General features: G+C 44.3%; 2 protein-coding genes across 7 annotated transcripts in view; one reads left to right on the plus strand and one right to left on the minus strand.

The window, feature by feature from the left end:
• Nucleotides 1-2,124: 2,124 nt before the first annotated feature.
• On the minus strand, nucleotides 2,125-35,831 carry DISP2 (dispatched RND transporter family member 2). The gene is made up of 8 exons (XM_044435759.1): nucleotides 35,683-35,831; nucleotides 24,667-25,131; nucleotides 19,960-19,989; nucleotides 16,058-16,181; nucleotides 14,925-15,037; nucleotides 10,747-10,865; nucleotides 8,810-8,907; nucleotides 2,125-5,529 (listed from the first exon to the last, which is right to left on the minus strand). Exons 1-8 carry the CDS (start codon nucleotides 35,829-35,831, stop codon nucleotides 2,125-2,127), a joined length of 4,503 nt encoding a protein of 1,500 aa, XP_044291694.1.
• A 32,030-nt stretch (nucleotides 35,832-67,861) lies between these two features.
• CCDC9B (coiled-coil domain containing 9B) overlaps nucleotides 67,862-71,878 on the plus strand; it is a 65,174-nt gene continuing 61,157 nt past the window's right edge. For 3 of the 6 annotated variants that reach the window (XM_044436333.1, XM_044436334.1, XM_044436335.1), the window contains exons 1-2: nucleotides 67,905-67,986; nucleotides 71,432-71,530. In XM_044436333.1, coding sequence (XP_044292268.1) covers nucleotides 71,486-71,530 — 45 coding nt within the window. In that variant the 5' untranslated portion in view covers nucleotides 67,905-67,986; nucleotides 71,432-71,485. Of the gene's footprint in view, nucleotides 67,987-71,431; nucleotides 71,531-71,878 lie in introns of all 6 variants that reach the window. The other 3 variants (XM_044436332.1, XM_044436338.1, XM_044436336.1) reach the window with 3 other exon arrangements.

Raw genomic sequence — 71,878 nt, forward strand, 5'->3', positions numbered from 1 at the left:
GCAGTCAGTTAGAAATGTACTTTTAAATTAGCTCAGTCTTTTCCACTTTTACTACTAATCTCATTCCATGCCAAATTATGTTGTCAGTACAGTACTTTGTACATCCTTAATCCAGTGTAATATTAGTGAGAGAGAAGCTTAGTTTGATGTTCCTGAAATGTAACTAGGGCCAATTCCAAGGATGGAAAATTGTACAAGCAGACGAAAAAACAGTGGAGTTGGACTGATATAGTATTAAGATGCTAAAGGAAATCTTGCCTCGTGTCTCTTGCCTCTTTTCTAACATAATTCAATAGGAAGCTTGTTAGGCAAGAGGTAAGATTTTCTTTATGTCATTTTGTTTCATGGAATTTCTATACTGCCTTTCATTAAAAAAAGTCCAAAATTACATAACATGTACTACAACCAGTCATTAAAACAATGATAAAAACCATAAATCTCATTAAAATTATCAGGGGTAGGTGACAATGTTGTAAGGAAACTTCTGGGCAAAGGTATCATCAGTTGATGTGTGTTGAAAGCCTGTAATCAAAATGGGGTGCTCCTTCTACATGGTGGGTGCCACAATTTGGAAAGTCTCCTTCCCCAGCATGCCCAAATGAACCTCAGAAAACCTCTGCTGGAAGAGGAGAAGTGGGAAAACCTGCATTTATTTTCAGCTGAAATTTCTCAGTCTTTTTCATGATAGTGAAGCTGTACCCTGCCCAGTTGGAAAAACAAGAGGAGCAAAAGATGCCCAAGCAAATTCCCAGGAGGCACATATTGTGTTCCCTCAAGTTCCCCCTGTGCTCTTCCCTTAGCCTCTCAATAGAGAATTCTCAATGGAGTTGGAAAGTCCAGCTAGAAGCAAGATGGACCACCGCCTGGTGGACAAGATGTGCTTGCTCATTTGCTGTACCTGTTATGGAACAGCATTCAGTCCTTTATCAATACATCAGTCCAACTCCTGCACATGACTACTGCTTTACAATTTAAAACCAGCTTGCCTTACAAGGTTGTTATATGAGCTACTGATAATGTATGTGAACACTCAGGTAAAGTACTTTATGGTTGCTAAGTAGTACTTAAATAGTGATGAGCAGATGGCAAGAGCATTGTGAAGGCTCAGCATTCTTGTGGGAGGAGGACTCTCCATGTATGAAGAATGTAAATTACACTATTCATTCCAAAACTTAAAAAAAAAAAACAAGCTCAGTTTAAGAAACACCATGTTTATTTGTAATGCTGGGATATTGTTTAAACAGGCAAATGCAAAAAAAAAAAAAAAAAAAAAAAGTTGAGGTGCTTGAAATAGGAGGCATGTGACATGGCCGGTGGAGCAAAAGGAAGTTTCACAGCTCTATAGATATGTACTGTAAATCTAAAAACCTATGTACAGTTTTGAATGCTTAACATGAAAACTAGCAACTAAGATGAAAGACAAATTACTCATGTCAGGGAATGAAAGCATTACAAGAAAATGTCTTATGATGAACTTTAAGCACACTGTTGTTGGGGGTGGGGAATCCAGATAAGCTTCCAAGTTAAACTGTAGAAAAGGGCAGAGAAGAGGACAGCACTGACATTTATTTTAAAGAACTGTTCTGAAAAATGACCAAGAGTTTCCCCCTGTATCTGACTATAATCTCCTTAAGGAGATTTGCATGACTGATGGTAAAAAGAGATTCAGCTAAAAGACACTTTTGTGTCAAGTCAACAAGGTCCAATCTGTTACAAGGTCACAGTGACTCATCCCACCAAATACTTCTTAGTATACAGTTTCCCTCATCTTTAAATATCTACTGAGCCCTCTAATCATTGTGACGCATCCTTGATTCCAAAACAAACTGCACCAGACGGAGAGAATGGCAAGCAACTCTTGCTTGAGAATCCTGCCATGTCTATCACTGAAAATATGGCACTGACAACTGGGTAGGCTGCTGAACAGCTGACACTGCATTAGCATTGGCTTTCCTAATCCACGTCAGATCTGCTGGCTTTGTAAAGATGTGTCTTTTCTGGTTCCGTGACAATGCAGTTAGCTGTCATTTTGACGAAGGGCCACGGTCATTCTTGCATTTCAAAATGGACATTTATTTTTCCTTGTCTCTGAAATGGCACTGGTTTCCTCTGAGATTTTTTGCTTCAGTATCCAGAATTTTGCATGCCAGACCGTTTGATCCAAACATCAGGCATATCTGGCTTGCTATTTGGCAAAACGACTGGATCTGCCCCCGCCAATCCTCCTAACCGAGTTCTCCTCAAACCACTGTTCTGTTGTGATGCTGATGCAGATGGGTCAAAAACAGTTGCTCTTAGGTCCAGCCTCAAGGTGTCTCTCTTTCCATTCAGGAAACCTCTCTGACAACACGCATCCACTGCATCTAAATGATCTGGACAAGAGCTGGCTGATTCCACAAGTTTTATGCTTGGTTCAAAGTCACTGAGGGAGGTCTCACTGGAGACATTCTGAACACTGAAAGAGCTGCCAGTGGAATAAAGGCATCTGTGAAAATCATACAGTCCTGCTTCTGGTAGATTACTGTTTTCTGAGGTATAGTCTGATTTTTGTGGGTCAGTGTTGCTTGAGCAGTGAGATTTACTGAGTAGTCTGTCATCTATAGTGCTGGCTGACTGAAGATGTTCCCAGGCTTTTGGGCCATATTTCTGACACCTGCACTCTCTGCAAAGCCTGTCCCCTTGACTTCCTGTTTCTGTTCCTGAGTTACTTCCAGGTTTGTAAGGGGAAGATGTTTGCAAAGCCGGACATTGACAAAGAGCCACACGGTGTCCCCCAGCCTGCTCTAACTGCTGTCTATCCTTTTCAAAGGAAGGATGAATGTCCATTTGAGCACACCTGCTGTCTTGGAGCTGAATATCTTCAGATAAGACAGATGGACGATTGGATAGCTTGCTTGTGGAGGTGCTGTTGTCAAAGCTGTCACTAAGCTTCCGGGCCAAAGGCTGGAGCTCATACTGTTCATTTGCAGCATTAGGTTCCTGGCCTTTTTGTAATCTGCTCTGCTTCTCATTTCCCCCACAACTAAATGTTCTGCTGGAGGAACCAGGGCCATCTGAATAGTCCTTTGAGGCATGAGTACAAGGCCAAAGAATCTGTCCACAGTTCTTCTCTGGGCCAAAGAAGCAGCACAGAGATTGGAAGAAGAAGCTTGCAAAGCCACAGCTGACACACTTGATCATCATCATAAAAATGCCCAGCTTCCTGTATGCCAGCACAGTGGCTGGCAACATGATAACCCCTGCAGAAAACAAAGCAGAGGTCCCCATGATGGTGGCACAGCTCATCTGCTTCAGGGAAAAAGCTACACGGCTCAGGCGATCGGAATGTGGACACAAGTGGTAGGATATACAGTAGTTCACTGTGAAGTCGACAGAGAGACCCACTGCTGCTGAAATGAAGAGGGACTCCACAGCATTGAGCTGCCATTCCAGAAGGACCAAGAGCCCAACTGTCACCAGAACAGTGCCTGAAATAGCAATCATGGAGAACAGGCTAAGGAGAACATTCCAAGTCGTGAGCAACAGCACCACAAAGCAGATGGCTAGTGACAAACCCAACACTACCATACTTTCTGTATCAACGCTCTGCTGGAGATTATAGAGTTCCAGTTTACTGGTGAACCAGCCATTCTGGAGTCCCAAAGGGGCCGTCTTCATTTCCTCTTGTATCCAGAGGCCAATCTCATCGTAGAAATGTCTGGCCTTGCTGTAGTTGAAGCTATAGTGGTAAACTGTTTGAAACTGCAGTACCAGAGCCACTAGGTTGCCTTTGTCATCAAATCTGAGGCCTCGGTCAGGAGCTCCAGCCTCATCTCTGCTTTGTTCCATTACCATCATCTTGATGCAGTGAAGGAAAACTTCTCTACCGTAGGGGAAAGAGAAGTGATTGCAGCAGAGATTGAAGCTATGATCATGCTTGGAACACTGTCTGCTTTCCATCCACCGCTGAAATTCCTCCATGAAACAAACTGTGGATTTTTGTTCCAGATCAGAGTGGTAAAAAGTCTGATTCTTTACTTTTTGGCAAAAGTCAAACAGCCACCTTTGGGCTTTAGGATTTTCAATGGTAAAGGCAGTATCCCTCACCAGCGTGCCATTGCTCTTGGGATTAAAGTGATCACCATTGTCCACAGGCAGTATACCCCAAACAAGAGTGACAGGCAAGTGCAGGTCTTCTCCTCGTTCCAGTCTCTCAAACATGAACTCATTGCAATATTCCGCATCATATCTCTCAAAGGGATGGCTTAACCTAAACACCTGAACAGATGACATCTCTAGAGTGGGCAGTTTCAGTCTGGGGTTGAGACAGGAAATGTAGGCACCCCCTATAGCCAAGGCGGCAAACCAGCAGATCCAGATATAACGAAACTTGATAACCCCACAAGGAAGAACTTTCTCAAATAATAGCTTGGAGGTTTCACACCAGGTATTCTGGATACTCCTGAGGATGTGATGGAAGGAGAGAATGACTCTCTTGTGCCCAGTATTATTCCAATAATCTTCTGGTTTATAAATGCAGTTTCTTGCAAGGTAACGTTCATACAGCACAAAAGAGGAAGGAAGCCATGTCAACATGAATACCAGGTTCACCAAGACAGACGTGCCCATGTAGATGGCAAAGCAGCGGGTGGCAGTTATGTAACTCATGTAGCTGGCATAGAAAGCAGCACCAGTTGTCAGGCAGGATACCAGCATGAGATAACCAAAATGATGCATGGTTAGTCTTACCCACTGCAGTAGCCCAGCAGAAGGATTCTGGCTCTTGCTAAGGTTCCAAAGGTCAAAAAAGACAAAGGTATGGTTGGCGCAAATGCTGCTGAGAATGACCACTGCTGTTAGGTTCACAAAAGGGAAGTAGGAGAATCGGAAGGCCACCTTGTACAAGAAATAGGAAATCATCAAGGTACCAAAGACAATCATTAAAATGACAAAAGTAATAAAGATTGAGCGTAAATAAAAAAATATGCTTAGAAATATGGCCAGTAGTGCCATGGCTGGATACACAGTATCCAGCAAAAGGTAGTGCTGGAATAGTTTCTGCTTAAGGCCCAGATCCATCCCCGTGATGGATGTGTAATTATCAAACAAGTCCCACGACTCAAGGTTGCTCAGGTAGATGCCCAGCATGGATGCTCCCTTCAGGGTTGGCAAAAACAGCAGACTGTATTTCAGGGTTGGCACTTGGTATCCCACTGTCTGTGGGCTGAGAAAATCTCTGTCCACAAGAAAATGAAGGAGCTGGTAAACAGCATGGAACCGTGTGCATTTCTCTGGGACTTTGGAACATTGTGCATGTTTGTCTCTTTCAGTCTTGGGACCAATGCAAGGAGGAACAAGGACACCTTTGTGGTAGTCAGGAGCACAAGAGCGAAGGAGGGAAAGGGTGTGGGAAACGTCAGTTTGGGTAATCTCTAAACAGGATGACCGGTTGTACAGGATAGCAATGTAGTTCCCAAGTGACCAACTTGGGCAGCATTCATTGGCTTCGTTACGTTGACAGAGATTCCTGAACTGTGGATGAGAGCGGATCTGGAAAATAGGTAAGAGAAAACCAATGAATTAGGCTAGATCAAGTCGCTCTGCCTTTTCTATTTTATTCTTTCTCTTTTTTGACAAAAAACTTGTTCTCTGTGCACATGCAGCTCTAGGTTATTCTATTTCTCTGGAAGAGGGTGGTATTGTAATCTTGCGGTTGGCAAGGGGCAACCCATGAACACAGTCCAGCTGGCAGAAAGCTGGGTGGAGATTGTGTGGTTGTAAGAAAACATGCATGTTATTTCCCATCCCCATTTTTCAGATGAAGAGGAGCAGGGCTGAGGAAAGCAGAGAAAATGGCCAGCACTGACCTGATCACTGACCAGTCCAGCTGCCAAGTACTGTCCAGTGTGGTGTAGGGGTTAGAGTGTTGGGCTGAGGCTCAGGACACCCAGGTTCTAGTCCCCATTTGACCATGAAACATACAGGGTGACACTGAGCCACAGGGTTGTTGTGAGTGTAACATGGAAAGAAGGAGGAATATAAAAGCAATACATGAATGATACTGCAATAATGTACTTTTTGTGTGCCTTTTCATAGAATAGTAGAGTTGGAAGAGGCCAAAAGGCCATAAGGTCCATCCAACTCCCTGCTATTGTAGGACACTAAGTTACACCATCCCATTCAGATGACTGTCCAGATGCTTTCTGAATGTCTAATAAGGGAAAGCCCTTGACTTCCCCAAGTAATGGGTCCCATTATAGTACTGCTCTGATAGTAAGGAAATTATTCCTGGAGTCTAGTATAAATCTGGTTTCTTTTAACTTAAATCCATTATTCTGAGTCCTGCACTTTGGAAGAGATGAGAACAAATCTTGTCATTCCTCTCTGTGACAGCCTTTCGGGTACTTGTAGAGTGCTATCATATCACCCCTCAGCCTTTTCTTCCTGAGGCTGAACATGCCCGGTTCTCTCAGTCTTTCCTCACAGGGCTTTGCCTCCAGTCCCTGAATCACCCTTGTTGTCCTCCTCTGTACCCTTTCTAGCTTTTCTCCATCTTTTTAAAACTTAGATGCCCAGAACTGGACACAGTACTCCAGACGAAGTCTGACTAGTGCTAACTATAGTGGAACTAGTACTTAATGTGTTTTGGAAGTGATGCTTCGGTTAATGCAGCACAAAATAATATTTGCCCTTTTTGTAGCCACAGCACATTGTAGATGAATATTCAGCATATTCTTCTACAACAGTCTTTGTCACTTGTAGTGCATTAGGTTTCTTTTTCCTAGGTGCAGAACTTGGCATTTGGTCCTACTGAATTTCATTCTGTTGTTAGATCACCTTGTATCTTCTTTCTATCTTCCAGGGTATTAGTTATCCTTCCCAGTTTTGTGTCAACTGCAAATTTGACCATCCTTCTCTGACTTCCTCATCCAAATTATTAATAGAAATGTTGAGGACCACTGGGCCCAGGAATGAGCCCTGTGATACCACACTTGTTACCTCTCCCCAGTTGGAGAAGGTGCCATTGATGAACACTCTTTGAGCCCAATTCTGTAATGATGACTCCATGCTTCCTTGAAACCTTGGCAATTTGCTTTTCAAAAGTTTCCTTGTCTTCTCTTTGAGTGGATGGCTAGTAATACACTCCAACCAGTGTTCCTTTTATTCCTTGCTCCATTTATATTAATCTAGATGCTCTTGATGGGGCTACTAAGCTCATCCTTCTGTAGTTCTGTGCAGAGAACATATAATGTGACTCCACCTCCCTTTCTGTTCCTTCTGGTTCCTCTTGAGCAGGCTATATCCTTCAATTGTTGAATTCCAGTCATAGGAGTCATCCCAAGTTTCAGTTAAATTTATCAGGTTGTCTTTACCCCCTGCATTAAGAGTTCAACTTCATGCTGGCAGTTTCCCATACTCCAGGCATTACTATGCGGACATCAAATATCACATGCTTTATACTCTATATGTCTTCCTACACTTTTTAGAGGACTATTACTGGGCACTCTTAGATCAGTTTCCTCTGCTGTGGTGCATAAGCCTTGTCTGTTGTTACGCAGGTGTGCTTCTTTCTCCCCTGCAGGATTCAGTTGAAAGCCCTCCTGACAATTTTTTTCATGCTGTGGCCAAATGCATTCTTTTCAGTCCTTGTAAGGTGCAGCCCACCCCTTGCCAACAGTCCGTCTTCCAGGAAGTGTACACTGTGGTCCCGGAATCCAAACCTCGCACAACAGCACCACCTTTCACTTGGAGTATTTTTCTTCCCCCGTCAATTCCTTTTCCAAAAACTGGAAGGATTGAAAAGGAAACTATCTGAGCCTCAACATTCTTGACTTTTCTCCCTAAAACGTAAAAGTTTGCAATGATTTTTTCAAAGCTTGCTTCGCAGTGTAATTTGTTCCCACACGCATAAGAAGGAAGAGATACATGTCAGTGGGCTGTGTGAGCCTTGGCAATCTTTCAGTTATATCACTGATCTGTCGTCCAGGGAGACAGCATAAAAAGCAAAGCAGATGTGTGTATGGATAGATGGGTTGGATCTTCCTCCCAGCAACACTGAGGTGCAACCTGAAACCATCTCTGTACCAGGTAAAACCTAGTTTGAGTTCCTTCAGCTTCTTCCCACATTCCCTCTCAAGCCAGAGACCAAATGCAGACTCCAGGACTTGAGTATCAGCTACCCCTCAACTATGCCTTGCGCTGTTTTGTCATATTCCTGATGAAGCATTCTGGAGAACTCAAAAGCTTGCAGAATATTTGGAAATTTTCTTTAGGGATGTGTTTCTGGGTTTTTGGTTTTATGTTGCAACTAACATGGCTGCCTTTGCATTTTCTAATTCTATAGTGCAACTATGAGACTTCCTGCCACTTTTTGGAAGGGATCTTGGGTGGCAGACAGTGTACCATCCTTCACTGGAAGTATTTAAGCTAAGGCTGGGGAGGCATCTGCCAGAGATGGCGTAGTTACAAGTTCCCTGGACTTAACATGGGGGGATGGATGTCTTAGGTCCCTTCCAATTCTGAAATTCTGTAATGTGCTCTCTTTATTACACTTCCCCTTTTAAGTTTCTTTTTTTGTTTTTTTGAGACAGCAGATAAAATTTTTTTGTCCTCTGTAGATACAGCAATGCAGTATTCTAGCACTTTTCTGTGCATGTATGTTTAACTAAACTGACCCATTCATTTTAATGGGTCTCCTCTACGTAGGATGAACATTGGCTCCAGTGTTACTCATGTTAATAATGATTGCTGTCTCCTTTAGAAGGGTCAACATGCATCCTTCCATCCAGGGAGATGTGTGTGTGTGCTATTTCCCTGCGGCACTACAAACCTTGTCTTGTTCCATTTGACACATGGACTGTATTGCTTGCAAGTTCCATAGGCTCCCAGCAGTTGCAGACATAAATACCAGCTGAGAATAATTCTCCCCTGAGGGCAAAACAAAGTGCAAGAAGTAAAAGTAGAGATCTCTGACAAACTGTTTGGAATGACTGTGAACAAGAAACAGCAGTGCTGTCCGCTACTCTCATTATCCATTTGCACAAGGTCTCTGCAGAAATATTGTGTTGAAGGATAAGCTGCTATTACTTTTAATTACTTAGGGCTTCTCTACAGGAGGCATCAAACACAATTTGATCCAAAACAGTAAAAAGCACAGAGATTGATGAAGTAGCTGTAATAACTTACAAGTAGTTCTCTAAAATGGCTGATACAAAGGAAAGGTCTTTTCCTGGTGCTGAAATGATAATATAGGTGTCAGGTGATGTTCTTTGGGGAGTTTACTCTGGTGCCACCACTGAGAAGGCCCTCCCATTTATGGTCCCATATCCCTAAGACATACCTCCTAGGTGCTTGTCCCTGTTTTGGCTACTCTTGCTAACTGCGCTTCCAGCATGCTGATACAGACTCTCACTTATTTGGCATGACATTGCCTAAAGAACTGCCATGAGAAGGGTTGGCTGAGCACACAATGAATGTCTTATGTAGAAAAGCCTTTCGCTATTGGCAGGAAGAGCGGTGGGGTGCAAACCTATTACCCCTGGAGGAGGTGCACTCTGAACTCAGAGGCTGGCGTACTCAGGGCCGCCTTAACAGCATGATGGGCCCCGGGCAAAGCAGTGCACTGGGGCCCCTACGACAACTACAACTACTGTTCAGTTTGCAAGTTTTCCAGTTTTCCAAGGATTAACATACACAGATTAGTATGGGGCCCACGGGCAAGTGCCCATCAGGCCCATGCGTTAAGACGGCCCTGGGAGTACTTGCAGCAGCAGAAGCCAGGTGCAGCCTCAAGGACTGCAGCTACACCTTGTGCCCTCCGGATGGCCACTTTTGCCTGCCTAGATGTGGGGAAGGAAGGAGGCTTGGGTGCCATTTGGCACTGGCATAACTCTGTGGACCCAACCTCCTCTCATCCCTGCCCCCTGGCATACCCCTTTTGCCCCTGCAGAGCCCAGCCACAGAAGAGGCAGCTGGCATGGCACTTTCTACCCTATGCAAGGAGGTGAGTTAGGAAATTGGCCTTTCGAGACTCAGTTCTGAGACAGAAGGAGCTCAGAGTGGGAACTCTGAGGAATCCCGTGGCATTCCAGGTAATGTTGGGAGGCCATAGCATGTACCCTAAGGCTAGGATGCGCTGATAGTTTGGGTCTTGCCACACTAGAGAGGAGGATGAGAGCCCATTGCCATCATGTAATCCTGTTGTGATGTCATTGATTCATGAAGTCTGTTCCACAGCTTCTTTCACATCCAGCTTAGCTTTGAAAGTTTGTTTGTGAACCTGCCTCTAATTAGCATGGTGTGACTGGCTGTGTAGATCAGTGCAATGTATGTCCTGCAAACATTTAGTCTGTCACCAGCTTGTAAATTTTTGTGCATCATGGCAAAAGTGTGATCCAGATGCTGGGGGCACAGCAAGCCATTAATACAACCAGTTCTTCCCCGCTAGTCAAAGTAATCGACTTGTTTAAGTTAATTCTTCTTAAGCTGCAGAATAGGAAGCATCTCCAGGCCTCCTACAGATCTCCCCTTAGCTACCCCCAAAATCTTGCTTTCCTGCTTTAAAAAAGGGGAGAAGACAATGCACCTATTCTTTACAGATTGTTTTACAATTATTTTACAGATTATTTATTGAAAATTGAAGGCTTCCAGGTGAATATATGGATCTACAACAAGCATTTTTGCTAGTTTTGAAGCCATCCCTTCCTGAGAAAGCTTTCTCAATTCCTCTCTTTACATTCTGAAGCCTCAGTGGGAAACCAGACTTACCAGGGGGGCCACAGAAGAATCCATCCTTTTCAAAGTCTGGCTCTACCATCCTCCGCCTTCTCGCTTCTCGATCTCCTTGAACAGATCTCTGCTCTTGGTTCATGCTTATGTCCCAATAGCTGACCAGAGAAATGACATTATCTTTTAGGGAATTTATTGAACTGAACTCTTTGTACAGTTCAAGTGGCTGGCTATCTTTATAGTACTGATACATAAGAAGGACCTCTGATCCCTGTCCTCTGTTACCCATCTCTCCATAACGTCTCTCTGCTGCTTGGATTCAAAGGGCCAAACTAGAGATTTCCTTAATACATAGACTGCAACTATGAGTCTTGTTTTTGTTTTATTATGGGTTTGAGGAGCAGCAGTCCTTACTGGGAATGCAATACATGGGGAGGCGAGGCTGATCTCTTCATGATTCCTGCTCACCGCTAGGAGTCTTAGAACAAAAGTTCCCATTTCTGCCAAAGAGAAATTCTTCCTCAGAATTCTAGCCTTGGTGGTGGGGAGATGACATGAGTGGGGGCTTCGGTGCCTCTCTCACCATGGAGAAAAGTATTGAGTCACCTTCCCAGCAAAGTTGTATACCCAGGAATGACAAGCAGCGTATGAAGCCAGAGACTCAGCTAGCCCTCAGAGGACTCCGCAAAAACAGGTCCTGCCAGACAAACCTTGTGGAATTCTATGACAAGGTTTCGAGATGGCTAGATGGAGGGGATGCAGTGGATGTGGTTTACCTGGATTTCAGCAAGGCCTTTGACAAAGTGCCCCATGACATCCTAGTTGAGAAACTGAGGAGTTTTGGGATAGACCAAAGCACTGTCCGGTGGATTAGGGCATGGTTGACTGACCGAAAGCAGAGGGTAACCATTAGTAGGGAATCATCAGGATGGCAGCCAGTGACAAGCGGGGTCCCCCAAGGCTCTGTCCTGGGGCTGATCCTGTTTAATCTTTTCATCAATGACATGGAAGAACAGTCTGCTGATCAAATTTGCAGAAAATACTAAAACTGGAGCAGTGGCCACAACTGAGGAGCAGGTACTCCAGATCCAAAAGGATCTGCACAGACTATGGAGGTGGGCAGGAGACAACAGGATGGCGTTCAATGTGGATAAGTGCAAGGTCTTGCACTTGGGGCATAGGAATAGGTGTCATAAGTACAGGTTAGGTGACAAGTGGCTGGAGAGCAGCACTTGTGAAAGGGACCTCGGGGTGCTGGTTGACTGCAGGCTAAACATGAGTCAGCAGTGTGATGTGGTCAGGAGGGCAAACACCACCCTTGGTTGCATAGACAGAAGTGTGGCTTCTAGATCAAGAGAGGTATTACTACCACTCTACATGACTCTGGTGCGCCTGCAACTGGAGTATTGTGCTCAGTTTTGGGCCCCTCATTACTGAAAGGATATAGCCAGGTTAGAGTCAGTGCAGCGTAGGGCCACAAGGTTGGTGGCCGGTTTGCAGGGGATGGGGTATGAGGCAAGACTGAGGGAACTGGGTCTCTTCAGCCTGGAGAAGAGAAGACTCAGAGGCGATATGTTGGTGACATACAGGTATGTGAGGGGGGTCACACGGAGGTGGGTAGACACCTGTTCTCCCCTGCAGAGGAAGGCAGGATGCGCTCCAACGGAGCAAAGCTCAGGGAACCAAGGTTCCATTTAGATGCCAGGAAGCACTTCCTGACAGTCAGGACCCCGAGGGTGTGGAATGGGCTTCCACGAGAGGTCGTTGAGGCCCCATCAGTGAGGGTGTTCAAAGATAGGCTGGACATGCACATAATGGGCATGTCGTGAGCAGAGCTGGCTGGAGCCGGGGGTCAGACTAGATGGCCCCAGAAGCCCCTTCTGACTCACTCTGTCTTTATGTTTCTATGACTCATTCCTCCAGGCATGAGCCAAGTGTTTTCACACAGAGGATCCCTGCTTTTATCTCCAAGGCCAGGCTCTTCCCCTGGAAGAATCCAAGGAGGCTCCATTGGCCATTTGGGAATCCTCTGTGGGCTGGAAGTTCCCCATCCTTGGTCTATTCCAAGTCATGCAACGCCAGTTCTGTGATTGCTAGCAAAAAATAAAATACTGATAATAAGTGTGTCTTTGGTCTATATTAGGGGTAAGCAAATGTTTGAGGGTACGGTAATTTGATATACTGTTTGAGCACAAAATGGCTGTCATGGGAAATGTGGCGAAGAACACATATGTGGCCAAAAATGACATGCAATGCAGAAGTGAGATGTGAACCTTTACACAGTAAACAGTTTTTTTGAAAACACAGTTATCAGCATCAACACAAATCTATTTCATCATAAAATGAGCTGAAGGTCTGTGCCTGTTTGTGGGAGGGCTTGGGCACCTTGGCAGGTACCTCAAAAGGTGATTGGGTGCATTTGCCTTCAGGCATCATGCTGCTTAGTGCCGATCCAGACTGGGGGTGAATCTGAGGTCCTCCTGTTGTTGAATTTCAACTCCCATCAGCCCCAGCCAGTATGCCCAGTGGTCATGGGATAATGGGGTTGCTGTTCAACAACATCTGGAGAGCCAGAGGTTCAAAAAACAACAAGGAGGATCAAAACTGTTTTTCAGCCTGGTGGAATGAATGTGTCCAAACATGGTACCCTCCTTATGTTTTAGACTACAGCTTCCCATATTCTTTATCCTAACCATGTTGCCTGAGGTTGCTGGAAGTTTGAAGAATCTGTACAGCCACAGGTTTTCCAAGCCTGTTCTAGATCAAAAATGTAGTCTATCCCATTTTTGGATAGCTGGATACTGCTGCATTATTGTCAAGAATGTGATTAAACTTCCTTCTGCCATTCTTGACATTGGATCATAAGCAATCATAAGCCAGGGCACCTGCTCCCCTCCACAAGAGTGTGTCATCAGCCAAGGGCACCTAAGACCTAAATAAACGGGTCTCAGTAGAGCCACCTACCCTCTGAAACTTTCTCCTGCATGTGGCTTCAGAGATGGAAGAGCATTAAACACTTCCGTAAAATGCCTGACTTGTAATCAGTCATGACACAGCCTTGCTTTACTGTTTTTGTTGTAATGTAAGACATGGAACCACCGATTGGTTCAAAATTGAGAAAGGAGTTCAGCAAGACTGTATACTGTCTCCCTGCCTATTTAACTTATATACAGAGCACATCATGAGAAAGGCGGGGCTGGATGAATCACCAGTTGGAATTAAGATTGCTGGGAGAAATATCAACAACCTCAGATATGCAGATGATACCACTCTAATGGCAGAAAGTGAAGAGGAACTAAAGAGCCTCTTGATGCAGGTGAAGGAGGAGAGCGCAAAAGTTGGCTTGAAACTCAACATTCAGAACACTAAGATCATGGCATCCGGTCCTCTCACTTCCTGGCAAATAGATGGGGAAGAAATGAAGGTAGTGACAGATTTTATTTTCCTGGGCTCCAAGATCACTGCAGATGGGGACTGCAGCCAAGAAATTAAAAGACGCTTGCTCCTAGGGAGGAAAGCTATGGCAAATCTAGACAGCATACAAAAAAGCAGAGACATCACCCTGCCAACAAAAATGCATATAGTCAAGGCTATGGTTTTCCCAGTTGCAATGTGTGGCTGTGCAAGTTGGACCATAAGGAAGGCTGAGCACCAAAGAACTGAGGCCTTTGAATTGTGGTGCTAGAGGTGACTCCTGTGAGTCCCTTGGACCGCAAGGCGATCAATCCGGTCAGTCCTAGAGGAGATCAACCCTGGTTGCTCTTTTTGAAGGCCAGATACTGAAGATGAAACTCAAATACTTTGGCCACCTAATGAGAAGGAAGGACTCACTGGAGAAGAGCCTAATGCTGGGAACAACAGATGGCAAAAGAAGAAGGGGACGGCAGAGGATGAGGTGGCTGGATGGAGTCACTGAAGCAGCTGGTGTGAGCTTGAGTGGACTGCGGGGGATGTGGAGGACAGGAAGGCCTGGAAGAATGTTGTCCATGGGATCGCGATGGGTCCAACACAATTTCGCAACTAACAACAACAACAAGGTATTTATTGCTTTATACTGGCTTCCTATTATATTGTACGTGTTCTTATATGAAGCACTTGGAAATCCTGGAATGTCAAATGATACAGAAGTAGCTTCAATAGCTAAATTTGCAATGAAACAATCCTATTGCAGGAGTCTGAGATATGTCAGCTATCCCTTACAAAATGAACAAAAATACCTGTTGTCAGTATATGGTGAAAGAGAAAGAGTCTTTTTGTAGCCAGTCTGGCTTTTCATCGTCTTCCAGACTGTGAGCTTTCTGCCAATATCAGTGTCTCGTGGCTCAAAACCCTAGCAGAAAGAAAACAACATTTTGAGGAATTAAAGCTGAGCTTTCAAAGAAGAACAAACCCTCCCTTCTCATCCCTATATGTTTATCATGGGATACAGATCAGAGAACGGGGTGGGATGGCCATGAGCCAAATGCCCTTGCTTTTGGTGCAGGTTTGCTCACATGGTGGCTTTCCCATTGAGAAGACGTGCTTTGAGTGAAGCATCTCTGGCTGTGCAGTGCTCCATTAGCCAGTAGCCCCACATAGAGATACCATAGTGGAGAAACCTGGCATGCAGAAAAGTAGGGTCTTGGGTGATTGACCAGGAACAAAATAATGTTGGGATGTGGCCCTGTTGCATGATATAATTTGTGAAGCAGATGGACAAATTTGTAATGCCCCCAATTTAGTAGCTTCTCCCTGAAATTTAAGTTCAAGATCCCAAGCTAGTGAAAGTGGCTACCTAGAATTCATCCTGAGCACTCAAATATCTATGCCTCATTTTAACAAGGATTTTTGATGGCTCTTCAGAGGCTTCTGGAATTTCAATTTGTTCCTTTCATTTCAGTGCATTTCCAGAGCATTATGCTGAATATGTATAGTTTATTTTTCCCTTAATTTACGTCTTTATTAACCAAATATAATTTAAATAATTTTGGAAATCTATTTTTTATTTTTGATGTTCTCTTAATATTTGTCAAGCTTTTTTTGGCTAGTCTGAAGGAGGAGAAGCTGCAGTAGGGGTCTAAAATATTTTCCAAAGTCAGAGCATGACAGTATTGATTTAGGGCAAATCCTATACATGTTTGGATAGGAAAACATTCATACAACTACCAACAGGTGGTTTTTTTCCTGCTGCAGTATATACATAATTGTCCCTTTTGAGATCTTAAAAATACAATGCAATGAAAGGGTTGGCTTTTACCAGTATGCAAAGATTAACCCTGTCATGAGCTATCTACCAAATGGGAAGATGATAAAAACCCTTTACAATCAAGAATGCCATTTGCCCCAATCCACCTGATCTACACCCACTTACCATCAAGGGCTCAGAAAAATCGGGCAGATTTCCCACTAACAGGCCCACCAGCGTGCAGACCAACACTGTTAGCGAACAGAGCACTGAGACAGAAACGGGCCATTCCGCAATCACTTGCGACAAACTGGAAAGAAGCAAGAGAAAGAACAAGCCACAGCTATTTCATTCCTTTCCCCTTTTCTTCGGAATTCATTCTGGATTTTGTTCGCAGACATACTAGGCAAAATCAAGGTGGGGTATAAGGTTCGGGTTTCTTTTGATGCTGCCAGTGTTTTAAAAACCCAGACTGCTGAAGCGGGGGCTAATGCTTATACACATGAAAGTGTGGTGCCTTCCAATGTGGTAGGCTACAACTCCCATCATCTCCAGCCATGCGAGTGCCACAGTGGCTAGGGGATGATGGGAGTTGTAACCAAACAGATTTGGAGGATGCTAGTTTTGCCAAGGCTCTACTGGATTGTCAAAGAAAACATACCTAAAGAACTAGGGACACAACAAAACTGCTAGGAGATGAGGCTTTGTTCTCTCAGCTTGAACAAAGTGGAGGGCAGGATCGTAATGGGACCAGTAGTGCCCTTTGACCCGTTATGTGGCTCCCCCACCCATTCCCATGGCTCCCTGTGAAGTACCCATTGTGTTGGAAGTAGGAATGAGCTGGACGTGCAGTGTGTGATGCTGGGAACAGTGGGTCTGTGCGAGCTCATCCCTTCCCTTCTCTGAACTGGACCATCAGAATCATTTTTCACCAGCAAATCTAATACCAACTCTGGAGGGGCTTCCTATTGGGAAGATGTCACAGGAGAAGAAAATTAGCCTCCCCTTCCCCAGTGCCACTGCTCGAACTAAAATGAAAGGGCAGTGCCCCATACATATCCTGCAGCATTCACTGCCATGAAAAGTGAGTTTGATTATGTTTCTGCTGGGTCTGATCTGACCTTATTTTGACCTTTGCACACACCATTCTTGGCATGAGAAAGAGAATTCCCCCAATTTCTGCTGTGAAAAACAGTTGCCTGAAACTTTGAAGTACAGGGTGGTCCTAATAAAAAAAAAAACTCTGTTGAAAGATAATGGCTAACTCTGCCATAAAGTTAACTGAGGAGGCTGCCTTGGGCAGCAGATTTTGGAAGTCCAGAAGGAGCAGCAAAATGTATTCAATCGGCCCTTCTACCTCGTTTGTCCATTTCCAATAAATAAGGAAATGTGCATAGAACGAAAATAACGTTCCAGGCTCCATCAGTGGAGTAGCAGAGCAAGGGTTCCCGGGGATGCGACGGCCCTACTCTTTCATTAGCAGGGACACCAGTGTTGTATGCTGTCCCCACTCAGAATCCCTGTTCCTGCTGAGTTTAGATGCAATGTTTACAATAGCTCATGGAAAAATATTTTCCCAGCAACCATATGTTGTTGCCTACTGTAATGCAAAGCATTCGGGGGTGGATTGGTGTGAAATGGGAACTTAAGGTCCATTCACCTTACAAAAGACCTGCTCAAGGTGGCAAACAAAGTTGCCAGCACTTGTTTGTTGATACAGATTGACAGAGCTATCTGAGTTTGGAGGTTCTGCTTGGGGGCATGGCTATTCGGAGGGTTATGATTAGTGCCCACACTTCAGCATTCAACACTGCATCCCATTAAATGTTATTCTAATCTCAGGAGGGCTTTATCCTATGCTTTTTCTGAAGTACTGACCACTTCTACATGTGAAGGGCTATACTATATAGCATGCATTTATCCTCTGCAAGTGTTGCTTGGTCCTTAGTGCAGCCTCTTCACCTTTCACTGAATTTTTCCTTTAACATGCTGCTTATATTATTCTGCACCTGACAGACAAGCTGCTTGGTAGCAGATTTCTTACTGAGGAAAATAAACATTGTCATCATTTGGCAGAGGAAGAAGCCGAAGCATGCAGAAGTCAAGGCATGTGATCAGTCTCACACAGTGAGTCAGGATGCTTCACCCAGCATGATCAGCAGAATGGAATGTTATTTTTTCTCTAAGACAGATAATGGTCTCCTGGAAATGGGAGGCTGTCAGCAGGGGCTATGTATCTATTCCAGATTTCACTCTGAACTTTAAAGGAGCTATTGACAGTGCCAAATTTCTGCTGCAGATAGGGTTCAACACCATGGATAGCCCCTTTAAAGCTCAGAATAAAATCAAGAGTGGATACACAGCCCCACTGACGTTGGAGCTGCCACAGGATCAGAATGGGATGCATCGCGTATTACGGTAAAGAGATGTAGATGTTAAAAGTTTTAAGCATACATTGTTATGTGCTGTCAAGTTGTCTCTAACTTACGGCGATCCTCCAAAATATCCTATCTAATACAGCCCTGCTCAGCTCTTCTTTAAGCATATACAGGCATACCTCAGAGATATTGCGGGTTTGTTTCCAGGCCACCACAATAAAGCAAATATCACAATAAAGGGAATCGCATGAAGGTTTTGGTTTTCCAGGGCATATAAAAGTTATGTTTACACTACACTGGAGTCTATTAAGTGTGCAATAGCATTGTGTCTAAAAAACAATGTACACTTCTTAATTTAAAATATTGTATTGCTAAAAAAAGCTAACCATCATCTGAGCCTTCAGCAAGTTGCTAGTGGAGGGTCTTGCCTCAGAGTTGATGGCTGCTGACTGATCAGCAGAATTACCAAAATGTGACACAGGGACATGAAGTAGGCAAATTCTGTTGGAAAAATGGCACTGATAGACTTGCTTGATGCAGGGTAGCGCACAAACCTTCAATTTGTAAAAAATGCAGTATCTGTAAAGCACAATAAAGCAAAGTGCCATAAAATGAGGTATACCTGTTCCAAGCATAAAAGTAACCAAAGGTATGAAACCATTGTTAAAGGAAATTGTAGGTTATCATTTGTTTTTTAAAAATAGCAGATACCTAGGGCTAAAGCAAACAATATTATCAAAGAAATATGTGCATTTGTCAATGAAATACTATGTAAATCCATGTAATATGGCTAGATGGTCCAAACAAAGAAATAATGTTGACTGACTACCAATGATGCTATGTATCTATATTGGTTTTTGTGATTTCTTATAAGCAGACTCCATTTTGCTTTTAATTTTAGTTGATATTTGTATTTGTATTTGTAGTTTAATCTTAATGCATTTGGGGTTTTTGTGGGAGGAAGTGTGCCATGTAGCATACAGTTTCTCATGTGAGGCAGATTCACGTTTTTCCCCCATGTAAAACCCTGTGCGGAACTACAGTGGCTTCAAATTACTGATTGTGAGAAATATGTGTAATGGGGACAATTAAATCACACGTTCTGGTGTACTTAAAGGCATAAGCTAAATTTAACATGCAAAACAGCACAGCTTGCTAAACATGCATATTATGTACAGTCAAACTGCATACCAGTTGAAGTCTTTTCTTCTCTACATTTGATAGGATCACACCTATAAAGCTACAATTGTAAACACATTTACTTCTAAGTAAATATGCATAGTGTACCACTGGGTAGTATCTACTGTTAGCACACCTACTGAAATGAAATGATCTGAAATTCTCATTCATTTGAATGGGCTTACTCTGTGTAGGGCTCATATTGGCTGCTACCCCACAGCTCAGATCCAAAGAGCAGCTGCTGAGCAAGCCAAAGCTACTGTCTGGGAAATGCTGTGTGCAAGAGGAGCTTCTTCCCAAAGCAGGCGCATCTTTTGCAAAGTGTGGCAGCCGCAGCAGTGGGTGGGAGGGGATGCAAACAGATGGGAAGCTTGTAATGAAGAACTGAGAAACCAGTCATGGAGCTGCAGCTCTTTGCCTGCCTGGGATGTCAGCAAGAATAATGCATTGTCTCACTCCTAATAGCAGGTCCTGAGAAGAAGAAAAACGATAATCGGGTAGAAGGGCAGGAAGTGATTGAGCTTGACCTACCTCTTTGGCATCCTGAACACTTTGTCATGTCTGTGGGGAGAAAGACATTCATTGGCTTATTAATTTCATGCCAAGCAAAGTTCTCTGTTAATGAGACTATTAACCCTTCCGGGCAGGCAAAGCACAAAAGCGAAGCTCTGTCATGCAGCTCCAGCCAGTGAGGCCCACAGAGCCCGGTAAGGCGGGCAGCCAGCTGGTCGCAGCTTTAGCTACCCTTTTTGCCTTCTGAGGTTCAAGGCAAATGATTCACTTCATCTCACTGCAGCTAAACGTGTAACGTGGAGATGGGAGGATCTCCCCTTGAGGGAATGATTTTGGTTTTTACTCTACTAAGCAGAAGCCGGAGCAAGAAACACAGACTTAGGCTGCGGTTCTATATACCCTTCCCCCACTGAACTCACTGGGTTTATTTCTAAGTAGATGTGCACAAGAAGGCACTCTTAGAATTAACTAATTTTGAGCCCAGGGGCATGCTTTGAGTACCAATACTAAATTGAGTTCCTTTTCAACAACAACTATCTATCCTGGTTGCCCCAAGCTGTCTCCATTTTAACACAGATTAGCCATTCTCCACAATGTGAAGCCATTCTTTAGTCTTCACATTCTCCACAATGTGAAGAAGGAAGACTAAAAAGAACACATGGCTGCACAAACACCACGGGTGTTAAGTTATAAGTATAATGCAAATGTATAATGTTTTAAACAGAACTACAATACATCTCACCATAGCAGAGAAGACTATAACCTTAACTTGAGTGTCTCTGCAGACTGTTGTCAGCTGTTAACTGCTGAGGGGCAACTTCAAGGCCCCTGTACTAACTCTCTTCTTAGGGTTCTTTATTTTTAAATTGGCCTAGACAGCCCTTCAAACAGAGGGCTCTGTAGTGCAGAACACCACATCATCCTATGGGGTATAATTCAGGGCCAGAAAGAAGTCATTTTTTAATGGAGCCAGTGCTGCTGTAGATCACCCAGAGAGCTCCTAGAGATCCAGATCTATCCCCCAACTTAGTGGTTTTCTAAAGGAAAAACATATTTCTCTCTCTCTGTTAAACGTAATGCCTGCAGTCATAAGGTTCTTGTACACTTATGCTGCCAAGTGAGACCTCTCACTGTAGTGAGAAGCAAGCATGAAGGAGAAGGTCAAGGAACCAGCAAGCCAGTTGACTGCCATGGAAGATATAATATGACCTTTAAAGCTGCAGTGAGAATGAAGTTCAGTGCTGATTCTGAACACAGCATTTCAGCATGTGAATGGATTTCACATGATCAGATTTTCATTTTGAGAGTCAAATATGAGCATTCTTTTCAAAAGCATTGTTTTAAAAAACAAAACAAAACCAGGTTGGTGCCCTCCACGTATGCTGGATCAGAACACCCAACATCCACACTGGCTGGGGATGATGGGGGTTGTAGTCCAACACATTTGGGAATTAAAGCAGTTGAGGAAGGCTGGTGTAGGGCATAACAACTCAATGCCCACCAGGTGGCAGTGTGTTTCAAAACCCTTGCAGAAATGGGGTCCCTTGCAGAGCAGACAGCTAGATGGGGGCAGCAACCAAAGGCCAGCGAGTTTTGCATGCAAAGCAGAGTGCGCAAGAGGGAGAGCAAAGCATGTACTGAAAGGACTAGATCGTCTCCTTAGACTGTCCTCTTGACTCTTGCTATTGAATTTGAAAGGAATAATACTAAGTCTGGTTCTTTCAAAATAGATAAACATCAGCCTCCCAGATTCAATACTTGTATACATATTTTTTATAAGTTTTATTCAACATAACCCTAAAACAAAGAAAAACTAAAAACAACATCAATCATCAGAACAGTGCACACAACACTCATTTCCAATCCAAAGCTGAGCATGCTGAAAATAAAACCCCAATGAACTACCAGTTAGAATTTTGGCAAGCAAATTTGCATTAGGGGACTATCTTAAGAATCACTCCGACACACCCAGATAACCAACACACCAACATGGTTTCCATTTCTCCCTAAGACAATATCCTGCTATTCACACAACTGAAAAAAGTTCTGTGAGGTCTACATTCTACACAACTTCTGAAAGCCCTGGCTGAACTTTTGGAGTTTGTTTTTGCCTCCATGAAAATTTAATCATTAAACCAATATGCAGAGGGATTTTTTTGCAGGAAAAACACATGAAGGACAAAACTGCAAAAGCAGCTCTCAAGAGACAGATGCATAGATTTATGATACAGATATGAGATTTTCATGGAGATTTAGAGGTAGGTATTAGATTTAGAGTCCCAAGGGTGTATTAATGTCTTAGAAATAATACAGTAAACATCCCTTAGACTGGTCTGAAGCCAGAATGAATTTATTAAGTTTCAGCTAGTAAAATAGCTTTAGAATAAAAAAAAGGTACTGTTGTCCTTATTGACGTGTCTGTGAGAAATGAATGAAGGAGGGAAAGTATTACAATAAATTAGGCTGAGTCAAGTCCATCCCTAAATCTACCTTATATCAGGGATGCCAGACCTTAGATCAAGGACCCAATCTGGCCTTTTAGGGTTCCCCAGATGGCCATGTCCACTGCCCCCAGTTCCAGCCCCTGTGGTTTGGTGGTTTCCCACCTTTTGTGCAGTTTTTCCTTTCCTTCCATTCCAAAAACTTGGCATGTTTCTTCTAAGGCTCAGTCATGGGCAGTAAGAGCATTCAGCTAAAATACCCTGGTGCACTTGGCACCTGCCCGTTTTCCTTTCGGCCTCACCTGGCACTGATACGTGCCTTGCAAGAACTTCTTCAAAATGGAGTTTGGTGCTGGGGCTGAAAGACGTCCCACATCCTTGCTGCACATAGCTAAGCATGTAAGTTTGCCACTGGATGTCCACCCGATAGGAAGCCATAACCAGTCATCCTTCTCCATGGAACATGAAGCATGTTCGCTGCATTCACCCTTTTAAGTATTCATAGACATTTAACGTGTCCTTAGAACTAAGGAGGTTGCCTTATACCTTGTCAAATGGCCCATCTAGCCCAGAACTGTCTACTTGCCCTGGGGCAGAATCTCTGCTTGTAGTTGGAAATGCTGAAGGGCTGAACCTGGCATGTTTTGCAGGATATATGTTAAAAAATGTAATACATGAAGAGGTCCTCTGAGAAGGGCATACAGAGTGCCCTTGAGGTACCACCAAAGGAGAAATGTGTCACCAAAGAACAGAACAAAAGAGGACACAGGTTTGTAGAAGATGTGTATGTGTGAGTGTATCCATATGCAGTGCTTTTTTTGTCATAGAACGCACTGGAACGGAGTTCCGGCACCTTTTTTCAACAGATTTTCCAAGTTTTAAAAGTAACTTTTGAAAATTTGATGTTAGGTCCACGTGGATTTGAATCGCCCTGTTGAGCGTAGCAGGTTGGTGGCAAAATAATTAAAACGGTGCATGCGGGCTGCTTGTGTGTCGAATCCGATGCATGCGTGCTTCATCCGCGCTGGTTGTGATGGCACTGCTCAGCTAGTGATTGGTTGTGTGGTTGCGCACTGAGTGCTTACTGAGGGTGGTGACCGTTACGTTTTGTTACACAACTGACGTGTGTGGGTGTGTGTACAGTGATTGACTACATTCGAAAGGTAAATATTTCATAAGTTCCGGCACCTTTTTTCTTACAAAAAAAGCACTGTCCATATGTGTGCAAATTTAAGAACATTGATTGTAATTTAGTCTGTGGTGCAACACATCTCCCTCCAGCAGGGAAGCCTGAGGCCCAGAAACGGTGCCCTTCTCTGCTCTCTATGAGATGCTAACTGCTGATGGGCAACTTCAAGGACTCTGGTTTTCCTTTCTAATGGTGTTTTTTAGCATCTCTGCATGAGACTTTTAACCTGTCACTTTTGCAGGATTAAGGTAGCCATCTTTACATGTGCTTTTTCTCAAGGTTTTCTTTCTTTGCCTTTTTCTATGAGCCCTTACACAAACACAAGGTGGCACTTTGGCATAGCAGAATTACAAAACACAACAGTTTCTCAGAGCATGATTTCCAGATAGTATCAGTCGAAAAAAAGCTGCAGAACTACTTGCTAATATGGGAGAGGCTCTGCAAAATGACAATGTCATATAAAGTACCGTGAGTGAAGAATCTTAAGTTCACAATAATTGCCTTAGGTAGAGAAGTCCTTGAGACTTGGAACTGACAGTCCTTTAAAAAGGAGCTCCCTTCAGACACAGAAAGACCCATGTATTTTCTGGCTACATTTGTTGTTTTAAAAAATCATTAGCTGCTGCCATTGCACTCCCTCCCCCTCCCCCTCCCTCTCTCTCTCTCTGTACACTTGCATGCATGTTTGATTGTAAATGTATGTTCATGTTTTCATGAAATTGTAAGTTTTTTAGTGATGGCAGTGCAACTTCAAGGATGGGTTAAAAGTATATTCCAATAATCATATTATAGAGGAGTACCATTTGTAAAGTAGGACACATGGCCACCATGTGCAGGGATGAGTGACATGGAGCTGATGGGCTGCAGGTGGCCCCCCCAACCTTTATGCACCCCCATTCCTCCACTTGTGGCTGTGGCAGGGGGCCTGCGCTGCTGGGAAAGTTATGGGGCACCATGCATCCTCCCAGCCATGGGGGATTTCCTGCTGCTGCTGCAGGGGCCCATCAGCCCACCCAGAAGACCCCGAGATGCCCCCTCTTTGACCCTTGGCGGAGACCAAGCACCGCCTCTGCTGCTGCAGAGATTTGTTCTTACCTGACCGTGACGATGTGATGTTGCACGGGCCGTAGTGGCTGCGGCTGCTGCTGCTGGTCATGTGACCACTGTTTCCATCGACTTTCAGCAGTCTCGTGGCGAGGAGTTGATAATGAGTCCCCACTGGAGTGATGGGAACACAAATTAGCTCTCTCCCCGTGTCCTGGCAGAGGGGGCAAGGCATAGCTGCTTTGCGTGTCTTGCTGGTTGCTGTGATAATAGAGGTGAGGCTGGAAGGAGTCCTGGGAGCCAGATGGCACCTGGCCATTGGACCGGGTAGAGATCGGCGCATGCCTATGGCTGGAGGAGGGCTGATGGTACCTCCCTAAGCTGGGAGAAGCCTCAATGGGGCAGTGGTGGACAGGGCATCTCCGTTCCCAGGAAACTCCACTGGGGCTAGGCTCAGTCTTCCTGATTTCTGGCACATTAAGACACATCTCACAAGGCTCTGAGTTGACCTTTTCCCTGCAAACAGAAATGCCCTTGTTTAATTTTGTTTCTGTCCTGCTTTTCTACATTTCATGTACATAAAAAGGCATACGTTATATAAGCTACCATAAAATAACAAACAGAAAGAAATAAACCATGATCGAAAAACAAACAATAAAATGCTATGGTTGAAATCTTATACATAGGAGACTTTATTCTGTGTCCCATTAACACAGTGGAAGTGCCAAGAGGTGTATAGGATTGCATGGTCAAAACAACAACAGCAAAACTAAACCACCATAAAGGTTTTAAAAACAGCCTGTCCAAACAGAGATATTTTTGCAGCCCACCTAAAGACAGGGAAAACGGGAACCCATCAAATTTCCCTGGAGGAGTATTACAGACTCTTTGTCTCTGGCAGTTTGCTGGCCTTGCAGGACTCTCCCAAATCCGAACATTCTCAGTTGGTATGACCAAAGTATAAGGTTGTGTCCTTTGCTACCCCATCTTTTAAACCCTTCTCTCAGGATTCTTGTATTCCTGCCAAGTTGGTCCAACATACCCTATTTTGCTGCCTGATGAACACAAGATGCTTGATCCCTCCTGCCGATTGTACATACAGTCACCAGCCAGGCAGAGCGCTGAATCTTGCTTCAGCCTTGGTAATGGTACCGCATCTTTCAAGGCAGGCCATGTCACACACACAGGGATGTCACTCTCTTCCAGCCACTTGCCACTACTCTTCTGCCTTCCCACCATCCCCATAGCAGCCCCTGTTGTCTGGGGTTCTGCCCCATCTCCTTCTGCTTAAACTTTTTTCACGAAAATATCATAGTTTCCATGTTCTTTATGCTACCCTTCATCACAGCATGGTCTATCTCTTAACAGACGCTCCAAACAGCCAGTAAGCTATGATTTCAAATCTTCATGTCAAATTGATATCGTCAAATTTCATAGTCCATGAACTTGCAAGGATGCAGCAAGCTAGATTTCTGAACTCTGAGAAATAAGGGACTTTCAATGTATTTAACTTTCACATATCTAAAAAGACCCAAACCCAAACCAAAATCATCTTTATACTTTCCTTTGCCTTGTCCACCCAAGGAGGAGAGCACTGCAAGGTTAGTGGATTTTTTTTGTCATTCTAATGCCAGCATCCTGATTCATATTATACATAAATGCTTCAGTGTAATGATAGGGAGTTTGCTAGTGTCTCATTTCTCACTAGCACAAGCCCTTTGACTTTATCTCATGCTGACCTTCAAATCCAATGGCAACTATACAATAGTTATGCATAATGCCATAACATGTACCAGAGTTCTGATTATTGTTCCAGCTTTTGGCCAATTGCAAACCTCCAGTTTTTAGGACAAAACGCTTGCAGGTCAGTTCCATTCTCAGCTGAGTGCAATTGTCTAGTCTCATTACAATCTGGCTCCTGTCTCTGCTTTGGGCTGGAGTGGCTCAGGTCAGCCTGATGGGTGACCTATGAGGGGAAAAGGACAAAGACTTTGTCTCTCTGTTAATTCTGGACCACTCTGCAGCTTTTGATACCATTGGCCATAGTATCCTTCTGAAAGGTCTGACAGAAATGGGGATTAGAGTTTTTGTAGTTCCCTTCCCATATGGCAGATCATTTCTAGAAAAACATACTGGGGGACTTCTTGATGCCATCACATTTATGCTATGGAGATCTGCAAGGCTCTGTCTCCCATATGTTTGAACTTGTAAATACTGGTGTAGATAATTCAGGAATTTGGAGTGCCATCAGAATGCTTCCCCTGCACCCATGTAATCTAATTCCAATGAGATAGAGAACTTCAGAACAGACACCTGATATCAGTCATGGATGGATGAGGGCTATTACAGATAAGAAGCAAATATTATTGCTAGGTGGTTTGTCAACTGGGAGTTGTTTTCAGCTTTTTCTCATCACGGTTGCATTTCCCCTTAAGATTCAAACGTTCAAAGCTTATGGTTGTTTCAAATCTGAGGCAGATTTTACTTTAGTTGCCTGGGTGGTATCTGTGGTCTACCTTCCCATTTAATGGAAATGTTGCTAACTGAGACTCAGTTGGCATGAAGCAACAGCAAATCATCTTGCCAGGTTGCATGGCACAAATATGCCACCGCTACTAGGAGTAAGCAACCTCTGATTGACCCAATCATGACATGCCAGCCTGAACTCTATGAGTAACTCAACCTCTAGTTAACCAATAGTTCTGAAGCCACAGTTTGCAACTATTATGCAACTACTATGCAAACAGCCTCTCTGTGTTAAAACAATAAACATGAACTGGTCCTCCCTAGTTCATGAAACGTTTTTGCTGTTGCTGTCAGTGATTAACAGGGAAGCCGATGAGATTTGTTTGCTGCAGTCTGTGCCTCCCCTTCTTTACGCAGCCTGTTAAGATGATTTTCTCAGGGATGGATCGTATGCCAATATCATTCCATCAAGATAAACTGTTATCTTCAGTATATCAGGATTCAGTCATATTTATGTTCATCTGTTGATTCACTAATGAAGATCCAGTGAAAACAAGCAACAAAGTGAGAGATTTGGGTGGGCAGTGAGGTTCTCAGTTATGGCACTGGAGCAGCAACGTTGAGTCAATAATGTGAGAAGAAACGTTCTCGCATTCACAGAAAAGTAGCCATCTGCAGCTTCAAAGTTGTGGTCCGATGCTCTTGCCTAACCCTGCTGGCTGCATTGAGAAAAGAATGAAATGAAGGAAAGATTCAGCTAAGCAGACAACCAAGAAGAAATGGTGGGCGTCTAATGCTCTAATTTGGCATCGCAGCTCCTTGATTGCCTCTTCTTATTTGCCTGCCTCGCCAATCACTCTCAGAAGCCAGTTCGGAGAAGAGGCCTGTTTTGACCAGAAGCCAGGAGTCATAATCTGATCAGTGGAAATGGGGCAGGAGGCCAAGGAAACAGATGTACAAATGCACACAACTAAAGAATGTTAAGCTCTAGCCTCCATTTTGTTCTTCCTGCAACATTGATCTCAAAGTAGATGCCAGCTATGGAGAGTGATGGCAGGTTGGCACCCGTGTGATCATGAATACACCCCATTCTTCCAATGTGCAAAATACTGAAGTAGCTCTGGGCAGAATAAAATATGATGATAGTATGATGGCAACAGGTCAGCAACCTCAGGGATGGGAATTCCACATGGTGGGTTTTGATTGTCCTCCTCATTTCCTTCAGTCTCCTAGGTCACTCTCCTCTTCCAGATGTTTTGGAGTCAAACTCAAGCATTTCTGAGCACTGGCAGTGCTGGCTTGGCAACAACTGGATGGGAGCTGAAGTCCAAAATATCTGGAGTGCACAGGATGAGGCAGTCTGGCCTAGGAGACTGATGGGAAAGAGGAACGGGCTCAACACAGAAATGCCCACAGTTAGGGAATGTCCATTCCAGAGAAACATGCTATCGCTTATAAAGCTGTCTGCTCCCATCTAAAACACACACACACACACACACACACACACACACACACGTAATTTCAACAGCCAAAGGAATATGAAAGAATTCTCTTGCCATTTTACATCATAATAATAAAAACTGCAAGGAAGAATGTACAAGTAAAGGAAGAATTGCCAAAATCTATAGGATATGAATGGAGTTAGGGGATCAGACAAAAAGTTTTAAATCAATTTGGGAAATGGATGTAGGTGAAATAAAAGACAAGACCTGGAAGAATATTTGGAAAAGAAGAGTATATAAGAATATGTCAGTTAGAGTTAAAGAGCATGGATACAAGGTTAAAGAGCATGGAGATGGTATTTAACGCCAGTTAAGTTAAATCAAATTGATGACAAATATTCTAATATATGTTGGAGATGTGGTAAAGAGATTGGAACTTATAAACATATGTGGTGGGATTGTGAAAATATACAAAAGATTTGGATTATGGTATTTAAGGAAATTGGAGAAATTTTAGGTATAGACTTAGAAATGTCACCAAGAATGGTGTTATTACTGTTGATAGAAAAACAAGATATAAATGAAACTAAGAAAGACTTGATTGTAAGTATGATAATGGCAGTTAGGCTAGTGATAGTTAAATATTGGAAACAGAATTGGGTTTTGCAAAGGCATGAATGGTATGATGAAGAAGGGAACATGGTAGTTGATGATAAACTGACGACAGAAATAAACATTAAAAGAGGGTTAATGAAAGCAAATAATTATAATGAAATTTGGGAAGATTTTGTAAAAGCAGTACTGATAGAAGGTAAAGGCTGTAAACCCAGTCAAGATTATATGAACTTCTGAAGGGGATATGGAAATAATTGAAGTATATTATATATTATTAATTGTTACAGTATGTGAATGGTGGTAGCATTTGTCTCCAGGGTGGTGGGGGCACTTTATTATTTACTTTTTTATTATTGTGTTTTTGTTATGTTGTATTATTATTGTTGTGATGTATTGTAATTATTTTTTGTCAAAAAATGGGGGGATTAAATAAAAAATAATAAGAAATAATAAAAGCTGCACAACTTGTCTGTGTTCGTTTAGCAACCCTCCCCCATCCAAAACTAGTTGTCCTGCAGTGAGATTCTTCAACAAATATTGATATTATCAATTTCCTTCACTTTTGAACTATAGTAAAAAATATCTATTATCTGAAACTTTGCACTGTTTGCCAAGTTTTTGTCTAGGTTTAATAGCTCCCTCAACCCCCAGCCCATAATAAAAGCTTTTTGAATAGGATTTTATCATGGCATTTAAGTAAGGGCATAGGACAAAATGACTGACTTCCCAAGTCAAAAGAGTACAATGCCTAAAACAAGCAGCTTAAAACATGAAGTGAAAAGGGGTGATTTCCTCCAAGTTAAAATGATATCATGCAGTGAATCCCAGGGGGAAGATCTTCTGCAGATACCAGAGATACCCCCAGCGAGACACTGTACTTTTAAACAGAATTTTGCAGATCACTTGACTCCAAGCAACTGAGAGAACCATTTTTTCACTCTTCCTTGTTATGTAAGTAGGCTACTAAAGCTGCAGGCCTATGGGGTGGGATCCAGTTAGGTCCTTCTGCTGATGGAAATCCTTTAGTTAGCAGATCACCCTCAGTATCTGCCCTGGAGGCTTGAAGATCCCTCTGGACCAGATTTTCGGAAACTGCAGCAGGCTAAACAAAGGATGCAAGGAGGAGAAAGTCCCAACACACAATGAGGTATCACACAACATTGCATTCCACATTCATTTTTCACTAGTTGTAGGAGAGACAGAGCATTGAAACATCATGTAACAATTCAAATAGTTGAGAATATCTGGAGCATGGAGTTTTATACATATTACATAAAAGTGTTGTTAATTGTTAGCAGCTCTGTTGGGACACATTTCATGCCATGCCTCAAGATCCATGCTAACTGGATCATTCATTCTCATTACATATTTGCACACACAGTTCTTCCAATGTACTGAAACAGCTAAACGCATAGACCTGGTTCATACAATCACAACCTGTGTTTAATTTAACCCATATCCTGTTGAATTCTATGTTGCTGTGTTGTGTGAACCCAGCTGCATGTTTTGTTAGCCATGAACAACCTGGGGGAATCTACAGTTGGCCTGGGCCTTCAGAAGCTGTGGATATAGATTCTGACTCAGATGAGGAGAATGGACCAGAAGCCACCATTGGAATTCCAAGGCCAATGAACCCAGAGATAAACCGGGCTTTTGCTGAGAATCATGCAGTTTCAAATCTTAGGGGACAGTTCAGTGAACAAAATGATGTGGAGAAAGATGGAGCAATATCATTAATTTGAGGATCCAGTATCAGCTTAAGAGGGCAGACCAGTTAAGAAGAGTCAGATGCTCCAAACAACTGGTCTTTTAACAGGAGGATCCACCCTGAAGGTTTGGTTCTATGTTTTCAGTTTGAAACATAGGAGAGATACTCAGTTTAGAGTCGACTTCTGATCATTAATCTGTATTTTCTTAATGGTTGGTATTCTAACTTGGCTTGTTCTTTTATTATTACTTCCTGCAATATTCTTGTTTTTGTACTACAAAGTTAGCCTAATGGGTCTGCCTTAACATAATAAAAAACTTTTAGTTAGAAAATCTATTTCCTGGTCTGCTTGGAAGGAAGGGGAGAACAGACACACAATTTGGCATTTTTTACTGGCATTCTAATGTCAAACTCACAGACATGTCACATGACATTAACCCCAAACCATCCTCCTTATGCTTTTTCTGCTATTACATCCAAGATACGTTCAGATCAGTTCTATTGTGTCTTTTTTACATGTTGCATTTTTCATGGGATATATTTCAGTGGAAGCTAAAAGTGCAGCGCTGTTCTGCAGGGCGGGAGAGGAGTGCTCTCCTCCGATGAGATGGGAGAGCAAGAAGTCCCCGTCAGGCTCCTTCAACAAGCCAATCAGCCTTAAGTTGCCTTCCAACCTCCAGCATTTTCCCTCTCTGACTTGCCCAATGAGCTGGGGAGTAAATGCAAGGTTGCTCCATCTTTTGCTGTCTTGTTCGTCAAAAAAAAAAAAAAAAAAAAAGCTAGCAATGTCTTTAAGCTTTTCCAATTGTCTTCCTGCCTCAAGGAAGAACTGGTGGAAAGGCATGTCGACTCAGAAATAAATCCTATTCACTTGAATGGATCTTGCTTGTGGGAAAGTCAGAATGGGGGAGGGGCTGCCCTTGCTTGCTTTTCGGCTGGCTTTGGCCCCTAGGATTTGTGAGGCCAGCAGGAAGGAGCAATACAGCCTCCTTCTTGTCTCTCCTCATCCCTTTTCTCCTTCTTCATGCTTTTTGTGAGGAGCAAAAGGAGCTGTCCTTTTTCCCCCTTTAAAAAAAAACACACAAGTCCTTCACACTTGTGCCTAGCCAAAGGATGTAAAAGCAAGGGCTTTATTTTTAAAGGGCTATTTCCCTGCACGTATCATCTTTCCAATACCTCCTATTTTTCCAGCAATTGCATTTGCATGTGACACAAGAGCACATTTTCAACACACTGTACATGTGTTGTATTCATTAGCACGTGGTCAAATTATGATCTCATTTGGCATAAAGACTGCAACTGTGCTCTGTCACAGATGGAAGGAGCTCTACTGTAGATCTTCTCGGGATTGTTTATATGAAACCCAGAACTGCAGGTTGTTCGTGGGTTGTATCACCAGGCTACACAGGTGGGGGGCAAGAGGGCTTTCGAACAACAACCACCCAACTGCTCTACATCCAGCACTATACTGCAGCAAAAGCATTTTGGATGGATACAGGAAGGAAACGGAGTTTGTTTAGTCATAGGCCAGACAAACAAGCCTTTGGTCACATAAACCATGAGCTGGCTTTATGTGTGGATCAGGTCATAACAAAAGGTAAAACACAGTTGTGGTATGATGCTCGAATCCTGTTGACATATTTTTTATCACGTTAAAGCTGATTCATTTTTATTTTTATTATTTAGTCTTGATAACATCTCTTGTCAAGCATACCTCTTGAAAATTTCTCTTTGTGAAGGGCTTTCTTCATTTTAGAAAGTCCTTCCAGTGTTGATGAGGTACAGAAATAGCTGCAGGCATGACCCAACTAAATCACCAAGGAAAGGTAGTTATTATAGAGCCAACGTACAGATTGTCTAGCATTCCCCAACAAGGCCATAGCTGTGAATGCACAAGAAAAAGTGATAGGAATATACTGGAGGCCGAGTCAGAAATGGCATCACCTTGGGCTGGTAGAATAGCCTTGGGCATGTAGAGATTTAGGGTTCTAGGCGTGCATGACACATTCCAGAGGAATTTTTTAAATAAGTGACTAGCTGGATTGGATCAAGATCTACTCACACTTTCAGCAGACCCATGGAAATAAATTACTCACATAATTTTTATTGGCTTCAATAGATGGGTCTACTCTAATCAGGAATTCGACTCAAACTCTTTTATTGGGCCTACAGATACAGAGCTGGCAGTTAAGCAAGCTTTTGCATTTCACAGCAGACTGGAAAGATGTATACACAGAAGCAAGAGGGAAGTCTATGAAGGTGGACTACCAAGTTCTTTAGTAACAAGTGACTTAGGGTACATTTTTTTTCCTGTCTAAACATGTGCAGGACTGTTTTTAAGCTGTCAATGATACTTAGGGAAAAGCAAAATCCTTGGTGTTAAGGCGATAAGCAAATTTGAAAAGCAGGAAAGAGTTCTGAAATGACTAGTTTGAAATTTATTCTGAATTTTTTTTGAAGCTTGGTGATAGATCAATCATAATTCTAAGAGCATTCTTGTATTCTTAGTCCAGTGATTTAGTGCACAGATGGAACCATGGGAAATAGGAACAGCACAAAAAATTTAGGTGCTGGCATCCAACCTGTTGGGGCTAGTTGCCCTCCCATTTAAGAATCAAATGCATTGAGTGGGGTTGCTTGGACTCATTTTGGGCACTCATGTGACTTCTGAGCTACAAAATGTCTTTCTTCAACTTAGGATGCTGTACCAGCTCCAGTTCTTCCTGGAGAGGGATGGCCATGCAACAGTTATTCACGTCGTGGTAATGATTAGAATCAGTTACTCTAATCTATTATGGATGGGGCTGTTCTTGAAGACACTTAGAAACAGCAATTGGTTCAGAAAACAGCAACCAAATTACAAAGTAGGGAACATGTAAACTGGTCTTCTAATTTGTTTCCAGATTTGCAGATTTGGGCCAATAAAACCTATATGGCTTGGGACTTGAGTATCTAAAGGACTCCCTGTACCTAATAGTTAGGTTGCTGGGGGTCGTGCTTCAGATACCTGGCCATCTGATACGAAGTGGGAGGCAACTGGTGATAGGGTCTTCTTAGTGTCAGCATTACAATGGTAGAAGATGCCCTCTGTGATCTTTATTTTTAGTCTTATTTTGTCAATAGGTCTCTGTGTAATATTGTTGCTTGTATATTTTCTGTTTTAATTATTGCTAAAATGAAAGGAAAAGACCACCAATATGCTGCCCTTGCAACCTTCTCTGGGCCATCTGCTTGGCCACTGTGAGAGATAACATAATGAGTTTGATGGAGTTTTCAGCTGATTCAGTTTTGACTTTGACATACATAATCTACCAACTCAACATGCCATATTGGCTGTAGAATTTTTGATGCTTCAGCAGCCTTCCTCAACTTGGTAGTTATAGTATATTTTAAATATAGTATATTTTATGCTATAACTCCCATAATCTCTACCCATAAACCATGCTGGCTAGGGTTGATGGAAGCTGTAGTCCAAAACATTTTCAGGGTACCAACTCAGGAAGGCTGCTACAGAGGGAAGGAAAATATTTATTCTGGAAGAGTTATGGAACACCACCAGGATACTCTTCCTGATTTCCATGAGCTACAGTGCAAATACCAGATTAAAAACAAAAGACACCATTTATACCACTCACTGTTGAAAATACATTGTACGTACAAATGCCACTAGACTACTCTATTAATTGGTTTTGTGAACAGATACCAGACCACATCTTCACTGGGGGTGTCAAGTAATTAATGATTTATTACGTCAGCATCTCCTCCTCCTCCTCCTTCAATTATTCTGGCTTTTAATCAGTCAGTGCACTACTTTTAAATATAAGTGTAAAAGTGTGTATGTTGTGAAACCTTAGTGCAGATTCTTTTGTGAAGGTATTGAAGAAAAGATGTTTCTCTGCACTGGGAGAAAAACTGTAGCTTGATCAAACCAAATAGATAAATTAAATAAAGCCACTTTATGCTGCTCATTATTAAAGGAAAGTTCATCTTTCATGATTTATTTTTCATCAGATCTGAGAACAGCTTTTTAAAAAGCAAGTGCAAGACCCTTTAGTATTGTGGGAGATCTGGGTTTAAATGGCGTTGCTATTGAAGAAGACCCCTTCTGGATCAGTCCAAAAGTCAACTATTCAAGCATTTTTTCCAACAATGGCCACCTGGGAAGCTTGCCAACAGGACATGAAGGCAACAGCCTTTCCCTGCTGCTCATTTCCGGTACTGGCTATTCAGAGATATATTGGCTCTGCACACAGAGGTTCCATTTGGTCATTGCTACTCATTAATCAACCCATCCTTCCTGAATATTGAGATAACTCAGTGCTGAGTTCAGTGCAAATGCTTTCCTGAATTCTAAACAGCACAGCTTCAGTTGCCTGTGGTCCATATGGTTAGAAAGAAAGGCACACCATAATGTCACTTGGAAGGCCAGATTTGCTTGCAAAAATTGGAAAGGACATCTTTATGTTTTCTTCTTATCAGCTCTGACTGAGAGAGAACAGACTGAACTGCAGAGTTTGGCATGCCTTGTGCATATCCCAGGTCTTTACTTACTGTCAAACCAAATTATTGTGTGTCTGTGTGGGGAGCTTAATTATTTCATAACCAATTATTTTTAGGCCACTGTTAAGGGCAATGAAATAGATTTAGGCTGCAATCCTTACCCAGTGGAGTAAGCACCATTAGACTCAGTGGAACGTCTGATCATTGGAGACACCAGCTTCCACTCCAGTTTTCAGGCTGTATTTTTAAGGAGCTAGCCAAAATTAGTTGCCGTCCCCAGGACAGCTCCTTCAAAGTTCAGTCTGAGCCCTGGAGTGGATACACTGCTGCACAGACTTTACAGCCATCTGCCGCTGCTGCCTTCTGGTGCACAGAATGGCACTCTCACTTGCCACTCCATCATTCACTCGGGGACTGTGCTGATCCAGGCTGGCAGACCTCATTTTTAAGCCCCGCACATTGCTTGCGAATGCATGTATCGCCATCGCCGGCAGCAGTGAACACACCCCAGCAGGATGCTCTCCTCGAACAGCGCTTCCTGAACTCGCGTCCAAACACCGTGTTGCTTTCTTGCCTAATGACTACATTAGGTTGCCCCCCTCTGATAATATCTGGGTTGCTTCCGTTCCATTGCACCCTGCAGGGGACAATCATCTCCTCAGAGCTGTAGTTACTCTAGATGGCTGCATTTACCACTCGCCATAGATCTGCCCCCCGCTGACTGGTCGGGTTAGCCGCTATTATACAGCCCCCCAAAAAGCCTTGTTCCAAATATAGCATGTCCGTCCAGCTGCCCCGCCCAGCTTCAGCTTCGCCGAGTAATCCGGGAGCGATCGCCTTCAGCTCTTGCGCCTTTTGTTTGCGGCGCCCCGGCAAGACCGGCTCCTGCTTCTTTTGGATTGATTTTCTGGCCGTGACGGAAAATCGTCTCCGAAGGCTTCCCTCGAAGCAACACACGTCGCTTCCATCCCGAGGGTAAAAAAGGCACGCGAGGCGCGTGGCGACAGACGTGTAGATGGGCTCGTTTGATCTCGCTAGCAGAACATGCTCAGACATTAGTCTCGCTCCTACAGGAGAAGCCTCTTTCCCTCTGTCTGGGATCGCTTCCTGAAGTGGCATCGGTGTAACCCAGGAGTTTGGTGGCACCTGTCGTGCACAGCACGCCCCCTCCTCGTAGCATTCCGAGAAAGGAGCAAGCACACACGAGAGGGAGAGCAGGAGGCGTCGCCAGGATCAACTGGGACCATGCCTGCGAAGAGCGAGGTCGTTTCGGACCCCGCTGCCGCTCTCTCGCGCGCCCCTCGCTCTGCAATGCCAACTTTTTCAGGAACGGCGAGCCGCTGACGGCGGCGCCCAGCGGCGGGGACGTAGGCGAGGCGGCTGCAAGCTTGCCAGAGCAGGTCCCTCCCTTCGTCCCCCGCCTCCCATCGCCCAGGGGAGGTCGCCTCCATTGTCTGGGAAAGGCATGGCTCAGCTTGGGATGCTGCCGGCTGGCTGGCAGCGAGGGGTGGGGTGGACGAGGCGAGGGAAAGAGGCGCAGAGGGACTCCGAGGGCGCTGAACGACGGGGGCTGGCAGGTAGCGAGCTCGGCGGCGCTCCAGCCCAAGCCTGCGCCGAGCACCGAGCCTTACCTGGAGGAGCAGCTGCCTCTCTCCGGGCGCCTCGCCCCCGCTCTCTCGCCGGCAGCCGCCGCCGCCGCCGCCGCCGCCGCATGCTGGGGCAGCGGGCGGGAACCCTCGGCGCCCCGCTCCATGGCCCTCGGCGGCCTCCCGCGGTCTCTGGGGCCGGAGGTGGGGCGCGAGGCGCTGTCCGCAACTCCGCGGTGCTGAAAGCTCGTTCCAGCGCCGCAGCGGCTGCCCACTCGCCTTCCCTGCCTCTCTCTTCCCGGCTGGCAACAAAGCGCGTGCGCTGATCCTGGGCGAACCGATTGGGGAAGGGACCGGGCCGATCCGGGCACGTGGTCCAATCGCTGCAAAGGGGAACGGAGACTGACCTGGGAGTATCCGCCGCTCGGATCGACGGTCTTCCTTATGGATCTAGATTCCTAAGGGCTCGTCCTAACCTGTAAGGAGGCACAACCGTCCCACCGGGGGGGGGGGGGGGGGGGGGGGGGGGGTCATGATCTTGTGGTCCTCACAGGTACTGCTGGTGTTTTATTTTGCTGCATTTCCCCCTTTCTCCTCCCCACATTCCCCCACCTGGTCCCATTCTCGAGCTTTCTGCATTTCAGATCCTTCAAGGAAAGTGAAATAACTAGCAATCGGATAAATGTAGTTTCTGAATATACTACCTTGGTCCTTGTTCCCGTGAGAAGAACGACCAGTACATGGCGTTATTCACTTTACTCATTTCTGCGTCAAAGGGATTTCGATTTAGAATAAAAGGCAGCAGACAGTTTTCTATGTAACAAAGACCAAAGCCATTTAAGAAAAGGTAGTGACTTTAACGCTTAACATTCCATATGATATATGCGACATGGAAATTTTAAGGGGAAAAGGACATTCATACCTTTTTGATTGTTCTGCATAATTCATTTTAGTGTTTTTATTTTATTTTGGGGGCATCATTTTGATGGATTAGTTTCTGAAAATTTTGGGACACAACCAAAAGCAGGGAATAAGAATAAGGAAAACACAACACAGTCCTTTCTGAAGTTAAAACAATAATTCTACATTACAGGAAGTTTTTTTTAATTAAACAATATGAAGGCGCTTCCTTAGGCACAGTTTTTGTGTGCTTTGGGGAACAGTGGCGCCTTTGCAATTGGCCTCATAACAGTAGAATTGCTTGGCTTTGTCACTGGGAAGAATGCGGATCTCTCTGACAGGTCTTGTGTCCTTGGCCTTTCCCATCCTGAAAAATGGCATCCTCTGAGTTCCACGTGCTGTGATAAACCAGGGTGGTGGTGGGGGAAGTATTTCAAATTGCTGGCGTGGTGAAAACACGGTAATCCACTTGCAATGTAGAATAAGCCCTTCTACTCTTAATGCCTCAGAAGTCTTAAGACAGCATAAAGAACATAAGCCTTTCTGTGATACCAGTTTGGAGAGCCTCTCTTAGCATGGTGGGATAATGAGCTTTACTAAGCAATGCTCAGAAGCAAGCCACACCGAGTTCAATGGGACTTACTCCCAGGTAGGTATTTAGAGGACCGTTGTCTTCATAGGCCAGAGGAAGATCCCTAAGAGCAGGAGGAGCTGAGTCAGCAGTCTGGACGATACTACATGAGAAAGTGGGCTGCGTTACTGAATTCAGACAGCAGAAGTCCTCTGATGCACTTAAGGAATACATCGATTGATTAATGTTACAGTGATGGCGATCGACAGAAGGAAGACTGCATGCCGCTTTCTTTAGGCATGCTGCTTACCCATTTGAGAGGACACCTGAGATGCGTGCTGGGCAGCAGTCCGAAGAGGGGTACCTCCTGTGTTTTTGCAGGCACTCTTTGCAATTAGGCACCCTGCAAATCCACTTCAGACCTTCACCCTACATTCATCGCAGGGTGGCAGATGCAGCAATGGAGGGGAGCAAGGCTGGAATGCTCCTCTTGTCGCACGTCCAGAGTCCATCTAGTCCAATATCGTCCGATGGCAGCAACAGGGTCTCAGGCAGGATTTTGGACATGCCTGGGATAAACCTGGGACTTTCTGCATGCAAAACAGCTGCTCTACCAATAGTCCCTGCCTCAGGAGAAAACAGTAAGTTGTTGGACAAAAAGAGAGCAGGGGGTTCTCTGATGTTCAACGGCTCTGATTGCCAGTTTCTTTTCTTTCCAAGTCCCATGATGATATGTATGTATGTATGTATGTATGTATGTATGTATAAACTAAAGAAAGCAGATGAAATATATAGCCCTATTAACTTGACAAGCTCTTGCAAACAGGTTACTATATTTTGCACCTAGCATTTTTATGGAGGCTGCAATCTATCAAATGGCTGTACCATTATGAAGAACACTGTATTGATTAGGATAGGATAGCTCTCAGCAATCCAATAGAGACAAGAAAAAATGTTGGGAGTGAAACAGTGGATGGGAATTCTGAAGTTCCTTTCTTGGACACCTCTAGGACCTTCAGCATGAAGGCTCACATTGAAGTCCCACTGAATTTAATAGGGCTTTCTGCCAAGTAAACATGGCTAGGATTGGACTGGAAATCCTGTTCACAAAGGAGGTTTTGGCACTGAGCCCTCCTGTGCACATATACTGGGCAGAGGCTCCAGGGAGTACAGTGGGCCATTCTTCTAAATAAATAAGGTAGGAATTGCACTAGCAGTTCAAGCACCAGCCAAATTTGTAGCCCAACTATAACCTAGCATAATGGAAGCTCTTATCCCTGCGGTTGCATGGAGTCTTCTACCTGCAGTATCATTTTCATTGTTGTAAACGTGTGATTGGCAACTGAGTTCCTGTAGTTCCCTTATAAAGATGGCTGTGTATGTTTGGGATCATCAGAGAGATTGTAGGGTGCAGATCTTCAAGATGATAGCAAAGTGATTGTTTCAGTGATTATTTAAATAAAAGCAGTTCATGCCCCCCATGCCACCCCTGCATCTCAGTTCTTGTGAGTGCCCTCCTTGCCCAGCTGTGATATCTTCATTGAAGGCCTTATTTGAAGAGTAACGGCTTAGTCAACCGTGGAGGAAGGAGGGAAAGCACCCATTGCATTCATGGGTTCATGGGAGTGTATTTGCTCTGTGATGCATGCACAACATCCATAACACTCGTGCTATACCCAATTAAAGTAGATGAGCACCATGCAGAGGGACTTGGTTAACTGGCACACAGCAAGAACACCTTGTTAGTCTCTTCCATTGGTTTCGTTGTGGTAGTTTACACAAACTTAAATGCATACATGCCACCTATTACTTGTGGCACTGATTTTCTGTCCTGCATCCATGCTACAGGACAGGGGCAATCTCTGGCAAACCACACTTGGATAATGGTTGCTCCCCTCTTTTTCTTGATGCACCACAGCAGTAGATGGACCCTGGTTTGTAGGTGTTGGCCACTCCAGGGCAGTCCCTGCTCTACAGAGAATGGGCTGCTGCTTCTCTGGTTGGCCCTCCTCTTCCTCATCTCAATGTTAGTTTACTCAAGCTCGGCATGCCTTTGCAAAGCACACATCAGCATCAAACCTGAAAATACAGGTGCTCAGCATTTTGCCAGACTTGTCATCAGATGTGGGCAGGAGACAGGAAATTTGGGCAGACCTTCAGAGATCCAGGGTCTGTAGTGCCTACAACTATTTGGGTGACAAGATGTCCCAATGATCATTGTGCAAGTCACTCCCTGCCCTCCTGTACATCCTACCCTATATATCAGGATCGAACGCTTCCACTTTAAAAGCTGAAGTGCCAAGGACGAAGCAGGAACACAATGGCAGGAACATAACCAATGGTGACTCAAAGCATATTTCACACCCAAACCCAAGATTAGATGGGGGAAGTCTTCACCTCCCAGCAGCCACAAACCCTGAGTAGACTGTTATTTGCAGTTGCCTCCACCCCTTTCCTGCATTGCAGCCTGCACTGAAGACAGCAGCATTCTGCCACTTCCAGTTGAGGTGAAGCTGGGAAAGACTGCAGATACAGCCCTGCTGCTTCTGTTTATCTTAAGCCCCACCCCATGCCCTGCATTAGGTGTTCTTTGGGCTACTAACAAATAAACTGATCCCTGAGCCAGCAATGCAATCGCGTCCCTGTGCTCCTAGGTCTATCCCCTTGCAGCCATCTTGGCAGTGGAGGTCAGAAGTCCCCTCTTTGTGGCAGTGAGCAGGAAGCCCTTTCTTAGAAGCTTTCTGTAATTTGACCAGAAATGCTAGCAGCTCAGCTAGTAAATGTCAGTCCAGTATAACCACTTACCTTTTTCTAGGTCTGCCTTTTTCTGCAGTGATATGGTAACATGATTTACATTCTGGCTATAGTACACATGGACAGGTATATATGGAAGCAGTTGGTGCAGTGATTGGAGGGCTGGGTTGGGACTGGGGAGACCTGGGTGCCAGTTCCTACCCAGACATGGTGCTCACAGTCACAGACTCTCAGCCCAACCTACTCACAGGAGCACTGTGAGTACATTTTACATGCAATAAAATTTGGGGCACAAAACAAATGGAAAAAAGCCTACTGTATTTTTGCCATTGTTAATGTCCTCTGTGGCTTCCAAGGGCTGATGAAAGTCCCATCTCCACCAGTACTTACTGGGGAGCTATTTGAGGTTCTCCCAGTGCTCTGTGGAAACTGTCAGAAACTACTTTCTAAGCATCTATAGCTTTTCTATACACCCCCCCCATAGTGTCCGTATATCTATAGAAACTATATCTCCACAAGAATTCTATGGACATGACATGCCCACCTAGGAATGTCTTGTGGCTCTACCACTGCTCTACGGAAGCTGTATCACTAAACAGTTTCCAAACTGTCCAGAGAGCTTCGTTATTGGGGGTTACAGACATTAAATAAATAAACAAACATCCATTGCTTACATAAATTGTGGTTTTCATACACCAGTGGAAACTATATTTCTGCCAGGATCTACTTGGGATCTCCTTGACAATTTTCATGATCTGGTTCTACCCATAAATAGGAGTCTCTGAGCCCACACTCCTTTCTTCACTGATCTACTGGCTCCCTTCTTGCTGTTCCTGCCTTTCTGTGTGAGGTTCTTCTGCTGTTGTTCCTTCAAGGGCTTGTAGCTGTTCCTGCGTTCATGACCTGCCCACAATAGCCTTCTCCTTGCCCCTCTGCCCTGAGTTCCCGTGCTGCGTTACTGGCAAAAAGGCACCATTCTAGGAGCATATCCGGGGTGACTCCAGATTGTTGTGCTAGCTACAGGGGCGGGTAGGGTGGGGCAGCCTTTGAAATGAGGCATGAAATTACTTGTGCACCAAGTTCACAGCTTGGGCAAGTACCAGGGATTGTGCAAAATCTTTTGCAGGTAGGAAGTGAGCGACAGATCTGATTGTGCTGTGAAGTTAAAATGCAAGTTTTCTGCTGGCTGCTGAAGTTTGGCAACTAGAGGATGGTATCACTAGATGCAACCCTCACTGTTGTCAGGTCAGTGCTATGTGAATGTTTCCTTAATGCATTTCCAACATTATTTTCATTAGCTGCTCTGAAAATCTTGTTGAAAGGTGGGACTGACATTGTAAAAAATGAAATGAAAGATAAAATAAGTATTTTGGAATGCACTTGTCAGAGACACCTGGGCAGTATCTACACTTTTAACTTTGACATGTCAAGTAAAGATGTCACAGCTTTCCCAAATTTAAGTACAAGGATTCTACTTTCTGCCATTGTGCCTGTATTTTATTGCAATTTTCCTTTGATTTTATTGTGCTTTTATGTTCACCTCTGTTGTTTTATTGTTACTTTATTGCCATTCTGCTGTTGTTATCTGATACTGCTAGGCACCTTAAAAATTGAAAGGTAAGATTTGTTTTTAAAAAATGCTGTGCAACAGGGAACTACATAGTATCTTATATTGAATGCTAGGAGCATCCTGGAATAATGAGTGGCCCCTGGGGATTCCGAAGCCATCATTCTGAAAGTATTTGAAGGAAACTTGGTGCCTTTAGCAAAGCGATTCTGTCTGCCTGAAAGGAGGGAGGAGTCCAGCTCCTAGTGCATGAAAATGCCCCCAGTGGACTTGTTGACATGGATCAATAAAGCTATCTCAGCTTTTGGATGTTCCTTGGAGCTGAGCTATGGGAACAAGCATGATGAGTGCCTGCACTTCAGAACTGGCCACTATGCCATGGAGATGAGAGTCAAAGAGGTTTCTGCAAGGGCTGATCAGTTCTCTCCCTCCCAGAGCCCATCTGTCTACTTGCAAGAGGGAGACCTGAACTTTCCTAGGGTCCCTGGGACCATGGGAGTGCAGCAGAAAGTTTGCATTTTACTGCAAAAGACCTTCCTAAGCTGCTAAATGTTCCCTCCTCTGTACTTTTTAAAGAGAGGTTGCTAATCTCTGCTGAAAAGGTGCACCCTATGGAGCACTGAGTGGGCTCGGAATTTCTTTCACTACAAGCTGCAGAACATTTCTTTGCTGCATGACTCTTAAATGTACAAGAGCCTTTAAGTCAGGAATTTCTCTATCAGAAATTACCCATTTCCTCCCTTCCTATCTTCATGACAATTAACAAAAAGGGGAGAGCCAAGAAGTCCAGGTAATTAAAATAGTAGAAAATACTTAATCTAATACAAGAGCAGAATAAGCAAACAAAACATGGAGTGAACTAGATCATAGAGCTCAAAGACTATGAGTAAGTTCCAACTGTTGCTATTTAAATAATTACAGTTTTCTGACTTGTGGTTTTTTGGCTGTTGAGAGAGATGGTGGCAGAGGGAAATGATATTTTTATCTTTGTATCTGCAGATGTTTCAGGCACTACTTAGGCTGCCAATGCCGTCTTTCTTTAATTTCATTATCATCCAATAGCTGAAGCTTTCTGGGTGGTGAACAGCAATAATAAATACAGCAAAATACAATTTAAATTTAAAAAATAACATATAAATTACAATAATTTTTAAAACACTTTTTTTTACAATTAAGCTGCTAAAACCAGTCCATACTGCTATGCTCACTGAAAATAAGCTGACAATATTCCCATGAGCTGTTTGGAGCTGGTAAATGCCTCAGCAAAGAAGTCAGTCTTAACCTCATGCCAAAAAGATAATACCGTTGATGTCAGCATAGCTTGGTAGGGAGATCATTTCATAATTTGGGGGCTACCACAGAAAAGGCCCTCCTCCTTGGGGACACCAACCAAGCTTCCCCCAGGTGTTGAGCAAAGTTCCTGGGTGTCTGTGGTTGGAAGAAATGTTTTTTCAGGTAGTGTGGTGCCAAGTCGGGGGGGACTTTATGGGTTAGAACCAGCACCTTGAATTCAAAGAATATAGGCAGCCAGTGCAAGCAGACCCAAATGAGTTATATGTTTGTTTGTTTGTTTGTTTTTCGATTTATATTCTGCCTTTTTTCCTACAAAAGGCTCAAGGCAGCTTACATCTCTTCCTCCATCTTATCCCCACAACAACAACCCTGTGAGGTAGGTTGGGCTGACGACTGGCCCAGAGTTACCCAGTTGGCTCCAGGGCTGAGCGGGAACTAGAACTCAGATCTTCTGAGTCCCAGTCCCATGCTCTTAACCACTGCACCACACTGGCTCTCAGATGTGGTGTAGTGGTTCAGACTATCTGGTTCCAGTTATTAGCCTGGCTGCTGCATTTTGGTTCCAGTTATTAGCTTCCAAACTGCCTTCAAGGGCAGCTCTGCACAGAGTGCATTGCAGTAATTAAGTTTAGAGATCACCAGGCCATAGATTAATGAAGCCAGATTATTCCTGCCCAGATGGGTGTTGTTGGGCCACCAGCCAAAGCACTCTGTGTCACGGAGGCCACCTGAGCTTCAAGTGGCAAGACCAAGAGTGCTCCCAAGCTATGAACTTGATCCTTCAGGGGAGCACAACCCCATCCAGAATGAGTGGAACACCCTCCATCTGGTCAAATGAAGCACCTGCTGAAAGCATTTCAGTCTTGCCTAGACTGAGCTTCACTTTTGTGCCCTCACTTCTGATTTAACTCTGGGCAGTGACTTAGCACATCCACAGCCTTATCTGCTAAAGATGTAAAGGAGAGCTGCTTGTCATCAGCTACTAATGGCAACATGCTCCAAAACATCAGATGACTCCATTAGTGGTTTCCTTTAGATGCTAGATAGCATGGAGGACAACAAGAACCCCTGAGCACCCGAAGCCATGCCAGGGCCAAAGTCCAAGCTGAACCATGACTGAAATGGATCCAGATAATCAGACTCATCTGATTGCCTGGAGATGGTTGGCCACCACCTGCTCAAGGACCTTGCCCAGGAAAGGGACATTTGCAGCCTAAAATTGTTGAGCATTTCCAGGTTCAGGGAGGATTAATTCAGGAGTGGCCTCACCACTGCCTCTTTAAGGCAGCATGGGGCCATTTTTTTCTTGCAGAGAGTTATCAATCACCTCTTTGGACCTAGGAGCTATTCTCTTCCTGCTTGTTTTTATAAACCAAGAAGGGAAAGGAACCAGTACATAGGAGGCTGCATAAACCTGTCCAAGCACTTTGTCAACAAGCTCAAGCTGAATGAGCTGAAACAACTCCTCCTATTGATTCCTACTCCTGTACCTTTAATAGCCGCTTCATAGGCATCAAAGCAGGAAACAGTTTGTGCCATTGCTCTGAGCATGCTTTTTTCTCATGCCAGTATCACATCCATTCCCCATATGGAATGATGTGGGCTCTACCTCAAAGTACAAAGCCTCTTCCCTCAGAGATGTTTGATAATCGGATTGGTGTGAAGGTTGGGGACCTGTTCAAATTCAGATGCGTGTCTAAGGGTTGTCACCACAAACACTTTAGAAAATTGCTGGGTACCACCAACCCTGCTTAAAGAAAGGGAGATGCTGAGAGAGTTAGGCTGCCTCTTCTTCCCAAAGGAGCATGTATACAGGTTGCATTTTGGCAGGCCACCTCTCATTCAGCCCTGGAATCGCCACATGAGGGGACTCGTTCACTTTCAGTTGGAGGCGGAGGACTGAGAAATTTATAATAATCAGGCACAGGTCTGGAACAAGACTGAGGACTACCAGGGCGGGAGTGGGCCACACAGGGCCTGCTGGCCAGTGGGCAACTTATAATTCACAGGCTCCATGAGCTCCTTATGGCCCTTTCTGCTACCCCCAAACTCCCATGGCCAAAGAGCTGCTGCATTTCAGAAGCCTGGTGACAGAAAATACTCTGCACATTCACTGTGAAGGGAGTGCATGCCCTGTATTAATTCAATCTTGCTCTTCCCTGGGGTTAGCAGGGACCTAATTATGTTCCCTACGCACCTTGTTTTATAATGCAATCACAACCTTTTTCTCCAGAGCTGCTGAAATTCAGCAGCAATTTGGTGGTGGTAGTCATATCGGCCATGGGTGCAGGTGTGATCTGTGGTGTGTGAGGATGCCAAATGGGCTCTTGAACCCTCAGAGGTTGCCCACCCTGTGCAAGGATATCCCCATATAAAAGGAGAATCCACCCTCCCCCCCATCTCACGGACTTTGGTACATGTAATAGAAATGCAAGAAGGGCTGGATGGAAGCATTCTGCCCTGCTACTTGATGCCACCTGGCCCTCTGGATTGGTTGTTGGAGGCAGTCTGACCCTGGCTCCAATCCAGGTCTCCACTTCCGTAGCGCTGCCCAGCAGTGGCTCACCAAAGTTTCGGTTTTTCCTAATCTAACCAGGTTATGCCAGAAATGGCAGCTGGGATCTTTTGCATACAGAATGATACTGCTGAGCTGAGCAATTTTGAATTTAGTTTTCCTGTTGTGATAATTCATGGTTTGGTTTCAACATAGCTTTTGTTCTGTTTTTTGTGCACTGCTTTGAGCTTTTGAAATGGGGTTTTTTGGATGGTTTTTTTTTGCGGGGGGGCGGTTAAGGGCTATGTTCAAAACAGCACAACATCTTGTACATCTTTTCAGCCAAATGATGCAATAATAATGCATATGAAGTTCATTGTATCCATGGCATTAGGGTATATGAAGAGTCTGATTTGCAATTCATATGATCACAAAGTTCCTCTTCCAGCAGGGACCGTTCTAGGAAGAATCTCTTAACTTTGAAGCCTTTGTTGATACATATCAGTTCTGAAATTGACCATATTTTATTCATACATGGCCATAATGGATTAATCGACCTAATTAATATTTAAAGTCCAGTGTTATGGCATTATGTGTTGTATTAGTATTACAGGTCTATGGGGGAGAGTTGTAAACTGCTACTTTTCAGCCTGGAAGATCTTTCTCTCCCCTCCGCCCCCTCCCCCAGCCCGGCCTTCTGAATGTATGTGAGTTTCTTTAGCTTGGGTATTCCAGTTTAAGGAAAGGGCTTGCAAATTACATTGCCAGTCAAACAATCAATCTGAATGGTAGATCCTTGTTTAAAGGCCCATTTATATTGATTAAATCAAACTGCATAATTGCTTATCTGTAAAGATTAATGCAGGAGCTGCAGTGAGTCAAGCTCTTTGCTTCTCTGCCAGCCCCAGGGACAGAGTTCAGGGCTTTCAGTGTGTAATACGTGATGTGTAGTGAACTCTGCTTTAAAGGCATTTATTTATTCATGACTGTCAGTGTTCGATGCGGTGCATCCTGCAATTGTTACTACGGTCCTGCTAAGAACTTGATTTTTGCTCCCTTCCCTACATTTAGCATTCCCAGGACACAATGTGGAAACTAAGCCATTGTGCTACCTCTAATAGAGCCAGTGTGGTGTAGTGGTTAGAGCTACACCAAGTTCTGGTCCTCATTTGGCATGCAGCTCCCTGAATGAGGTTGGGACAGCCACTGACGCTCCTATGACCTACCCAACAAGGTGGCTGAGAGGATGAAGTAGAGCAGAGGAAGACGATGCAAGCTGTCTTGATTTTCTTGTAGGAAAAAAGGTGGGCTATAAATATAATAAAGAAATATTAATTATGCAACCATGAGATAGTGCAACTACTGGGTCTTCTCCCAGTTTTTCTCTAGAAAACAGGTTATGTCCTGCTTGTGGGCTTCACCTAAGCATCTGGTTAGTTGCCATGGAAACAGAATGCAGGGATAGTTAGACTAGGGATGCAAAACCTGAACACGAGGGTTGAATTCCATTCTGGAGGCATTCTCAGTGGTAAAACTGGTGGGACCCCAGAATTGCAAATACCAGCAAATTCTACCTTGGAGTTCCTATTGCCAGTAACTAAGCCTTAGGAGAAGTGTTTACCCATTTTAGAATGAGGGGGAACTATGCAAAAGCCAGAAAACCATTAAATGGGCCCGGGACCAGGGAAAGGGGCAAGAGCATCGAGGGAATCCCAGAGGTTCGAACTGAGGCTCCTGGAAGATCAGATTTGGCTCCTGGGGTTCTATAGCCCTAAGACAGAGCCTGGGTCTGATCCAGCACAGCTTATGTTTAATCATTTATTAACTGCTTTTCTACCCCGTCCCCTACAGAACGTCTCAGGACGGCTGTTCTGCTCCTCCCTTGCCCACCATGGAACATCCATAAGTTGTACTTGCACAGCTGGTAGGAAAGGATGTGGACTTAAAGGAGCAGGGAGGGAGGAACTGCCCAGGGTTCTGCTGCAGTGTTACCATTGCTGGCTGCATCCCGTCAGCCCCGCTCATATTCACAGGTGCTTGTTCATATGATCACCAAGAGGTGCACTGAAGAGATGTGACTCCATTAACCCCCACAGTGACTCTGTGACCCCTGGGCTGATGTGCACCCCATAATACAGTTGTGCTCTGATAAAGAAAGAGCCCAGCAGGTGACAGGCAAATGCCCTGAAAACTCAGAGGGGGTCTCTCTAGGGATGAATGGATCTGTCCAATTCTGTTTTGCTCAGTTCCTTTTCTCCCCAGTACTAGATCCTTTCTATCCCATTTCTGCAACAGCCTCCTCATTTTTTAAAACTCCGTCTATAAATTCACATGCATTTTGTGCACATTTCTCCCAATCTAGGCATTCTTCTATGGACTTTGACCTAATACACACTTTTTGCAAGCAAGCTTCCCCAATATAAAAACATATTTAAACCATTTTCAATTATATACACAAATTCTGCACCCTCTTTTCTCCAATATATGTCTTTTTCTAAATGTCTCTTTTGTTTGACAGACCACTTTGCAAAGTTTGGAGAAGAGTGAATGTAGAAAGTCAGCTGGGCCTCCATTTGTGCATAAGTTCATGAAGTGCCAATCTGGTAGGCTATCAATACGTGAGCCAAACAGATTTCTTCCTCCTCCGTTGCCAACACCCACATTCGCCTTCAGAATTGCTCCATCTTTCTTGAAAGGCACTTTGTTTCGCTTGTTATAAAAACAACCCTGGCTGTTATGCTGACATTTATTTTTTGACATGTGAAAATACCAAAAGGTTTGCAGATGTTAAACCATAAGGAGGCGGGTAGATTATTTTTTCTGCTGTTTTCATCAAAACTATAGTCTGTTTAGTCATCAGACATCCTGCATTATCATAACAGAATATTCTCAAGGGTGGTTCTTGGGAACTGGTAGTTTCAGTGATTGCCCACAGGCTCACTTAGAGCGCATATTCGCCAGCTGGCTTTTTAGACCAACCTTCCCTTGGTGCCCTCCAGATGTGCTAGAATAGACTTCCCCACCATGCCATCTGCACTGATGGGATCTGTAGTCCAATACATAAAGCACACACCAAGTTGAGGGGGACTGGACGGACTATTCTGCTGTGGAGGGATTTAGTCTAGCCCATTAAAATGGGCTAGACTAAAATGGTGCCTGGCCGAGGTAATGGGCTCGATGAGGGCCAATAAACTGAAGCTCAGTCCAGACAAGACGGAGGTCCTGTTGGTTGGTGGATCGGGCTTCGGGGAGGGTGAATTGAACCGAGTCCTGAATGGGGTTGCACTCCTTCTTAGGGACAAGGTCTGCAGTTTGGGAGTGCTCCTCGACCCGGAGCTTTCATTGGAAGCTCAGGTGACAGCAGTGGCGAGGAGCGCTTTCTTTCAGCTTCAGCTGATCCATCAGCTGCGCCCCTGCCTGGATTACGACTGCCTGGCGACAGTGACACACGCGTTGGTGACTTCCCGACTTGACTTCTGTAATGTGCTCTACGTGGGGCTACCCTTGAAGATGGTCCGGATACTTCAATTGGTTCAAAATAGAGCTGCCAGGCTGCTGACGGGGACTGGGCGTTATGTTCACATGACTCCAGTCCTCTGTCAGCTTCACTGGCTTCCCATTGAAGTCCGGGACCAATTCAAGGTGTTGGTGATGACCTATAAAGCCCTAAACGGCTTGGGTCCTGGTTACCTGAAGGAGTGCTTACGTCCATATATGCCCACTCGCCCCTTGAGATCTGTGGGAGAGGCCCTTCTCCGGGAACCCACCGTGAAGGAAATTAGGAGGGTGGCTACTCGGAGGAGGGCGGTGGCGCCCAATCTATGGAATGCACTCTCCAGAGAGGTCCACCTGGCGCTGTCGTTATTTGTTTTTTGGCGCCAGGGGAAGACCTTTTTATTCAAATGTCATTTTAATTGTTAATAGTATATATTCATTTTATTCTTTGGCCAGGGCGACTTAATTTATACTGTTAATTTATATTATTTTATGGAAGTTTATTTATGGATGTGAGCCGCTCCGAGGCTTCGGCAAATGGGGTGGCATAGAAGTCTCCTAAATAAATAAATAGTCTAGGAGTTTCAAGCTCTGTAGTGAATAAAGCATTTGGGGGGCAGAAAATTTGACCTCTTTTAACTGTCTCCTGAAAATATACCTGTCCATCCAGGTTCTCCCCAGCTTGTAATTAAATTAACCATGCTGTTTGTTTGTTTGTTTGTTTGTTTGTTTGTATACTGCCCCATGGCCTGGGCAGTTCACTTCACATACATAACATGACAGCACAAATAAAATTAATGGATAAAACAATAATACTATTCCAAGTTAACTCTCCTGTACTGCACCGTATTACTGTTATTGTTGTAACTGAATTGCTTCCCTAATTGTCTTTTTGATATGATTACGATTGCAATTGTAAACTTACTATGGAAACAACTTGGGATTTAAAAAAATACTTAGTGATCTAGAAAGAGTACGAGTATCTAAATAAATACAGAATAACTGTTATGTTTTGAGAACATTAGAGGTTTGAAAGCCAGCTCATTGACAAGCCTCTCTTGCAAGCATGGAATGGTTTTCTGTTCTTTGCATTCTTCTGTAAAGTGTACGTACATCTCCCTTATCAGTCCCTTTCTGGCAGCGAAATGGATACACAGTCCACCCCCGCGATTGCGTAAAACCTTTGCTTGGCTGGAAATATGCCGTTCTGTCTTCCTGTGCCCACCCTTGCTGGCTTGCCCTGTGTCCTGATGCTTCAGACTTGGAGCATCTTGCTCCATCACGGCTGCCAGCAGGTGCCTTGCTGTCTGCAGAAGAGCTGGAGCGGCCCAGCTGACTGCCTCGCATCCATCACTCTCAACATGCCACTGCTCTAGGCAGCCACCCAAAAAAGCAGTCACTGCCCAGGGCACAAAGAAGGAGCAGGCTGATGCATAAGGACAACCCGTCTCCTCCATCTTCTCAGCCTGTGGTCATGTCTCTCTCCAGCTCTCTGACTTTGATGGATGCCAGGACTGAGCAATCTAATAAATGTCACATTACTCACTCTCTCCTGGCAAGCGCTGTTTCTGTGGCCTGCCTCTTCTCCTTCTCCCGTGATTCACTTGCCAAGGCACTGGCAGCTGGCCATTCTCTGATTATCTGTAGACAAGGGACCACTGATCTCCCCCTCATTCTCTACCTATGGCCATTTCTCAGTCCCCCTCCCTTTTGGCTTCCAGGAAACCTCTCTGGCATCTCTTCCTGAAAAGCAGAGATCATTAACTTCAGTCCCCATTTCTCCCGTAGGCAAAGTTACTGCTTGGCCCTGATCCATGCCTGAACCTTTTCAGTGTATTTAAAATGGATTATGTGGTGCTGAATAAAATGGAAACACTTCACACAAGTGCTGGTTGTCCTCTCATGGAAAAATGAGATGACATAGTTGTTCCAGAACTACAGAACTTGAATAGAGAAGAATCATCCCACAAGAAATCTTGCAAGATCTTTCTTTGGTTGGGTCTAGCTGGTGGAAATGGGTTCCTTGCACAGAGTCTCCTTAATGTGAGTTGAAAATAGGCTCTATTTTAACTTGGATGAGCTTGCTTCAGGGTGCAAGTGGTAGTAACCAGAAAGAACCAGTGTTAAAAAAGCAAACCTTGGCATTTCTAGGGTTTATTCACACACACCACGGCACCTCCACCCACGGAGGGGGTCCCCAATATGATTCTCGTTGCATGTATTAAAAAAAGTTTTTACTTTTTATATATGTACGTGGATTTGCATGAAACCTTCTAGCAGTTATGCACAGATTTCAGTAAAAATGATCACATATGCCAAAAGTATCAATATGAAGATGGCCTCTATATGTGAACCATTCAATAACTGAAAGCATTATCAGGTCCTCAATCCATTGGATTGCAGGAGGTGAGTGTTTATCCTTCCAGTGTTGGAATATGTGTCTTTTAGCTGACAAAATGTAGCAGAAAATCTATTCACGCTGTGTACTAATTTCCATGAAGGGGGTAAATAATGTAAAAGTGTGTACTTTATGCATATCAAAATCTGTTCCAGTACAAAATTTATTGGTGCTATAACTTCCTCTCAAAAAGAAGTAACTACTGGACATTGTCAAAATATATGTATAAAAGAAATAGGCTATACTGCACCACCAGAAGTACAATCCCTTGTTAAAGAGATGTTGTAATGTCCAACTTTACTAGTCAGACCTCATCTGGAATACGGTGTCCAGTTCTGGGCACCATGATTAAAGAAAGATGCAGAAAAATTGGAAAGGGGTCCAGAGGAGGGCAATAGAAATGATCCAGGGTTTGGAAACACTGTCCTATGAGGAGAGACCGAGGGGGCTATGATAGCCCTCTATCAGTACCTCAAAGGCTGTCACACAGAGTAAGGTCTTGCTGATAACAGAGTGTAGGACATGGAATAGTCAATTTAAGTTGTGATAACCCACATTTAGGCTAGGTATCAGTAAAAGTTCCCTCACTGTCAGACCAATATGGTAGTGGAATAGTTACCTAGAGAGGTGGTGGGCTCTCCCACACTAGAGACACTATAAAAAAGAAACTGGACAGCCATCTGAGTGGGATGGTGTAAATTGGGGGATAGACCTGATGGCCTTCTTGGCTCCTTCCAACTCCACTATTCTATGATTTTATGCATGAAACAGGCATTTTTGCTGAATAAGGCACAGCCTAGGATTCACAGATGCAGCAGATAAAGATTCCAAAACAGCCCTTTTTTTAGCATGGGGTGGCACAAACGGTTGTATCTTACATGTCCAGCTGATTTGCATGAAGGCCAGACTTTCTGCAGTCACAGAGTTTACAAAGACCTTTTGGAAGTCTTCTGTCCTATTCTTTGTTACTCCATGTGAGAGTGACATGAACTCTTGCATAAAACCTCTAGGTTGACACCAAATTGGTCTCAGGCACATGGGAAAATGTTCCAGCATAAATATGCAGCCCAAAGCCATTAAAAAACCCCCTTGGAAGAATTAGCAAAGGGGTGAGTCATGCTAAGAAGACAGGACTCAGCTGCAGAATCTGAATTCAGTGCTTGTCTTAAGGCTATTTTAAGAATTTGTTTGTATTTGACCAGAATCTATCCAGTTCATGCATTCCAGAATCAAACATGGGCCCAAATGAAATGAGCTTGAAGTACAGTTTGTGGCACAAAAATACATACATACATGCTTGAAAAATGCATACTTATGAAAAATGTGTCCATTTGCATACATCTGAGAAAACATGCATAAAACAGTTACATATTTTCATGCAAAAACAAAACAAAATGGAGAATTTGATACAGATCTAGGTAGGAATGAGTTTTGAAGCAAAATGTGAGGAATCTTGGCAAGCTCAAATATTGCTGATTTGCAGTCCCTTGCTTGACATGGCCATGGAGAGTCCATGTCCAGAACAAATTATTGCATTGGGTCATCTATTTTTGGTACATGATGCAGGTTTTCTTGGCACCTAAATTACATTTACCACTGACTGAGCACAGCTGTAAGTCATTTCTCTTGCATTGCCTTCTGGGTCTTTACTTCAGTGGTTTCTAGTTCATTTTTCCTGACTTCTGGAGACATTGTGCAAGACCAGCACTGCACCATAAGTCATGATAAAGGCAGATGAGTAGTACATCATTTCAGTGAAGGTGGCATAGATGCTCAAATGGCTCCAGATGGATCTATGGCATTCAGCTATGGCATCAGTTTATAATTGAAATAAAGGAGTGTGATTTTTAGCCTGGGTGCAAAATGTCACAAAGCCACAGTATTTTGCTTCTATGGTCTTGATGCTGTCTGTGTACATCTGCAAGGATGATGTTATGAATATATCAGAGAGGAATCCAAGACAAGGAAATCTTTTTGGATGGACTAGCTTCAGCTTTAGAATTCCAACCCAATGCATTCTCTGAGATGGTACTAGATCTCAGCCCAACTGGGTCTATATATGACTGACTTCAAAGCACCCCTCTCTTAAGCTTATAGTATAGTAAAGCACCTTACTATAGAGTTTTCACCCTTTCCTATGCATAGATCATTTTACACTGTTTTCCCCAATCAATCATGATATGTATCCACTTTTCCATTATATACAGTGCTCTTTTGTCTAATTGCTGGCTCTGGTTATTTTTATCCTTTGTCACTGCAGGGCGGAGCAAACCTATCCTTAGAGCACACCAGCATTTCTAGAGCCCTGTCAGGCTCCTACCAGGGGGGCAGAACAGAGGGAGACGAGGTGCTTCTTGCACGACATTAGCCCAGTTCTTGGGCTAGCCCATATTTTTGCCAAGTAGGTGCATGGCGGAGTCTGGGGAAGGCTCAGGGCTGCTTCCCCACTGGGCCCAGGCCACACTCCCAGCCTGTCCATTCCATCCCCCCAACAAAGCAACACAGCTCTGGTACTGTGGGCGTGACAACAACAGTTATTTATTTATTTAACACTTTTGTAAATGGACTCATAGCCACATGGTTCCCTAGATGGTTCACATGATAAAAACCAACAACATAAAACATCATAAATACACACAATTTGGACAGTTAAAACCAGAATTATCAATAATAAATAATGTAACAAACATAAAATGCCTAATCGGTGGGTTGACTGGCATGTCTCCAGGTCTTAGGCTGCATCTTATTCAGCAAAGTCTTTCTTTCAAGTCTGTTGGATCTTGTAACTTCTCTTCGGCAAAGAATTGTCCAATTCGGTTAATTGGTAGTGGTGCAATACATGTAATGTTTCTTTTAAACATATATTTTGACAAAGGCTTGTTGTTAGTTGCGAAGTCGCATCCAACCCATTGCGACCCCATGGACAACATTCCTCCAGGCCTTCCTGTCCTCCACCATCCCCCAGAGTCCACTCAAGCTCACACCAACTGCTTCAGTGACTCCATCTAGCCACCTCATCCTCTGCCACCTTCTTCTTTTGCCCTCAATTCTTCCCAGCATTAGGCTCTTCTCCAGTGAGTCCTTCCATCTCATTAGGTGGCCAAATATTTGAGTTTCATCTACAGTATCTGGCCTTCTAAAGAGCAGTCAGGGTTGATCTTCTCTAGGACTGACCGGATTGATCGCCTTGCGGTCCAAGGGACTCATAGGAGTCTCCTCCAGCACTACAATTCAAAGGCCTAAATTTTTTGGTGCTCAACCTTCCTTATGGTCCAGCTTTCACAGCCATACATTGCAACTGGGAAAACCATAGCCTTGACTATATGCACTTTTGTTGGCAGCGTGATGTGTCTGCTTTTCAGTATGCTGTCTAGATTTGCCATAGCTTTCCTCCCCAGAAGCGTCTTTTAATTTCTTGGCTGCAATCCCCATCTGCGGTGATCTTGGAGCCCAGGAAAATAAAATCTGTCACTACCTCCATTTTATTTATTTATAAACTTTGTATGCTGTTCAGTTACTTGCATCTCTGCAAGTAATTGAGCCTGCATCAAGAGGCTCTTCAGTTCCTCTTCACTTTCTGCCATTAGAATGGTATCATATGCATATCTGAGGTTGCTGATATTTCTCCCAGCAATGTTAATTCCAACTGGTAATTCATCCAGCCCCGCCTTTCTCATGATGTGCTCTGCATATAAGTTAAATAGGCAGGGCAACAGTATACAGCCTTGCCAAACTCCTTTCTCAATTTTGAACCAATCAGTGGTTCCGTGCCCAGTTCTCACTGTTGCTTCTTGACCCGCATATAGATTTCTCAAGAGACAAGATGTTCTGGTACTCCCATCTCTTTAAGAACTTGCCACAATTTGTTCTGATCCACACAATTAAAGGCTTTAGCATAGTCAATGAAGCATAAGTAAATGTTTTTCTGGAACTTCCCAGCTTTCTCTATGATCCAGCATATGTTGGCAATTTGATCTCTAGTTCCTCTGCCTCTTCGAAATCCTGCCTGTACTTTTGGTAGTTCTCGGCCCACATACTGCTGGAGCCTAGCTTGTAGGATTTTGAGCATAACTTTGCTAGCATGTGAAATGAGTGCAATGGTGCGGTAGTTTGAACATTCTTTGGCATTGCCCTTCTTTGGGATCGAAATGTAAACTGACCTTTTCCAATCCTGTGGCCACTGTTGAGTTTTCCAAGTTTGCTGGCATATTTAGTGTAGCACATTTACTGCATCGTCTTTTAAGATTTTGAATAGCTGAGCTGGAATATTGTCACCTCCACTAGCTTTGTTGTTGCTCAGACTTCCTAAGGCCCATTTAACTTCACATTCCAGGATGTCTGGCTCAAGGTCAGTGACCACCCCATCGTGGTTATCAGGGAAGTTAAGCTCTTGCTTGTATAGTTCTTCTATGTAATCTTGCCACCTCTTCTTAATCTCCTCTGCCTCTGTTAGGCCCCTGCCATTTTGATCCTTTATCATGCCCATCGTTGCATGAAACGTTCCCTTCATATCTCCAGTTTTCTTGAAGAGATCTCTGGTCCTCCCTATTCTATTGTTTTCTTCTATTTCTTTGCACTGTTCATTTAAGTAGGCATTCTTATCTCTTCTAGCTATTCTCTGGAATTCTGCATTCAATTGGGTGTATCTTTCTCTTTCTCCCTTGCCTTTCACTTCCCTTCTTTCCTCAGCTATTTGTAAGGCTTCCTCAGACAGCCATTTTGCTTTCTTGCATTTCTTTTTCTTTGGGATGGTTTTAGTTGCTACCTTTTGTACAGTGTTGCAAACCTCCGTCCATAATTCTTCAGGCACTCTGTCTATCAGATCTAATTCCTTAAATCTATTTCTTACCTCTACTGTATATTCATGGCAAAACTAGTAGTTATTTATTTTGGAGAGGAGGCTATTGAACAAATATTTTTGTATTAGGGCAAACATTCACTGAGAGCCAGTGTGGTGCAGTGGTTAAGAGCGTGGGACTGGGACTCAGACGACCTGGGTTCTAGTCTCCACTCAGCCATGGAGCCACCTGGGTGACTTTGGGCCAATCACAGACTCTCAGCCCAACCTACCTCACAGGGTTGTTGTTGTGGGGATAAGATGGAGGAGGAGAATGATGTAAGCTGCCTTGCGTCCTTTGTAGGAAAAAGGCAGGATATAAACCGAAAAATAAATAAATAAATATATGTACACGTGCTTTTAAATTATCTGCCTGCAAGTTAAAGAAAGGTCAGTGCAAACAGATTCCATTAACTTTCTGATATTGAAAGTTATTGAAAATAGATGGATATTAGAATATTGGAAAGATAAATGCATACCAAAGGACTGAGGACTTTAGAGTACTTTTGATATTTGAATGGGTGGCACATAGATACCACATTTGAATAGAAACTTACTTATTTGGATATTTTGTCTGTTTTGCAACTGTTTAACTTCATTTGCTAGAAAGTTGCTCTTAAAGATTTAAAATTGTATTATATTAGGGAAATTGCTTTCAAAAATGTGCATGAGAAAAATTGTTTGCAAAAATGCATGCAAGATAAATATGCAAACATATGAATTTTCATGTGGGCTTAAAAGCATTCTCAATGTTCCGGATAAATTGCACTGAAGACTGAAAAAAATGGCAAACTGAGAGAAAGCAAAATTAATAGATGCTTGCATCAACGCACCAGATACCAGTCATGTAGAGACTGCATGCATGGGGATCGCTGAAGAATTTTCCAGTAGTTCATCACAGGCACTAAACTCTCCTCTTTCTCTCTCCCCGCAATCCCTGCAGTGGGTGTGTGAAAAACAACTGCAGAAGGTCCCTAGCAAATGCTGCAGTGCCCAAACTGAATATCACTGAGTCCGTGATGGGAGATTACCTGGCCTCCTCCTTGGGCCACAGGCACACAATCCCGCAATGGAAGCACCACAACCCTTTGGCCTCCCTTTCCTCCTCCTCCCCCTGCAGCAGGCAGACCTCACAGCACCAGCTGGGGAAAGGCTGCTTTTTAGCCTTGGAGAGCATTAGAAACATCCAAGCCCCTTGGAAACGGTGTCTTTATGTGATTAACAGCCTGGCCTTCAACCTGTTTACTCAGATCTCAGCCCCACTGATATTCTAAATAGGACTTACTTCAAAGCAGCCCAATCCTATTAATGCTTACATGAGAAGTATGTCCCACTCTTCTGTGGGGCTTAATCACAGGTGCTTGGCTAGCATAGAACTGCAGCTTGAACACTACCCATTATGTGAGGATTCAGTGCATGCCTTTTCCTTATGTTGTGCCTTTTGAGGTTTCATCCTATGGAAAACGCTGTGCTCTGACAGGTTTGTCACAATGCCTTTGAACTAATCTGGCTCTCACAGCTTCTGTGCCTCCAGATGGTAGCAACTTGTGTTTTGAGGTCTCAATTGATCATGTTGATAGCAGTGCAATTCAGAGGTTTGCCCGTAAATGCTTCCCATCTGTGAACAGCAGCCTTCTGCCACGTCTCTGGGTCTGCCTAGCCCATGCGGTCTGTTCTGACACTCCCGGCCTCTCCAGGGCCACAGGCTAGAACCTTCTGCATGTAAAGCATGTGCTCTAACAGTGAGTTGCTTTTCTCAAAAGCCACAGACATTCTGCATCAGACTCACCTCCGTCTACAAATACAATGGCTCCCCGGCCACCCATCATAAGAGAATGGAGTTCTGACCATGTTTGTAACTGCAAGGAAATTCAAACTACCTTGCATGAGAAATTGCACATACAGAGTGTTTCCATGTAAAACTTTTAACCTACTACTTACCAAGGCTTTTGTTTCCAGATCCTTCCTGGGATTATATATGTCCCCTCAACCCCAGTTTTACTATCTGTGAAAAACACATGAGTGATTCATCCTGCCATTTCCAAATAATGCCACATTTTTCTCAATCTAAGAACTGCTATAGAAATGGTTGCAAGCAATGGGAGAAGCCTGGTCCTCAACATTTCTATAAATAAATTGGATGAGGAAGTCAGAGAAGGATGATCAAATTTGCAGTTGACACAGAACTGGGAAGGATAACAAATACCCTGGAAGATAGAAAGAAGATACAAGGTGATCTTGATAGGTTGGAGTGCTGGGCTGAAAACAACAGAATGAAATTCAGTAGGGACAAATGCCAAGTTCTGCACCTAGGAAAAAGAAATCAACTGCATTGTTAAAAGAATGGGAATATTTGGCTCAAAAATACTGCAAGAGAGAAGGATCTTGGAATGGTTGTAGATTACGGGCTGAATGTGAGTCAATGTGCTGTGGCTGCAAAAAGGGCAAATGCTATTTTGGGCTGCATTAATAGAAGGATCACTTCCAAAACACATTAAGAACTACTCCCACCGTACTTAGCACTAGTCAGACCTTTTCTGGAGTACTGTGTCCAGTTCTGTGTACCACAGTTTTAGAAAGATGCAGACAAGCTGTAAAGGGTTCAGAGGAGGGTAACAAGGATGATTCAGGGGCTGGAAACAAAGCTGAATGAGGAGAGAGCGAAAGAACTGGACATGCTTAGCCTTGAGAAGAGAAGACGGTGAGGGGATCTACACTCTACAAGAACATGAAAGGCCATCAAACAGGATGGACAGGATCTCTTCTAAATCATCCCAGAGTGCAGAATAATGGGCCCATATTATAGGATGCTGGATTCTAGCTAGATATTGGGGAAAAATTCCTGAATGTTAATACAATGGAACCAATTGCCTAGGGAGGTTGCGGGCTCTCCCACTCTAGAGGCACTCAAGATGCAACTGGACAGCCACCTGAGAGGGATGGTTTAACTTGGAGTCCTCCACTGAGCAGGCTGTTGGACCCAGTGGCCCTCTGGCACCTTCCAACTCTACTCTTCTGTGATATGGTGTGATGATATAGGCCTATAACTGTCCTATCTATGCTGTTCCAGAAAAGCACAGGTATGTACAGTCTCAGATGCTTGCTTATTTTAGGACCTTACTGTCCTTTTAACCCACCCCTACATGTCTCCAGTACCTAAAAGCAGCATTGTGAAAACCATTGTGTCAAGCAATTAAGTAAGGATGGAAAGGATGGCTTCAACAGATATACCATGTTTAAGCTCTTTCTTCAAGCATTTCAGTATTCAGAAAACTTTACACCAGAATGCAGATTATGGGAAGCCATGTGTCATATGTTATGGAGGATGATGCTCTGTTTAAAGGGTTGTTGGGGTCACTTTAAAGGCATCTTCTATCTGATGGGCTACCAATCCAAGTCCAGTTTAAACATCTGGAAAACAGCAGGAACCTTGACACTGCCCACCAACAGCACCTGAAGGGGCACCTGGGGCACCTGATCACAGCCTTCCGCACTATAATGAGATGTATTTTATTTCTTTTTAATTCATTGTAATTCTTTGTAAATGTGCACCTGTATGTATAAACTAGCACATGAAGAGTTTTTTGCAAATTGTAACTCTAATTTTAATCTTCGTGTTTGGATATGTACTTCCCCTTTTTTGAGAGTGTGTAAGTGGCCACCCTACTGGATATTCTAGTCTGGAAAGCAATATAAACACAGGCTGGTAAGAATGTGGGAGGTAGTTTAATGCAAGCCTTGATGAGTCAGGACCAGGAAATTTTCTACTCCTCTGGTGCCCTCTGGTGGCTACAGTATGTAATCTGATGGCACACGAAAGTCCGTAAAAGCAGACGCAGGGCACGATAATGCCATTATAGAGTGGCCATTTTAGAGTGGTGAGATACCGCAGGGGATGATCAGGCACAGTGGGAGAGTCGTGCCTCTCCTCGGCCCCACTCCATCCTCCTGCAGTGGCTCTGAGCAGGATGGCACCGGGGTCTGCTGCAGCTGAGCAGCAGGGAAGAGGCAGGGGCAACCCAGTTGGGTCTCCCTGGGAGGAGGCTAGGCTGAATGCAGCACTCTGGGCAGCAGTCCCCTGCTCCCCCGGCCCACGGACACTGCAGTGCCCCGCACCATTGGGGTGGGGGCGAGCCGGTGTCTGCCTCCTGCCTCTTCCCATGCCCTACTTGGGAAGGGATGCCTCTCTCAGTTTCCCTGCTGAGGAGACTGGGAAGCAGGCTCACGACGCCCATCTGCAAGGCTTGCCTTCCTTCCTTTTCAGCAGGACCAGCAGATCCACTCCTCTGCGCCTGCCGTCCCAGTGGCAGCAGGCAGCCTCCAGTCCCATGCCCCTTTCCAGAGCCTGACTGGGGCTGGGGAGGTGGCATGGGGCAGAATTTCTCAGGAAGAAATGGAAGTTAAGGTTGGCAAAATGCAGAAATGACAGAGACACCGCAGAACAACTGTCCTGAAACCGTTTCACTGGCTACCTATTGCTGGTTTGTGCCTATAGAGCCCTGAACAGCCAGGGGGAAGGATGGCTAAGAAACCGGCTCCTCCTGTATGGATCAGCCTCGAGCCAGCATTCCTCAGTGGAGTTCGTGTTGTGCTGTGCTGCCTCTCGGTTCTTCAGAGTTTTCCATCACTGGCTCCATGGGCACCAGCTGCCATTGCTGCAGCACCTTTTGCCACACTTTCTACCACTTACTTGTTCTCTTGACAGGCAGGAAGCCAGCAAGCAAGTAGGCTGTGGGATTTACTGCTTTTCCTCCTGGATGCCACCATGGTTTGGGCCAGAGGGAAAGGCAAGTGAACAAGTAGGTTGCTATGGAGGAGAAAATCGAGGGCTCTCGTTACCGGACCTTGGCTGACGTGTGGACTTTCGGCAGGTGCCCATCAGATGCTGGCCTTGCTGTCCCGTGTCCACCTGCTGCAGAGGTGAAATTGGCAGGGGCCCGAGATAGGGCCTCTGGGGTTAATGGAAGCACAGAATAGTAGAGTTGGGAGAGGGCATGAAGATCATCAGGTCCGATCCTGTGCTGTTGCAGGGCACTGATTTACCCCACACCATGCAGAAGGGGTGGAACCCCAGATGTGGAGTTCCTTGCCAAAGAAGGTTAGGCTGGATTCCTTGTTATCGGCCTATGGATGGCTGGTAACCCCTCCTGTTCTTGCTGAGCTTCTACTGTTTAAGGCTACTCTTTGGTTTCAGAAGGCTCCCTTGTTTTATTGTGTAGTTTATCTGTTTGATTGGAATTGTTGCATCTCTTCATGGTTATGGCTTTGCCTCAAGAACTTATTAAATGCAAGGGCAGCCAGAACTATTTAAACTAAATCAACAAATGCACGTATGAGGGTTCAAAGTTGAGTAGTGGGCAGATTCATACTCTGCTTTCCGGCCTGCAAAATCATTCATGATATGGAAGAGAAACACGAGAGGAGTTCATTCATTTTATAACAGCCACTAACGACATATATTAGGAACCATTTTATGCAGGTATAATAGTCTGCAACATCATTTCCATCAGTAATAAACTTCTGTGCAGGCTGAAGTTACAGAAAGAAAGAAAAAGAAAGAAGCCATATAATATTTTAAACACATTTTAATCATCTTGCAAGCCATGCTTCCTACTTTGGGAGATGATACTGAAATTGGTTACTAAATCCAGTTCCTTATTTGTCTGAAAGTTTAAAACAGAGTTGAGTCATGAAATTGTAGCAGGAAATTCAATTCTGTTCCCAGAGGATGCTCTCCTGGAGCTGTGGGTGTATCACTGGGGTGCTCCAAAGCCATGTTTCCTCATGTGTAATTGTCATCTGGAGTCTGTAATTGTCAACAATCCATCAATGATTGTTATGCAAAAGCAATAATTTTGATTGGAGAGAATTATTGTTTACCTTAAAGAGGAGAGTACCCCATTCATAAAGATATTTTCTACAGGGCTGGCAAAAGCTTATTCTGTGATAAGCTTATCACTGATGTGCAGGATTTACAAAAAAAATTACCATGGGCCTTTGATTTGGAAGATGCAACACAGGCAAGCAAGCAAGCAAACCCAGAAGAGAAAGTACACTCCTACACGCATGTAAAAATATGCTGACACATACACACATGTTCCGGACCACAAAATATTTTCTTCTTCAAGGGGGAGGTTTTCCCAACAGTGACTTCTTAATAGCAAATGAGAGGACTGCAAAGAAGCTATTTGGCTTGGGACAGGGCTGTCTCGATCCTGTCTGGATTTCTGTTACACTTGCATGCTTATGTTTTGGCTCCAGGGCAATAACAAGTGTAGTGAGTGTAGGAGAACGTATTGCTCAAGCAGTACACTTAACAAAACAACCAGGACTTGAATTGTTATTAATGGCAAGCCTAGAAGTAGCTAACTCCAACACACCTCCTGTACAAAGTCCACGGCTGGACAGGGCTGCAGCATAAGTGTGAAGGCGGCTTTAAAGATTTCTCTCCACAGTCACCCTTTGTTCATTGCTTCCATTGTCTCCCAGAGTTACAACGAGGTATCTCTCTCAATCTACAAGGCATGCACACAGGGACTAATTATGGGGGAAACCCACCAGCAGCAGCCATGGCCCCCTTGGCTCCTGCTGGGCACTATTTAGAATCAACGAGCATGGCTCTAGAGTGGGGGCTGGAAGTGTGTCCTTCATGCTGATTCAGCGGCACAGCGATGCCACGTGATGATGCCTGAAGCCGCATCAGAGCTAAGGGCCACGGCTCCAGTTGCAGTGCTGAAACTGTCAACAGCAATAAAATCTTGTGCGTAAAAGTTAGGTACCCAGTGGCATCCAGAAATATAAATATCTCTGTCTAAATATGTAAGCATAAACATATATCTGACTTACATTGATCTCAAGCCTTGCCTTCTTTTTTCCTTTGCAATCCTTTGACCCTGGTATTGCCACACAAGGCCCAATCCTGCAGCATCTGCCAGGACCCATATTAGGATCCAGGCAGTCAGGTGCTAAAGAGTCCAAGCAACAGCAAGGGTGCTGTCCAGAGACAGGCCAGGCCAGGCCAGGCAAGACCAGGCCCAATGTTCTTGCAATAGATTTTTAGGCTGAACTTTCAACTACCTGCCGTGGGGCAGTGTAGAAAGGCCAGGCGCGATAAAAGAAAAAGGAGTACCCCATACAGGTGGTGTTGTTTGTTCTCCAAACAAATACACCAAAATCTATAGGAAATGAAATGGCATTAGTATAATAAAGCCTACAAACATCAAGTGCAATCTCAAATCAGATTCAAAGTTTGTTCCCAGGGTGCCAGAGCAAATTATGAGAAGAGACTGAAGGATGTGGGTGCACCATCAGAGGAACTGTGCTGCTGTGGTCAGGAACTCATCACAGCTTATTCATGATATTTGTGAAAACGTAAAATGACTGCAAGGACCATGGATGTATTATTATACACGCAGTGCCTTTTTTAGGCGTATGATCTTGCTCTCTGATACTGAAGAACTCTGGAAGTAAAGCCCGGTCTAGTCCAAATACAGTTGGACAGATAGCAAATCAATGTGAAATACATGTGCACCATCATGCACACATTCACACAGAGAAATGTGAAAAATCCTTCCAAATGAAAAACCAGTGGAAAAGAGAGAAGAGTAAAAGAGAAAAGAAAGAATAAGCATTTGTCTCAGATGAGCTTACACATTTGGGGATAAGAAGCTGAAGCGCGGTGTTGACTTTATGCACAAAAGGGGAGAAGCACATTCTTCCGAATGCCTGCCATGGGCTGTCTGTAATATGAGCTTGACATGCAGCCCGCTGCTGGACTGGCACAGTAGCTTGCTGAATCCACACACCTGTTTCTGCCAATATACCAGACAAGTAGAGAGCATTTCTCATCATTATCACAGTGCTCCTGGCCATGAACCACAGGTTGCTCCTGCTCAAGAAAATGGGAGCCACTCTGGTTTTCTATTCACCGTAACTTTAAGGGCAATTAATCTTGTTACACCAAGGACCTTTTAAATGACCTGAAAACTAAGAAGAAAATAGAGAAGAACCCAAAGTAAGAATGAGTCACTGCGAGCCAAACTACACTCCTATAACAGTCCCCTGACAGTTAATTTTGTTTTACTTCCAAACTAGTGCTTGATATTATGAGAGGAGAAGTGCAGATACGAGTATGTATCTATTCCTCTGTTTTCCTCTGGCTACTTTTTTCCCTCAAAATCCCCTCCTCCTCACAGGGGAAAAGTCATTTCTACTCACAGGGAGAAAGTTATGGATACTTTATTCCTTGAGAGTGGAAATGCATGTAGCGAGACTGATTTGGAACAGCAAAATGTGGAAAATGTTGAGCACTCCTTCTCCCCATTCAAACTCACTGGGAGAGGGATATGTCTATAAACCATGTGCCATACAGTATAGTCCCAGGCAGAAGCATATCGGTGTAGAACAGGAGTGAGCAACTTGTGGTCCTTCAGATGTGCTGGCCTACAATTCCCATCAGCCCTACTCAGCATAGCCAATGGTGAGGGATGATGAAGGTTGTAGGCCAAAACCTCTGGAAGGCTGCAATTTGTCCAGCCCTGGCATAACAAATATGAAGGGAAGATAAGGTGTAAAATGAGCTCAACTTCATTTACTGAGAGACAAAACAAGACTGTTTGATAATGAGGAATGGGGTGGGTGGGACAGGGCTGAGGAAAAGATGTATTGGGCCCACTGCACAACTTATAGCTGGTGACTTATGATTTGTGAATTTAAAGGATCTACTGATTCAGCACCGATTCTGCTTTTCCTCTTGACAAAGGAGGGAATCTGTAATAAGGCATCTAGCATTGAGGAGAGAATCAAAGAAGGTGGTTTTATCTAGGATAACAGAAGAGTATGTCAAAGAATATTTGGTCAACCTGACTGAAGTCAGCAGGGCTTGCTGATGGTCACGCAGGGATCACAAGGGAGCCAGCTGGTTAGTCTCTATGTAAGAACTCAAACAGGGGTAGCAAGGGCCTAGAAGACTGGCCCAGACACACTCAGAAACACATGGGAGGATGAATTGCAGACATGCACACCTGAGTTTAGTAGCTCGGATCTAGACAAATCCTGGAACAGGTGATCAGATTTGCAAATATCCAAACCGAGGCTACAGAATCCCTGGCCTGCAGGACAGATCTGTCCTATGTGGCCTTCCAGCTTCCGCAAAGCCTGCCTCCTCTTCTCAGGCCCTGCCCCTCCTGATTATAGAGGAAAGTAGTTGGCAGAGGAATATTGCTGACACCAACTTTTTCAGGTGCCTTTTATTTCCAAATGTAGGGATGGAATAGCTCCCTTCTACCCAGGGCTGGTGCATCCGCAGTACTGTGTTTAACCTGGGCAATGCATTTCAGAAAGACACTGTTGGAGCAGGTACAATCTCACAATCAAACAAAAATCCACAATTTATCTTTTACTTATTTATAAGAGATGGTTGTAAGTAAAAGTACAGGTCAAGAAGGCAGATTAATTTTTTATCCTACAGCAGGGATGTTTAACCTCTTTCAGCTCAAGGACTGAGTAATTCTTGGAGGCCACATTTCAGTGGTGGGTGGTGTAAAGCACAGAATATCAGCATATTTTAGCTTAAGGCTGCTATCTTGAGTATACTTATTAAAGAATAAGTCTCTTACATCTTTGGAAAATTTACTTCTAAGAAAGCAGACAGGATTGCACTGTAAACTCATACAAGCACTAACTAAACCTTAGCAAAGATGTTGCAACCTTTCAGAAGTAGGAAAAACTGCCTCCAGAAAAGTCAGCGACTCACCAAATGATCCCTGGATGAAGGAACAGTGGTGGGCCAAGAAAGGGAGCATGGCCTCATGGGTATCCCAGATTTGGCTGACCTGCGGAAGGCTACTAAAAGTGCCCTGGAATTAATACTGAAATTCTGCATTTGTCTTCTGCAGCCAAGACCCAGTGAACTGTGAACACACACAAGCAGAGCTTCTCCAAATTTCCTTCCCACTGAAATTGTTTGCAGTGTTGAAGACACAAGCTGCTTTCCAGGGCAGTCAGAAAACAAAATGAGAAGCAGACAGCTTCCTCAGGTCATGGTAGAAAACAAGCTGCTATGGTGATTCTGCACCCTCCTCCTTTAATTTCCAAAGGGCCTTATCCAAAAGTCTGCAGGAGTGGTTGCCTCAGCCACAGAAGAACCACTGCTTTAAATATGGGGCATCCTACTTTATGGGCAAGGGAGCACTGTTTTGCCGAGTAGAGTTCTGCCAGTTTAAAACATGGGAAGAATGAAATGCTAGTATTTCTTGCTGAAAAATGGTTTTGCCTCAGTTTGGCAAAACTCTCTGCATTTGCTATGAACATTCGCCCACCAGACGAGGTGTGGTCTGTATAACACACAGTGCAAACTTCAGCCCTGAAGGAGCCGCATGTGAAGGAAATGTGCCCTCCCGATTTTCTCGGGGTTTCCTCATTCGAGTGGGCGAGTTATGCCCCCGAGGAGCGAAAGATGTTGCAGGAAGCAGCGAAGAGGAACATTATTCCCATGGAAAGCAGATGAAGAGTGGAGAGGACACAGGAGCAGGGCGATTGCCTGCCCGCCCGCCCGCCTCTGGTTTCGCATATTAGGCAGCACCCAGTGCTTTTGGCTGGCAGCCCAGGCAGGGCTTTTGTAATCAAAACATGATCTTGTATGCTGTGCAGCCAGTACTGAGAGAGGCCGACGGATGGCTCTCCTCTTTTAGCTCTGCTGTGGAATCCGCCTCGCCTCACCTCTGATGTCCAAAATGCACCGACCTGTGAGTGCCGCCTTAGCGTTAACCGGGAGGGATCTTGCGGGGGGGGGGGGGGGTCCTGGCTTTCAGAAAGCCAAGGCACGATCTCTTTCTTTTCCTTTTTCAATTGCATTGCCGTGTTGGGCTGTTTTCTTTCCCGCCAGCAGATACGCAGCTGAAAGATGCATGGAAGGAAGGGCAGAAAGGTGCATTCATGCCACAGATCGTGATGCTGCTCTTATGCAGGAGAGCAAGTGAGCTCCCACCAAGAGGGGGAGGAGGAATTCTGCGCGCGCGCGGGGGGGGGGGTGAATTTACAGAAATGAAACAGCTTGCTGCATAATGATGGACATTTCCCGCCCCAGCACTGGGAGCCGGCAGCAGCAGCTGTGTCTCTCAAGGCAAAAACTGAGGGGGTTTATTCGAGAGCTTGTGCACCGGCTGACGGAGCAAAACGTTCGGCTGAGCCCCTGGCCTTTTCTCCGTTTCCCATCCCCCAGGTTTTCTTTCTCTCGGGGACCTTGCCTCTCCCTCAGTCTTTCATATCAGAAATAGCTGGCTTTGAAAGCATGCGAGGAAAGCCTGTGGCCAGGGCCAGTTCTGAGAAAAATGCACCAGGAGTGGCAGTGGGTGTCTGAACTCGAAGGGGGCGGCTATACCATGACAAAATAAAAATCTCGGTGAAGCTTCAATGCACTACCCCCTGCTTTGCTTAACTCCCTCCCACTAACAGAAGAAGATATCTCTGTATCTCCCCTCCTCCTCCCGCCCTGGCCTCCGCTTCTTTCCGAGCACCCAGGCATGATTTCTACTTCACAGCCTCGGCACGTTTCTGCGGCTAAGCCGTTTATAACTCCCCTGCAGTGGTCACTGTGGCCTACGGGTGCCTGACTCCGCGGAAGCGCTTTCTGCTGGAGAGGGCGAAGGGGTGTCACTTTCCACCCAAAGGGGCTGCAGAGTCCGCATTCTTTCCAGTTGCTTGGCAGCAGCAACCTTTTCTCGTCCTGCAGTGCAGCAGCAGCTGGGCAGGGAAACGCTGACCAGGCTTCAGTGGGCTGCCAGTGTTCCCCAGTCAACCGGTGTCAGACCACAAAGTGCTGTTTTGCACTTCTGGGTGATTCAGTTGAGGTTTTGTTCTTCAGGCCGCCTTTGTTGCCAGTGCATGTGTGGGCAGGAGGGAGGGAGGGAATCTCCTGCAGTTCCATTTTTGGACCCAAGCATTTCAACTAACAAAAACAGGTGGAACCTGCAACAAAAATGTGGCAGTAAAACCTCACCCTCTAATGGGAATGTTCCTGTACACAGTTCCAGCCAGCAAAACATGCCTTCCTCCAGGATACTATAAGCCAAGTGAGACACATCATTCTCCCCTCTCCACTCCCCACAACCTTCCAGTTTTCTTTCCTAACAAATCCTCAATATTTCAGTCCTCTTGGGGGTCACTGCAACATGCGCAGTTATTATCAATCTTTGGAGAATTATATAGTTAAATAAATAACTGTATTTTATTTTATTTATCTTAATAAACTATCATTTATTTTGTGCTTTTGCATATCTTGGGACTCACCTTCCTCTTGTTTCTCAGTTGTCTGGATTTAGCTCCAATACTGTTTGCTAAGGGCACCAAACTGACAGTTAAGGGGAGGAGTATCTGCCCCTTAGATATTTGCTAGGATGGAAGACTTGGGAAAGCTTTCACCAATCTGAGTTCAGGTGCATTGGACCAAAGTTCCTATCATTCCGAGCCAATATAGCCGGTGATAGGGTATTTTCCCATCAACATTTTTAGAGGGAAAGCTGATTTAGGGGACACACCAATTAGGAAGTAAGAGAACAATATTATGTTTCTTAAACAGGAATGGAACAGCAAAAGAAACTCCTAGCTTGACTGAAATATGACTAAATCTAGTGATGTCTAGTGGATAAGAGAGCACTCCTGGGCATGTTTAGACAGAAAAAAGCTCTTTAACTCACAGCATGCTCAGGTAGCCATGCTGGAAATTGTAGTCCCTTTCCTGTATGAACATGAATCAGCTTGACTTTAAGTCATATAATGATACTATCCACACATCTCCTCTGTGTTCCTTCAACAATGAAGTCAGTAGTCTTGAAATATTTGGTAAGTCAAGTAATCAGTCACTCATCTCTGAATGTCAAGGGCTTAAAAAACCCCTCAAGTGGAATGAATGGCATGTTGAATAGCAGAGATAGTGGCCCATGAGGCTGGATCCCTGAGTCTTTCATTTGGAGCCTCAAATCTCTGAGAAGCCATCCTGCTGTCCCTAGACACTTTCTGAAATAAAGGTAAAGGGCCCTTGACTATGATCTCTGTTGCACACCACCTCCCTGGTTAGCTGGCTTTTTGACCATGCGTGTTACTTTCTGCTGCCACCCCAAATCTTTCTGTCTCGGTTTTTTCCCCATGAAATCATATGCCCTCTTTTTTTCTCACCATGCATCCTTTTTTAATAGGGTTGTCCTTTGCAGGGTGCTTTGTAGAAACACATGTTCTTGGTTTCATGCCCACATGCACGACACACAGGCTTTAGAGCATATGAAGTTAGCATATGGGAGTTTTTACATTTGTGCTTTTCTCTTTATTGTCCTGTGGGCCTGAGTCCAGGTAGTCCCTGGCACCAACCTTGCCAAATAGTAATATTGCTTTTAGTCTTATACAGTGGCTTCTGTTCTTGGTGATGGCACTGTCTCAGGAATAGGAGAAAGGGCCAGAGTGTTGTATTTTTTCCTTGTGCATTAGCAGGAACCTGTTGTGTCTTTTCTCCATCAAGACATGACTCTAAACATGGTAGTTCTTGTTCTGAATTGTGCAAGTGTAAGATATGCTTATAATGTCTTTTACCTTGTTAACTGTATGGGTTGGCCCACTTTGGAATGCAGTTGTTCTCTAGATTTGGTAGGGGAATCCTGATTCGTCTTCCCACTTGTGATTCTGCTGGGGTTTCTGTAGTAGCTGTCAGCAGAAGAAGAAGATGCTGTTTCTGACACCTCACTCAAGGCCTGAGGCAGTGGAAGTGCACAGCAGGGAAAGGGCCAGTATTAGGGGAAGGCTGCACTCTGGCCGAACATTGGCAGGTAGAATCACAGCTCCAAATGCAAAGTGGCCTTCTCTCTGCTGCTCAGCTGCTGTGTGCCACACCTGAGCAGTGGCAAAGAAAGGGCTGCCATGTGGCTTTCCCAGTCAAGGCGGCAGCCACATTTTGTTATGGTCTTCCATTGAGGAGCCATGTATTGGGATGTTGTCCTTGGAGATGATGACCCTTTTTACATTTCTGCAGAGCTTTGTCATCATCCCTTGGCAAGTTCTTGCTTGTACCTGTGATTCCAAATAGTAAGCCCTGAAAACAAAATGTTTTAAAGGCTGTGATAAATGTAGTTAATGCAGTAATACGCATTGGCAAAGTTATTTCCTAGAAACTGAAACCATAAAGCATCAAAACATTCTTTTCAGCTTCCTTTCCTCCTTGTGATATAATGAAATCGGAATTCTGCAGAGTGTTGATGCATGAGTTCATCAAACAATATGCAGAGGACCATCTTTGTAGAGACGGTATGTTCAAACATTATCTCTATGTCTCCTAGCAATTTGGATAACGTGAATACTATTACTAGACATGCTGGTCAGCCATGGGCAGCCCCTCGATGTGTCATGGGGGAATCTTGGAACAACTGCTCATGACTGACAAAATGCAAATTGCAAAAGGCAGCTGGACAGCTGCTTTTTGTGATCTCTGGAAAAAAAGAAAAACAAATTATTACAAAAGCCACAGCAATCCAAAAAGCGATCGTGGCAGCAGGGAGGTGGGGAAAGAGCCATTCCTCCTAAGGTGTCCCCTAGAGGACCAAAGGTGTGGAGGGGCCATCAACCCCTAATGTTCTCTGTTGTCGCTTGGGCACA

Source organism: Varanus komodoensis, unplaced genomic scaffold (genome assembly GCF_004798865.1).
Source record: "Varanus komodoensis strain SLA01 unplaced genomic scaffold, ASM479886v1 scaffold3, whole genome shotgun sequence".
Classification (NCBI taxonomy): Eukaryota; Metazoa; Chordata; class Lepidosauria; order Squamata; family Varanidae; genus Varanus; species Varanus komodoensis.

Bases quoted from the DNA above. Each gene is read 5' to 3' on its own strand.
- DISP2 (XM_044435759.1), bottom strand. From the start codon at position 35,831: ATGGCGATACATGCATTCGCAAGCAATGTGCGGGGCTTAAAAATGAGG. The intron at 25,132-35,682 runs GTCTGTGCAGCA...TTCTGTTTGCAG, and splicing joins CAGCGGCAGATGGCTGTAAA to GGAAAAGGTCAACTCAGAGC. The intron at 8,908-10,746 runs GTAAGTCTGGTT...TTTTGCCCTCAG, and splicing joins ATTCTTCTGTGGCCCCCCTG to GGGAGAATTATTCTCAGCTG.